The sequence below is a fragment of the Eleginops maclovinus genome, chromosome 1 (genome assembly GCF_036324505.1).
Source record: "Eleginops maclovinus isolate JMC-PN-2008 ecotype Puerto Natales chromosome 1, JC_Emac_rtc_rv5, whole genome shotgun sequence".
Classification (NCBI taxonomy): Eukaryota; Metazoa; Chordata; class Actinopteri; order Perciformes; family Eleginopidae; genus Eleginops; species Eleginops maclovinus.
In genome coordinates, this window is record NC_086349.1 from 5,543,434 (window position 1) to 5,594,332 (window position 50,899).

Here is a 50,899-nt window from a genome sequence, read left to right on the forward strand (position 1 = left end):
TTATATTATTCAGCAATTAAATCTGGTTCCTTTGTCAGCCCTTCTTCCAGACACTCAAGGTATTGGATCATCCACAACATAATACAATTTTTATAGATAAAAACCAAGCAGACATTTTCAGAAAAAGTTGCGCAACTGTGGAAATCTAATGACCTTGGGCAAAGGGATTAATATCTGATAAGAGAAAATGTGTTATGGACAGAAGGTCGCAATACAAATATGTCACCACAATGGGGAGATTGTGACCAAATTGGAAAAATTCAAAGACATTGAAATGAACTAATAGGCAGTCCCCGTTTTATACTAGCTTTTTGATGCTGGTTCATATTTAAAAATCTAAACTTTTTAGAAAAGGAAAGAAGTCATTCAACTTCTAGCAGTTGGGATTGGTTTTTGAATGGTTATACTCACACCACTGTCAGCAAATATTACCATTAACAATTCTTATTTATAACTGACGCCGATGAAACGAGAAACAAAGTTCCTCGAAAAAAACTTTGACGAGTCAGAAATAATAACATAGAATAAAACTTTTTCAAGAAATATCCAGTTATAGGTGTAAAGTATCTTAGCTTATGTGTAATTAACTTTTGCATTTAATGAAAAATGTAAATCAATCGTTCCCTATATGCAGCAACACTGATTTCTCCCTATGTCATGTTCTTATCTGATTGGTTGGTTTGATGAAATAACTGCATGCTGACACAGGAAACGTGGGTTAGGTATCATTTAGCCACAGCTAATGCACCAGCACTTAAAATGGCTTGACTTATTTAAAGCTAACATGCTTCCTGCTGGTCTCTATTTATAACCTCATACTTATTTTATTGCACTGACTGTATTGTAAGTTACATACATGGATAAAATCGTCAGTCAAATTAAATGTAATGTATTTCATTTGATAGATTTCGCCGTTTAAAGTAATTCCACCATTTAGCCTTACTAGCTAACTAGCATCTGTTGTCCCTGAGCAGGTTTACTGGAAACAACCACACAATAAATACACTACATAAGACAACACATCAAAATATGCTCAGTATTATAAAAAATCAATACAAGGCAACCATTAGTAAGGGAACTTTTGTACTGACTTGAGCCACAAAGCCAGAAGCTAGTCTTAAGCACTGCAAAGATTTCTGAGTCCCTGATGTTTGTGGGTATTATATTTCACTTCCCCATCACTTTAACACAGAGAGCAGATTGACCAAAGGCTGTCTTTAAAAACTGTTGTACCCAGTCACTCCAGTCCTAATAAAACTGCCCCTGGAAAAAAGGCCAGGCAAAAGTAAGCATGCAAGATTGTGAAAAAAAACTCAAACAGGCAAGATAAGACGTAGAGAAATACATTATCTCTGGATGATATAGTGATGATGATCTTATGTCTTTTTATTTTGAACTTTTATGATTCATTTATAGAACGAGCTCACAGGCTTGAGTATATTTACAACCGCCTGAGAGGTTGTTATGCAGTAAAAACCAATGGGGAAAAAACCTACGGATGGAGAAAACAGACCAGACCACGGAGAGGACTATTGCTCATAACCCGACTGACTTGATTTTTAAAAATATATCTTTGTCTCAATTTTAATGGCCACCTATATGACTTCACCGTCAATTAAAATGTCAGGATTCACTGAATTATTGATCTTCGCTGTCAAAAACATGCATTGCTCACGATAAAGGTTAAGCATGAACATCCTTGGTGGTCCGACACTGCTCATTGCCCCTGTCTGTTTGGTTGCAGGATATTCTATACATCATAAAAATTCATGGTATCGTCAGCATACATTCGGAAACTACCCTTTGGACTGGAATTATTCCATTTGAGGTATTCTGATTAGTCCTGGAATCTGTTGATATACAATGAAGCTGCCAAACTGTACTTAATATGCGTATGCACTGAAAGTACTTTAAGGAAACAAGGTAATGAGAGAGTACATGCACAATAATTGATGAGCGGAAGTGGATGGTCACAACCCAAAATCTCCTCTTTGTAAAGAAAAAGAACTGTACTTTGTACTAATATTGATAACAATTGAATTGAAAGGGCTAGGATTTCATGGTTTTATTATGTCTTTCTAATGGTCTCGTTCTTTTGGTCAATAGCATGTTCTTTTTCAGGAGAGTTTATTCTGTCTAGGGGCAATGAACAAATGATACCCCTCTACTCGCTACACTGCCCCTGTCTCTTTTAGTCTTCTTATTATCTTCAAAGCCATCTTTGAAAAGCAAACTCCCTTGGAATAAGGTTTTTTTTCTTACTTTAAAATAAAATGAGACCTACTGAGTCTTTTTAATTGGCTTTTTATTTGGATAAATTATACTGCTATCATTTGACTCTGCCAGGATGTTATGTTTTCTGATCAATTTTTTTGTCATTTAACAAAGATAACTCAAAACTGCATTGCTCCAATTTTGTTTAAACTTTGTGGACAGATTTACTGAGGGCTTAAGAACCCAATATGTTTTTGAAGGATACTTTGTCATAAATTGGATTCTTTGCCCACATGTGATCGAAAGTACCATTCTAGTTTTTGATGTTTTGTTGTTTTGTAAGGAAACTTCTCCAAGTTATTGCTGTAGAGAGGTGCAACGATGCCGTTTTTGTTTAGGCTGACCAGGAAGATAGCATCGGAAGGGCTCCCTAAACAAAAAGCAATAGGATTTTTCTATTGGACTTAAAAATATTGCAGGAAATTCTTACCTGTGTTGCCATTTTATGATTTTTGAAGGGTAAATGCATCACCAACAGTAAAAAGCTAATATTGGGCTATAAACTCACTAGAGCAGGGTCACATGTCTTTGCGTAACCACCACTAAGGTAAGTACGGTTAATGTTCGCCGTGATTAAGTTCGGTAGTCTTATTAAGTCACTTGTTAGCATCCACTGTTTTATGACACAAAATGCTTGGATGGTGTTAATGTAATAATGTATGCTCACCTTATCTTCTCTCTCACTTCTAACGCCCATTCTGTGCTCATTGTTCACCTTCTGAGAGCGAGATGGAGCGGTTACATCAGATTCTGCATACATTCACTGGAGTGGGTAATCAAACAGCACACCCATCGTTATAATATAAACAGGAGAAACAAGCTGTCAGCTCCTAATGAGATGTCTGCGCTTCTAAATATGGAAGGGTTTCTCTGTAATTTTCCAGTAATCAGCCCTCCTGAAAGCATCGTAACACACCGTTAATAGCCTCCAATCGTGACCTAATCACAAGAAATGCATTTCCGAGGCTCTGCAAAAATAGATGTTTTGAAAGATTGTATTTTTGGATAACACAGCAACAAAGGTCTTTCAGCATCAGACAAAGGGAGAAGGAGTGTGTAAATGCATTACAGGAAGGATTCAAACAAAGGCAATTTTAACGTTTAATGTAAAACTATAGGTGGTACAGTTCAACCTCATAATTGAATGCCATGTGTAATGTGTTGATCCACAACCAGGGTTGGCCCTTAAAGTGAATTTTATGTTTGTATACATGCATAAAAATATAAGTTTTAAAGACCTTATATTTGACTACAGTTTTTTTTTGTGACGAATGGATTCAAATCATATTTTAGAAACAAAAATGTCCCACTGTAAATATTACTTTTCAATTCTAGTTTTCGATAAGCAAATTACTCAGTTGGAAAACTTTGAAAGTTTAAGCTGAATTAATGCAAACTATTGATTGAAAAGCAAAATAAGTATAAAAAGCTTTAATTTAATTTAAATTGTTTGTTGAAGCAATTCAATTAAGTTGGTCCAACTATTGTCTTTTTTCAGTGTGTAAGACACAAATTGTATCAATGTGTTATCAATCAATCAACAACTTTATTAATCATGCAAGGGGCAATTGGTTATGAGCAGCTTATGTCATGTACACAGGCAGGAACATACAGGAAGAAAGTATACAGATACACCCGGGAGCCAAGTGTCCAAATTTGAACGTTTTATCTTTAAAGGGCCCTTTTATGCTTATTTCAGGATCATATTTGTATTAAGTGCCTGTACTGTGACACATCTCCTGTTCAACTAGCTCTTTATTTTTCTCATACTGCCTGTGCTGCAGCACCTCTTTTCACCCTCTGTCTGACACCAGAGCCCAGTCTGCTCTGATTGGTTAGCTGGCCGGCTCTGTTGTGATTGGTCTACCGCTTAGAGATGTCCCACCCCTTAGTCTATATTGTGTAATGTGTTGGAGCGCTAGCCAATGGAAGCCCAAGTGTAATCACTATGTTCCGAAAATAAACAAAGGAGTTCAATTGAGGAGTTGCAGGCAGGGGAGGAGTGTGTGGGAGAGAAACTCCCTCTGGAGGGAACACAGGGATTTCTGCCTTTGCAGACCTTTACATGCACACAAACTTATACAACACACTAAAGGAAGAGAAAACCCCCAAAAGATGAATAGCGTCCCTTTAAGAGATAATGGACAGTGAGTATGACTATCAGTTATCCATGGCTTTGTCACACACCAAAAATAACAAATCCATGTTATTCCCAGCTGTGTGTGTGTGTGTGTGTGTGTGTGTGTGTGTGTGTGTGTGTGTGTGTGTGTGTGTGTGTGTGTGTGTGTGTGTGTGTGTGTGTGTGTGTGTGTGTGTGTGTGTGTGTGTGTGTGTGTGTGTGTGTACAGATTCACTCAGTCTTCCAGCTGATCAGGCAGAAATAGAAATGTTTCATGGGCTGAACAATACAGCAGCGATAGAAATGGGGAGTGAACCAGATATGGATATGTGATGGATGCAGAATAAGCAATTGTGAAAGGGAAAAGAGGAAGAAATAAAAGGGGTAGAGAGAGAGGACGGAGAAGAAATAAGGGATATTTAATTATTTTCCACTCTGGAAGATCTAAAAGAAGTGGTTGGACAATAAAGCGGTCAGTGGCTTTGAGTGTGTGTATCTGTGTGTGTGTGTGTGTGTGTGGGAGTGGCAGCTAATTATTGAAGCAGGAGAAAATCTTGTTTAGTTTCCATTTCACTGCAGAGCAAAGCAGCCGTCTGACAAACAGTGAAAGCCTGCAGCAATCATGTAAATATGACATATGTAAATGCATATGTTCTACAGATTTGTGCTGCTGTACCATTAGAAGTTGTGATAACAACTGAGCCAGGGTAATAAATTATAAGTATCTGGTCACATAAATCCAATCATCATTGGTCAATATAAAACCAAGGCTTTTATCTAAAAAAAATGTGTGCATCCAATGATTCAGGTCTGGACAATAATAAATAGTACTATATGTTAGTATAAGCTTGAAATGTTGTATTTCTTTGAATTTTAAATATGTTATACTATATCATAATATATTGTTATCATTATATTCTATTCTCAATGACTTGATTAAATATGCATGAAGAGATCACTCCTTGTAGAATTATAATTCTCTTTAAATGTAGGTTTGCTTAATTCTTACTCTGTGTTTAAGAAGATTTTAAAGGTAATTTATTTATTTGTATTTAAAATGTGTTCTGTTTAATTTAAAGTGCTCTGTAACTGTTTGAAATTACATTTTTGAAATTAAAGATTGTTTAGATGGTTTGTCTATTTGTGCTTGTAAAAGTGTCCCAAATCCATCAAAAGTTTAAATAACATAATGCATATTTTTCATATTTACCCTATTATTCATTTTGAAAAATGGTAGCCCATTGAAAATAATTGATATCATTGTTAAACATCCCCCTCCATTTATTTGATTTGATTCCTAAAAACCCGAAAAAAAATTAAACATTTATATTTTATTTTAGATCTTGAATATTCCCTCTGCAAAAATGCTATGCCAACAAGATCAAGCAAGACTTGTTATCCTTGTTTTTCCTGACATTCGTATTTATGAAATGAAAATCATATGCATAATAAAATATGTTTAGTATTTGATGTCTCATTTGCACATTTAACATTACATTTTTTTTTAAAACCTTAAATATAATATAAATGTAAGTAATCGACCAATGAAGTTTGAAGAGATGTCTAGAAGTTTAGATTTTCTCTCCTGAAATGCCTCCTCTTATATTTCCAGACTGCAGACCTGCATATACATCTCCCATACACAGCAGTGTCTCCTTTCTGCCACATTCACAATTCTCTCTGATGAGGACATGATGAGCCAGTCTGAGTATGCTAAATGAGACGCTTCAAGGTTGGAACGTACAGATCAACTATCAAATACTCACAATCACAGGCTGATTATAGCAAGGCAAGCCGGAGCACATAATGTCTGACTGTGAGGAAGGAGTAAGGCACAGGCAAGCTCGGGGAGTAACGGATTACATGTAACGCTATAACTTAATTAGGGTCCAAATTAAGGTTAACGTAACATTAAAAAAACACGTAATCAGATTACTGTTATATCTTTAAAAAAAATGGATTACAATGTTAGTAAAAACCTAAAAAGAGCATATAGATGTTGTTTCGTCTCTGTAAGCTGTTCTGTTCTGTAGGCTACTACTCTAAATGTGAATATGCTGCCTGAATTTGCTTTATGGTTTTCACTCAAGTACTTTACTTAGATTCAATTTTGAGGTACTTATACTTCACTTGAGTAATTTCACGTTATACTTTTCTTTACTGCATTTTGTAGGTATGCCTTACTTTTTACTCTACTACATTTAATTACAGAGCTACTTTGGACATGTAGAATAATAATACAGAATATAAATCAACTAATAAATCATGATGTATTACTAAACATAGTAGTTAATCAAGTAATTTACAGTTTCCCCACCTTTACTAAGTGCAACATTGACATTATTGCATCAATAATGAGTGTATGTTAAGCTGTAATATTGCTTCTTTTACTTAAGAAAGATATCTGAGTACTTCTTCCGCCACTGATCAAATAGTGTGAGTGAGATTAACTGTGTGTATTAAAGTAACATGGAGCATTTTGTTGCAGACATCCTATCAGATTTGCTCCCCTTGCTTTAAATCCAGTCTAAGAATATACTTTTATTCTCTAGCATTTGACTCCTTATCTGGCTCGTAGTGCCGCTGCCTATGTATGTTTTTGTTTTGTACATATGAGCTGTGTTTATCAATGTTTACATCGGTGTTTCTTTTATTTCTTTATTTCTTCTATAAAAGGTTGTGTTGGCTACCTGCTCTGTTCTGTACTGCACTTTGGTCAACGTTGTTTTTAAAAAAAAGGTGATTATGGTATTGATTGATTGATTTTCTGTTAGCTCAGATGTTATTTCTGCTTTTTTAATGTGTAGTATAGGTGCTCTTTTGTTTCATTGTTGGTGTAAAGACTGCTGCCTGAATATGTTTCATGAAAGGCAGCTTTTCCAATAAATCTAATCTCTGAGCAGAGGAAACATTTTAAAAATTAAATATCTTGGTTACTTCTAGAAGCTGCGGAATTTAAAAAAGTAATGGACGTAAATAGTGTATATCCAGGCTAGATGAATGCCTCTGCTTTAGTTGTGTGCTTTAGCCTTGCATCTATGTCACCATTCCAATTTCCAGCTCAGATCACAGTTTGCCTTTGATGATGTGACAGCATATTTGATTCTGGAGGCTCGTGTCCGAATGGCCCCATACTTGGCACACACTACCAACACTAAGCCTGTGATCAGCTGGACCAGCATTCGGAGCAGACTTTGAGTCCAATAAAGCATCAGAAACAGAGAGCAAAACAAAAGCTGAAGCTGCGAGGGAACCTTATGACTCTGTTCTCAAAGGAGGCAATATACTCATAGTTGTCTCAGTTATTGTTTCAGGGTCGAGGGTCAGAGTGTGTGGGGTGAATCCTGATGATCTTCGTACACAATTATACCCACATGCCGTCGAGTTGAAACACCCACACAGCAAATCTCTCTCAGAGTTATTGCTTTTTCGGAATAGTGCTTAGGAGCTGGATGTAATTCCTTAACGTTCAAAGGCTGAGTTATGAAGATGTCTGTGATGTAATTATGGAGAGCAAAAAATAAAATATATATATATATAATAGTAGGTGTAATGGTAACAAGGGGATATGTCTTGAAATACAGAGGAGTCTGGACGAAACACCAGCTGTGATGAAATGCTTCCTTCTAGTGTTCAGTCCACAACATTGCAACTATTTTCCGTGCAGTACTTTGAATAAAAAAAACATTACGGTATATATGTTTCTATTGAGCCGAAACATATCACCAATTGTATTTTCTTCTGGAGGTGGGCCACAACGGTTTGGAAGATCAGTGTTACAGGAGCACTGGCCCTACACAAAAGTTAAACACACCTTTAAGCAAGCTTTTTTTGTAGTTAAGTTTTATAGTTTCTAGCTATAGGAAACAACACAATGTCTTGATAATAGAGTACATGCATTTGAAGCAGTTACTTTTATGATCTACAACCTCAGCCTAGTTTAAAAAATCACAAGTTGTTTCTGAAAAGCATCGAGTTACTTTCATCATGAAAACTGCCATCATTTTTTATATACTGTTTTTTATAAAGCTTATTTTTGGCACTAAAAGGCAGTAGTATTCCCCCCTTTTGCCTCCACTGCCTCAAGTCTCGGGGCGAGAATGTAAAGATTTAAGCGGCCCTATTTTGCAAATTTTCAGGCTCATATTAGTATTGTGTTCCTCTACTGTTACATGTCTCCATGCTTTAACGTTCAAAAATTTCTTTTTTTTTCCTGCCTGTGTTGCAGCGTGTCTTTTCACACTCGATCTGAAACCAGAGTTGCTTTGGAAATGTCCCACTCCTTAGCATTACAAGCACAAAATGTCAGAGCGCCTGTCAATAGTAGCGCAAGTGTTACATAGTTATGTCACTATGTTGCGGAACTAATCATAGGAGCTCTATGGAGGCGTTTCAGGAAGGGGGGAGTGTGTGGGAGAGAAACTCCCTCTGGATGGAAAACATGGATTTAAGCCTTTGCAGATCATTTTTATTTGTATTTATCATTTATTTTGTAGGGACAGATACAATATACATAGACAGACTGACAACAGCTATCCGATGCAAGTATCATAGTGTTTATAGAGAATGCTAGTTTGTAACACTCGTCCCTCGAAGAGCTTTTATGGAACTAGAAAATTACAACAGTGAGGTAAAATAGAGTTGAACAGAATACAGCAAGATACAGTAATGCATACATTAAAAACGTGAAAACTAGACATGGGTAGCTACATGTTTGTTGTTGGAATAACCAGGATTTGGTAGCTCTCTTAAAAGTGGTGAATTTAGCAGCAGATTTCAAGTGATCAGGTAGCAAGTTCCAGGACTTTGTTCCTTTCACAGAAAAAGCTGTCTGAGCAAAAGATGTTTAGCAGAACTGGACCTTACAGTTGCCACTAGAAGCTGCTCTGGTGGATCTGCCGCAGCTCTGTAATCTCTGGATGTATTTGCAGAGAGACTGAGGAGCAAGTCCATTTACACATTTAAACAGCTTTACATAATGAAAGTCAATAAAATTAGCAAAACTTAAAATCTTGCATTTCCTTAAGATGCGTGATGATACCGTATTTGCTTTTTGTCCAAGATTTTCAAGGCCCGATTGTAAAGACTCTCAATGGATTTAATTACAGACTGGTTGGCCTGGGACCAAGCCGCCAAACCATAGAACAGATGTGAAAAATATCATTGAATTAAGAAAGATAAAGGCACAGTCAGATGTCAAGCAATGTCTTATTATCTTAAAACAGCTAAGGTTAGCCTTAATCATTTTGCAAATCTTTTTTGCATGACTTTTAAAATGTAACTGAGAATCTAAAATGATCCCTAAATACTTGTTCAATGGCCTCACCTTTAATTCTGACGTTCAGGGATTCTGTTACAGAGTGCTGTTACAGTGTTACTGCTACAGTTCAAAATCGGGTTTCAAACAGCTACGTCGACTTGTTGTGTAGTACAACGCTTCTTCTTTTTTGAAAGTTGTGCAGCTCCTCCCCGGGACTTTTCCTCACCCCGTGTCTTGCGCTCTCATTGGCTGCAGCTCGTCGGCGCATCCATTAGCAGGCACAACCCTTGTCACAATACAGGATTTGGACTCGCCGATAGGTCCAGATATTTAGCTTGCTAGATATCTGTCGGGCGTCGGGGAGTCTCCCACCTCGCCCTTGAGCAGTTCTCACATAACGATCAAACGCCGACTGCCGAGCGCCGATTCGTCCCCGAGCTCCAAAATCCGTCTGGGAGCGGCCGATTGGGCTAAAAATCGTGTAGTGTGCACTTGGCATTAGTGTTTAGTGTCAAACGGGAGGCATAAGCCAAGCTGAAACTTTTTCTAAGTTTTCGGTTAGCTTATCTGCAACAGCATCACAAGTTTTGCCAGATACATGGACGGCTGTGTCGTCAGCATACATCTGAAGACCTATACCAGGGCATTCTACTGGAAGGTCGTTATTATACAAACTGAAAGGGATAGGACCCAAAATAGTTCCTTGGGGGATTCCAGTGTCCTACATTTACATGCACAAAACCCATAACACACTACAGGACACAGAAACCCCAAAAATCTATAATAGGGCCTCTTCAAGCTTATTTTCCTCTACACACGTGCAGTTCACCTTTAATCCAGCAGATGGCGAGCCTAGACAAGATCGGTGGAACAAACACACTTCACTATATGCTGGCATGAAAATGAATACTGTGTGTCAAACAAACTACACAGTATATAATATAGTTCAAATACAACAATAGCAAGAGGAGGAGCATCCCATTAGCACAGTTTGACAAATGCATGGGGGTGACATCATGTCCTTAAATCATCTGACACTCACATGTCAACAAACACGAGAGCAGTCATGCAGATTTTCACACATAAAATTCACAAACCCTGAGTTTCCTCTGTCTGAAAACACCTCTCACCCCTCAAGAGGCTTCCTCTCAGTGTGTACAAGTCTATTTTCTCCCACTGACATGTCCTCACTCTGGCAGCCGTACTGTACCTTTTTGCTCATGCTCAATTTTAGCACACGCTCACTTCCCCACACAGTATGGTACGTGAACATATGAAAATAAGGCTAGAACACACACACACACACACACACACACACACACACACACACACACACACACACACACAAACACGCACACACACACACACACACACACACACACACACACACACACACACACACACACACACACACACACACACACACACACACACACACACACACACACACACACAGCTTGTCAACTCCCCTGCTGCTGCTCACAGATGACAGGAGGCCTCAGGATGAAGAAAGATATTGCTGTGAAAGGAGAGGGCAAAAATACATGTTTGTTTAGACAGCGTCCAGATGTGCTGCGTGTGTTCCGAGAGAAAAGGCGGGCCAGAAGGTACCACAGTAAGAAATCCGCTCGTGCATTATTAATCGGATCGCTATAGGAATTGTCAAGCATGCGTGTAGTGACATAAGGGAATGTTATTTTGCTCCACTGGGATCTCGACTGTCCGTTTGTTGGGTCAAATACTTTCTTCAGGAACACGTTTGGACCCCTCTTATGCAACAGTCTCTATATTTTCCACCTCTGTAGCACACACTCTCACACTGACCACCGTCTTGGCCTAGTTTGCGTTGAATGTTCTAGCTGCAGCAGATGCGGTTCTCCCCAGAGTGAGTAACAGATCTTTTAATGGACCGAGAATGAAGGCTTCAACAGTAAAGGCAACATCTGGCCTTAAAGTAAAAAAAAAACCGATCTGCTAAACACAGAAGCGAGGAAGTCAATACTGTAATGCAATCTGCTCTAGGGCGGCGTTTTATGCCATTCATAGGGAGATATTATGTAGTTTTCACACATAAATGATATATATACTGTCGAAAAGTGTTCTCACTGTCATACTGTAAAAAAAGGAAGTTTGATCAGTGGCCCTACATTTCAAATAGCCTACTTACCCAGCCAGCCTTGCGATTGCAGTCATTTCGACGTGTGTAAAGAACGTCAGGTGACATGGTATAACGAGTCTGAGGGGTGTTGATCAAGCCCCCAGGTGTCGAAGCAAATGTTGTTATTGCCCGAACGGTGATATTGAAACTTCTTGTCATGTACGCCATTGAGCCCAAAAGATGATTAACTTAAATTAGAAAAGAGATGTCAGTTTGGTTTTAATGCGCCACTGAGCAACTTTCCTTGGAAGGAACAGGCCCCCTACTCAACCTCTGTGACAGCTCTCTTAATAAATGGTGGTCAAACAAAATTCACGCAACCCACCGTTTATGTCTGTGGAACAGTCAGTGTTAAGGTACATAGCTAATATTTGACACATTTGAAGTATTGTGTAGCTACGTAGTTTTGACCTGAACGATGATGTTTCCTAAACCTAACCAAGTAGTAACATATAGTACTTAGCTTGCACCATGTATGCAAAATACTTCACTTTTGTCAGAAAAGTAACTAAAAAAAGTAAACGTAGTGTTGACATTTCAGACAACAGTGCTCATTGAAAAATAGGCGGTTAAAGGGTAACCCAGTGTATTTAAAATTGTTGTTAAGTACGTTTTCATTCCATTTTTTAGCCATGCTTGCATCACTAAGTACAATAATTGTATTTCATATTTCCCAATAAACCATAAAGCAGATTTAGGCCGTGGCGTAAAGATTCACACTTGAAGTATTAGCCTACAGAACAGTACAGCTTGATGAGATTGATGATGAGATGTACATTTATTAATCTTTATTAAATGAAAGCAGCAACAAAATAAGAATGAAGAACAGGACAGTATGGTTTCACACAGGATAATACAATTAAAAATTAAATTAAAATGGTGTACAGGTAAGTATCTCTTAATGCAAAAAGCGGAATTAAGGAATTAAATGAACATATATACATGTTGTATCCAGATTGTTCAATATATTTACATTGATTGATACAGGTAAAAGTCTGGGTAATGGTCAGTGAGTTACATGGTTAACCCCTTGTTGTGCAGCCTGATGGCTACAGGCACATCAGTGTTGTCACTCCAGTCGAGTTTGTTGTTCAAGTGCACTCCCAGGAACTTGTAGCTGTTCACCACCTCCACCTCCTCCCCCCTGATGGTGATGGTGGTTAGAGGCCACTTCGTGCTCCGCCTGAAGTCCACCACCAGCTCCAGAAAAGAAATTGCAGAGAAGAAATAGAATCTGATCCTTTTACAACAATCACTATATGCTCTTTTTAAGTGTTATAGTAACATTGCAATCTTGCTAGTAAACCTCAAGTTTTAGAAAAGTAAAAGTAATCTGATTGTTTTGTTATTTTATGTCAATGTAAGGGAATACAATCACAGATGTTTTGGACCCTGATTTAGTAATTCCTTTACATGGAATCAGAATCGATTTCATTACCAAGTAGGTTTAAACCATAGACTGTATATATATACAGTCTATGGTTTAAACATATTGGGAATTTGGTATATATGGTGCATACAAAGACACAGAAAGTAGAATACATAGCAAAAAATATATAGCTCTGTTATAATTTTTTTAAAAAAAGATTATTCTAACCATTTAAAGACAATAATTAAAAAATATATAATTATGTGAGAATCAGTTTTGTACCGAAGCCTGCTCCTAACAGAGTCACACTAAATGCACTGTAAGTATTACAACAGCATTAGCATCATTGCACCTAAAAACATGTACATTTACTCAAGAACTGTATACTAAAGTACAATAATGAGGTAGTACTTTACCTGAGTTCAAATGTATGCTACGTTATACTTCTACAACCAACATTGTACATTTTACTCAAGTACATTTATTTGACAGTGTTACTAATGACTTTATTCAGATTATAAAATGAATATAAATCAACTTATAACCAAACGTTAGATATAATTAGGTAAAGACATCCAGTAGCATTATGTAAGTCATGACACATTAGCTTCAACTTTACATGCTGTGATAGAGACATTAATGCATAAATAAACAGAATCCAGACATTTAACATACAGTGGGGAGAACAAGTATTTGATACACTGCCGATTTTGCAGGTTTTTCCACTCACAAAGCATGTAGAGGTCTGTAATGTTTATCATAGGAACACTTCAACTGTGAGAGACGGAATCTAAAACAAAACTCCAGAAAATCACATTGTATGATTTTTAAGTAACTAATTTGCATTTTACTGCATGACATAAGTATTTGATACATCAGAAAAACAGAACTTAATATTTGGTACAGAAACCTTTGTTTGCAATTACAAAGATCAGATGTTTCCTGTAGTTCTTGACCAGGTTTGCACACACTGCAGCAGGGATTTTGGCCCACTCCTCCATACAGATCTTCTCCAGATCCTTCAGATTTCGGGGCTGTCACTGGGGAATACGGACTTTCAGCTCCCTCCAAAGATTTTCTATGGGTTCAGGTCTGGAGACTGGCTAGGCCACTCCAGGACCTTGAGATGCTTCTTACGGAGCCACTCCTTAGTTGCCCTGGCTGTGTGTTTTGGGTCGTTGTCATGCTGGAAGACCCAGCCACGACCCACCTTCAATGCTCTTACTGAGGGAAGGAGGTTGTTGTCCAAGATCTCGCGATACATGGCCCCATCCATCCTCCCCTCAATACGGTGCAGTCGTCCTGTCCCCTTTGCAGAAAAGCATCCCCAAAGAATGACGTTTCCACCTCCATGCTTCACGGTTGGGATGGTGTTCTTGGGGTTGTACTCATCCTTCTTCCTCCAAACACGGCGAGTGGAGTTTAGACCAAAAAGCTCTATTTTTGTCTCATCAGACCACATGACCTTCTCCCATTCCTCCTCTGGATCATCCAGATGGTCATTGGCAAACTTCAGATGGGCCAGGACATGCGCTGGCTTGAGCAGGGGAACTTTGCATGCGCTGCAAGATTTTAATCCATGACGGTATAGTGTGTTACTAATGGTTTTCTTTGAGACTGTGGTCCCAGCTCTCTTCAGGTCATTAACCAGGTCCTCCCGTGTAGTTCTGGGCTGATCCCTTACCTTCCTCATGATCATTGATGTCCCACGTGGTGAGATCTTGCATGGAGCCCCAGACCGAGGGAGATTGACCGCCATCTTGAACCGGTGTTAATATTGGCAGCTATTTTAGATTTAGTCTTAGTCTTTTGACGAAAATGGTTATTAGTTTTAGTCACATTTTAGTCCTTTTTATTCTTCATAGTTTTAGTCGACGATAACTCAAAACGTTTTAGTCCAATTTTAGTCGATGAAAAATCATTACATTTTAGTCAACTTTTAGTCAAAATGTTTTTCTCTCTATAAACTAATTCAGTTAGGCAAATACAGGTATCTGAAATTGGAATCAAGGTGACAATATTAAGTGTTGAAATTCGTAAAGCAACATTTCACCCTCTACACTTTGTGTAATATCTGGCGTTAAGGGTCATACAGAGGCAGAGCGCCTATCCCTTATAGACAGAGAGAGAGAGAGGGGCGTGGCACTGCATGTCTGTGTGTGTGCATGGTAGGGCAAGCGAGAGTGAGCGAGCGTGTATGTGTCTGGAGAAGTGAACGGAACAGCGACAACAAAAGCATATGTGTAACAGGTTTTAATAAATACAACGGCCTCCAAAAGAAGAGCTTGCCTGTCTACCTTATTTGGACAAAGTGGGTTATTGAACCCGAAGCCGGAAGGGGAAAATTAAATATCCTGCATTTTGAATGTCCGACAGCCCACCATTAACACTTTAGTCTCGTCTCTTCTCGTCAACGAAAACAAAATACACATTTCGTCATAGTTTTTATTATCAAAAATCTATTCTTAGCTCGTTATCGTCTCGTCTTAGTCATGTAAAAAAGGTCGTTGACGAACATTTTTCGTCATAGTTTTCGTTGACGAAATTAACACTGTCTTCAACTTCTTCCATTTTCTAATAATTGCGCCAACAGTTGTTGCCTTCTCACCAAGCTGCTTGCCTATTGTCCTGTAGCCCATCCCAGCCTTTTGCAGGTCTACAATTTTATCCCTGATGTCCTTACACACCTCTCTGGTCTTGGCCATTGTGGAGAGGTTGGAGTCTGTTTGATTGAGTGTGTGGACAGGTGTCTTTTATACAGGTAACAAGTTCAAACAGGTGCAGTAATGAGTGGAGAACAGGAGGGCTTCTTAAAGAAAAACTAACAGGTCTGTGAGAGCTGGAATTCTTACTGACTGGTAGGCCTAGGTGATGAAATACTTATGTCATGCAATAAAATGCAAATTAGTCATTTAAAAATCATACAATGAGATTTTCTGGATTTTTTGTTTTAGATTCCGTCTCTCACAGTTGAAGAAATATTACAGACCTCTACATGCTTTGTAAGTGACCTGCAAAATCGGCAGTGTATCAAATACTTGTTCTCCCCACTCAGTTTTTAGACATAAGTATAGTATATTTTTTTATATATAAAAGCTAACGAGATTTGAGGTTTCCAGAGTCGTCCTATAGCACCATGATCTTTACTGGCTCCTTTTCATAGGAAACTTGTATTGTTCATCCAAACAAGAGGGAATATTCGCTGATCTTGTTCGAAATTGAGGGTGAACAGGTACGGGGACGAGCTTTTTAATGCAAATTCCCCCCTCTACCACTGCTGATGCGCCCGCGTTTACGAGAACGCTCTCCATCGCTGTGATCAGTACAACATCAGCATCTTCCGGGGGTTGCGCGCAGAGAAACGGGAGGAGGAGGACGGCGAAAGAGAGAGAGGGGGGAGAGAGGGAGAGGAGACATACTGGATAAAGGCTACGACAAAAAACATGATGATAATGGAGTCGAGGCGGTGGAGGATGTCGGATTTACGAGAAAGGACTGTTGAGATTTGACAGAGGGCTCGTGTTGAAACCTTTTTTTTTCTTCTTTTCTTTCATTTTCTGCGTGGACATTGAAGGCTACCGGACGAAAAAGGGTGAGCACCCCCCCCCCCCCCCACCCCCCCACACGGATGCCTCGGAAGGTAAAAACGGGCTACACTGCTGGAACTAGAAAGGCACCGAGACGCATCCCCTCTCACGGATCGGTAATAAAAGGACATCCCGAAGGAAGCTCCGGACTGATGGATGAGGATGAAACCCAGCTTTAACCCACAGGCACTGTGAAATAACAGGGAAAAATCCTGTTTTGATGGATTTGTTTCTATCATTCATGGTGTAGCCCCGAGGAAACGAGCCTTAGACAGCAATGTTGAATTACTGGTCTTGGTAAATTATTCATTATAGTGGTGTAGGTAGGCTATGATTTGTTTCTATTGCTTCGATGTAGCATTCCCCCCTCATTCGTTTTTACCATGCTCAGCCTTGTGATATTACACACACATTTGCAGGTTACATTTTTCTACTGTGTGGTTATGTAGGCCCACTTAATAGCCTTTAACAATAGCCAAAGTGGGGGAAATTTAAGCACATTTAGTAGAGAGGTTTTTTTCTTGTAAGAGGGGGTGGAAAGAGAGATACACAACCCCAACATGTTGCCTTCCCAAGAAGCCTCCAAGATCTACCATGACAATTACATGCGCAACTCTCGGGCCATCGGGGTGCTTTGGGCCATCTTCACCATCTGCTTCGCCATCGTCAACGTGGTGGTGTTCATCCAGCCCTACTGGATCGGAGACAGCGACAACACGCCGCAGGCCGGCTACTTCGGTCTCTTCCACTACTGCGTGGGCACCGGGCCGTCGCCCAGCCGCGAGTTCACCTGCGTGGGCAGCTTCTCCGACTTCAGCTCTATCCCGTCCGGAGCCTTCAAGGCAGCCTCGGTGTTCGTGCTTCTGTCCATGGTGCTGACCCTCAGCTGCATCGCCTGCATGGCGCTGTTCTTCTTCTGCAACACCTCCACCGTTTACAAGACCTGCGCCTGGATGCAGCTGCTGTGCGGTAGGTGATCCTGGCATTGTTATTTGTAGGAGGAAAGGCTTTATTTCGTGTTTTTCAGTCAGAGCGATGCATATGTATTTTTAATCAGAATCAGAATTATTGTATTCATCCCACAGAGGGGACGTTTTAATTGTTACAGCATAGAGTGAGACAACAAGTTTTACACTATTAGAACATCAGCCTGCACATAATATCTAAAATAAAAAAGGGTACAATTTACAGAAGTACACATTCATGCAAGTAGCAGTTTTATGAAATAAGTATAACACTGCAGAAGAAAGCAGGTAGCTGTGATAGCAGGTATAAAAATACTGTAGTAAAATGATATCCTGCACATAAATACAGATTATTGTTACAGAAATGGAGGGACTAATTAAGTAGCACTAATAATAATATTAGCTAGGAACAGATTACACATAAGTGTTGTTTCATTATAATCTAATGAATGTATTCTTTTATTTTATACATTGAAGTCAGTTAACCCATCTTTACAGTCATCACTGCATCTTTTTTGTTCTCTACCTTAAACAGCAAAGGTATGTTATAGGACAATAACATGACCATATGATGAATTCCAAACTGGAAAAAGTGCCGAATTCCCACGTGTCGTCGCACATTTTCGTTCAATGTTTTAAAACTGTGCCACATAAACAAGGTTCTGCTTCTTGACTCACACATGTACAAATAAATCTCCGCATGCACTGATTTCTTTTGCCTTCGTTTGGCAGATTTATTTTCCTTTTCGAAAAGTTAAACAAACAAATAAACCAAAACTACAAGTGTACCGTGAGGTCGAAGACTGTCCCGATTCCTCGTTTCCGAGGCTCAGTCCCACTCCTTCCTTATATAACATCTGGTCCCGGTAAATCCAAATTATTCTTAGAATATTACATTTAATTCAAGTTATAAATAGAAAAAAATATATAAGGACCTGAATGAATTAGAAAATAATAATTTACAATTAAACACAGAAATGGCTCTAACATTCCAGCCCCTAATTGCCTAGAACATAGCAATTACAACAACTAATAGAGCCAATATTCAAAACAAATATATTATTTTTCCTTCTTAACATAAACATATCAGAGTTCATCTATCATTTAACTACAGTCGAGTTAATCTCCAGCCTCCAGGAGCAAGCAGAGTTTGGTGAAAGGCCTCTGTAAAACACTTGTCTTGGTTTTAGCAAGGATGCTTCGGAATAATCCTTTGCTTCCTGGCAGGGTCTTTAGAATCCTTCTTAGCACCCAGGAGTTTCTGGGAGCTGAATCATCCACAACAACAAGGTCTCCAGGAAAAAAGTTTTTTAAAATCTTATTCCATTTATTTCGCTGTTGCATTGTTGGAAGATATTCTCGGACCCATCTTCTCCAGAAAAGATCGGCTAGGTATTGTGCCCATCTCCATTTCTTTCTTGAGTACAGGTCCTCCTTCACAAAGAGTCCAGCTGGCATAACAGATTTAGTTTTGAGCAGAAGCAGATGATTGGGTGTTAAAGGCTCCACATCATTCAAGTCATTTGTAATGGTTGTGATGGGTCTGTCATTCATTATAACTTTCACTTCACATAAGGCTGTTTGCAAAGCCTCGTCATCCATAACTTGTTCTCTTACCACAGAGCTCAGTATCTTTTTGAGTGACTTAATGAGCCGCTCCCAAACGCCTCCGTGGTGAGTGCCTGCTGCTGGGTTGAATATCCACTCGATCCCTTCTTGAAGAAGATTCTTTTGGATTTTGTTGTGGTTTAGTTCTTTTAATGATTGTTTAAGCTCCTTTTGTGCACCAATGAAATTTGTATCTTGGTCAGATCTGATGGTTTTCACAGTGCCTCGACGACATAGAAATCTTCGTATTGCATTGATGCAGGAGTTTGTCTCCAAACTACTAGCCACTTCAAGATGGATTGCTCGGCTAGTTAGGCATGTGAAGATTACACCCCACCGTTTCACATTTTTCCGACCTCGCTTTATGTCGAACGGTCCAAAATAGTCCATGCCAACTGCAGTGAAAGGGGGCAAATCTGTCATCACGCGGTCCTGTGCAAGATCTGCCATCTTTTGCTCTCCTACTTTGGACTGCATACATCTGCAGAAAACACAATTTCTGATAGTCTTTCGTGCTGAGGAGTTTGCAAAGGACATCCAATTTTTTTGTCCTAGTTTTGACAGCATGTGATTTCTTCCTGAGTGACCAACTTGGATGTGTATGTGTCTTAGAATGATTTCTGATATGTGGGACTTTTTGGGCAAGATTATGGGATTCTAAGCATTTACTGGCATAGCTGATTTGTTACTCCTTCCCCCCACTCTCAGTATACCTTGATCAAGGATTGGGTCCAATTTTAATATAGTGCTGTCTTTTTTGCAATATTTTCCTTTTTCAAGGAGGCTGATGTCCTGTGCAAAGTGTTGCCTTTGTTCAAATGCAAGTACAGCCATTTCAGCATTGTTCATATCTTCCACGGTCAGATCTGTGGAGACTGTCACTTGAAGGTTTATGGCCCGTTCCTTCAGTGATTTATCCTTGCTCACTGGCATCACTAAAGTGATGCAACTGCATGGTTTCCACTTGGCCAAAATCCTCAGGTTTGAAGCATATGCTAACCTGCAAGTGTTTTAATTGTTCCAACTCGGTCAGCCATTTCTCATATGGTTTAGAGAACTGACCAGGGATTGGTGTATCCCATCCACTCTTAGTCTGACAAAGACCTTGGAGAATCCGTTTTGCCTTCACCACGTGAAGGCTAGAGTAGTGACAACATGAAACATCACAACGGACTCCTGAGGTCAGTGTGCTGAAGACCAGTATGTTCTTACAGTCCTGGTGTGATTGTAGCAAGCAGAAGCGTGCTGTGTTTGTGCAGCAGTTCCATTGTCTGAAATCAACATGCTGGAGTCCAAAGGATAAAGGTCGTGCATTGTTGCATTTAATGATGATGTAGTGCAGATTTCCCTTCAGTCTCAACAACAGGACTGAGACAGCAGGAATACAGTTAGCCATTCTTCACGCACTGAGAGCAATAACAGGCCCGCAGTTCGCCTTGTTACCATTGATATTCTGAGGCTGCATCTCCACACAGTAACAGCAGATCTTACCTTTATGCTGATGAAATGCAAATGTCCTTAATTCATCCATTACAGATCATTGTATAGTTTACTATGCAAGTGTGGTCGAATGTGACGGAAGGGGCTTACATCTGGCAGGATCGTTTTTGTTTTTTTTAGGGATATGTCCAGTTCGATTGGATTACTGTTTTCAGGATGCTGAGGTTTTGTCTGAAAAACGTGTGATACCTTTAAGGACAACTGGATACTATAATGGTGAGAAGGGGGTCTGTTACGTTAACATACTTTAGACTCTGCAGGATATTCTAGAAAGATGGGATTTTGTGAAAACTTTAATGACACCAGGTATGACATTATAGGGTAGGGTTTGTAACTGATGGCAATATACAGTAGATACCTTTCGGAGGGTTTTTTGTTTTGGTATGGCTACAAAAAGTCCCTTTCCAAATGGTTTGCTGTCCTGTAAGAGTGTAATACAATTATTATTTTCATTATTGGTTAAATGACAGATCATTTTTTAAGACCAATTAATGGTTTGGGGTAAAGAGATTTTTCATTGATAGCATTAAATGCCCATGAATATAGAGTGGTGCAGGAATGAGTCCTAAAACCCCTTAATAAATTAACATTTTAGCACTTTCTTCATCTTTAAGTTAAGGTTTTTTTTAGCATGTTTTTAGTTAGATGTAAATACAGTCTGAAGTTAACACACAAGCTTAAGATATGTTCACATTTGGTTCTACAACATAACATTTTTATAAATACTACACTGGTGAATATCTGAAGCTTACATGTCTAAAAACAGCGGTTGCTAACAAGTGACTCAATGAGACTACCTTATGTCATCACACCAAACAATAGTCACCTTTAGCTTAGCATGGGTGACGTTAAGTCATGCGACTGTGATATAGTCCTTTTATAGCCTAGCATTAGGCTGACAAAACTTCTTTTTTACTTATTATTATTTTTTACTGACGATTGCATTCATGCTTCAATTGTTATACAATTAGTGATAATATTTGGAGATTATTATGTTGAACAAAACACAAACATGTGTTTTTAATCTCATTGAGATTTTTCAAGGTAGCTCTTGCGATGCTTACTTACGAATCGATAAGAAAAAACATCATCACTACACCAATATTTAGTTTAATATCACAGGAAATGAAGAACAGCACCAATTGAAATTCAAAATCATTTCATTTTTGTAATTTTTCTTGATAAATTCACATAAAATATGAATCCAGAATATAGTTGCGGGTTGTTGACCATAAACTGACCTTAATCCACTAATTATTTTCTTTGAATTTAAGCAGTTTCAGGATAAAAACGAACACGATAAAAACTCAGCTGCACATATTGTATGATCTCTTAATAGCTCACACAGGTACATCAGGAATAATTTATGGTGCCATCTTTTTAGATAGTGTTAGTCTTTCTTGCCATACAATGCACACTTGTTGTGTGAGAGTCAAATAAAGGGAATCCAAGGCGATAAGATGTCACAAGGCCAAGTGAGTAAAATTACCGTGTCAGCGAGACTAAACCTTTGAGTAGCAGGAGCGTATCTCTCAGAAGGGGCACACAAATCACCATTCTTTCTCATAGGCACATTTCTAGGGAGCCTCCTGTGTACATCCAAATTCTTTATAAACTGATCAATGTGATATATAGGCCAGGCAGAATAGCGTGGGAGTCAGTTTTCTGTACAGAAACAGTCAGCATGAGAGGGAGGGAGCAAATGAAGGGGTAGACAGATATAAAGAGAGATCAGCACTTTTTTTTCCTTCCGTATTATTCTTTTCCTCATCCTCATCTGCCCACTCCATTCTCCATTCTGCCGAGTGTGTTGAAAAGGTTGGGTGCTCAACGATCAGCAATAATCAGACAGAAAAGCAGACGTACAAAATGTACGCTCTTTATCTAAATCTTCCTGACTTAACAGGAATGGAACCCAGGTCCTTCCACAAGCCATTAATCAAGCAGGACATTAATGGAACGCAGTGGGGGAATAATCATTCATAGTTAATGATTGCTTTGAATGTCTTTCTTAAAAGTATAATTTAAATTGTATTCGTATTAAAATGCATTTATGTTTCCAAATATGATGCCTGAAATCTAACAGACCAAGGTATAATACGCACGTTTCTTTTATTAAAATGCCTTGAATGATAAAAACAAGGTATCATTTGTCATCTTTTTTTATTAAAATGCGTCGAAAAGGACCAGACCGAGGTATAAAATGCCTTTTAACAAGGTATTATTTCTAACTTTTCTTACTAAAATGCCTTGAAACAATAAGATCAAGGAATCATTTGTAACTTCTTGATATCAAATTGCATTTAGACAAGAGAGACCTAGGTCATATGTTTTGTTAAGTTGTTTATTTACATTCTCCAACATGAAAATGTTCCTCCTTAGGACTTTACTCAAGAACAGTACTTGAGTTAATGTACTTTCCACTGCTGATAAAGTGCACACCTCACTGTGTTAAACCACACCACTGCAGAGTCCTGTCACACTGATGGATGTGAGAATGAAAATGATTGATATAAAGCAAACGTGATGAGAATGTTGCATTGACCTATAAAATCAATGCAAATGTGATGACTCCCAATAGCCTCTTTATGGCTATCAATACCCCCACCCTCCTCCACCTATCACCATCTGTCTGAAATGGTCCATATCTACATGGCAGCAAGGCGATACATGACAGGTTTTTTTTAAAGGTTCATGTACAATATTTTTTATTATAAAAAATCTTTGTTGATTTACTTTTTTCGATTTGTCAGGGTCGTCAACTTCTCCTTATGTTATACAAAAATAGAAAACATCCAGCCATTATATCACTCCATCCCTTTCTAAGAATAGATTTAATAGGCTGTGTTCAACTTCTACTGAGGAGAAGAAGATAATTACAATACCAAATTTCAAAGTAAACATTAAATAGGACATACAGCACATGTTTAATGCTCATTTGAGGTTCATATTTGTATTGTGTGCCTCTACTCCATGATTTAATATTCAAAAAGGTCTTTATTTTTCCTATACTGTCTATGCTGCAGCACCTCTTCTCACCCTCTGTCTGAAACCAGAGCTGAGTCTGCTCTGATTGGTTAGCTGGCCGGCTCTGTTATGATTGGTCAACCACATAGAGATGTATTGGAAATGTCTGGCCCTTAACATATCACATATAATTTAGAGGAGTGCTAGCCAGTAGAAGCACAATTGTTACATAGTGATGTCCTTCATGTTACAGGTTTAATCAAAGGAGTACCATGGAGGCGTTTCAGGCAGCGGGAGTGTGTGGGGGAGAAACTTCCTCCCCAAAAGACCTATATAACACCCTACAGGAAAGTGAAAACCCTCAAAAGCATAATAGGGCCCTTTTGAGAAAATAAACAGCATGTGTTTTTTTTTAAATATGTGACTTTCCAAAGGTTCAATGCCAACCGTGATGCATTACACCACGAATGAATTACTCCCACAAAAATGTTATAGCTCATGCCAAATTTACGGTGTTGCCTCTAATTTCCGATTGCTCATCAAAGTTGGTAAAACTTCACAAGGTTTTACTGTCCTTCATGTGGATGCCCGTGATGTGTGGCAGAGATAAGTTGTCTAATGGGTTTGGCACACAGCCAAATGCTGCTCACCACCTTGGAGATGATAGTTTAATCATCCACTCTGCCCTGCTGGGCGTAGCAGCAGGTCTCCTGGCACTGTCAAGTGGTGGAGTGCACTGCAGCAAATACAGTAAGGGCCAATTTTAACTGCTGGTGGTCGAAGCCAAATTTAGGGAGCAGTCTGGGCCCTGGTCATGATTAATTGCTAGCATGCTGTTGCAACAGGAATCAGACATGTTAACCATATGAGGAATTCATTACATACATCTCTCCCTAATGTTGACTGGAAGTATAGATTGAACTTGCATGTATAATAATGTATTTTTTCTGGCTTAGCTACATGTCCTAATTCTAGATTAACAGTTGCTCCAATTGGGGAGACTCTGCAGTAATCAGGGCAACTCCTAACTCGTCATTACTGAAGCTTTGTCATGAATATTTTACTTTTTAAGGAATTTTTTTCACACTGCTTTGTCGGATACTTGATTCTGATTTGTCAATTTCTACATTCCATGGCCTTTCTTTTGTGTCAGTATGAGACTCCAGGACCTGTGAAGAAGCTTCGATGTCCGACAACCTTGCAATAAGGCCAGGTTGGCTGACGTAATGGGACTTATTGGTTTAGTAAAGGTCAGATTTAATGTTTGAGGGGAAAATGGCACCAAAGCCAAAACACTGGGATGCAGACCTCTTGGCAGAGCAGTGTCATAGTTGCCGCTTTTTCAGCAAACCGGATCCGGACCTGGAGCCGATAAAGATCTGGTTTTCTGTCCAATGCCAGAGAAACACTCATTACAGCGTTTTGATGCCAAACAGCATCAATTGAGACTGAAACACATTCACTTGGGGACGGGAGGTAGGCCTATGCATTAGCCGGTTGTGTGACAGTCAGACAGTGAATACTTTTCAGTGAACAGCGCTGTGAGTGAACGGTAGACTAAATGCCGGTGGACGAGCAGAACTGCAGCGGGCGGTAAATGCCACTGAATCACATTAATAAACAATGAACCACAGCACTCTTGAGAGAAGTATAAGGTTGGAGAAGTAGCAGTAGGGGCTGGCTCAATTTGTGGCATTTGCAAGCAGTGGCAAGTACTTCCGGTGGCTAGTGGCATCACAGATGCCAGTACTTGCCAACGGCTGCTGAAGGAGAATTACCACTGGATGCCGAGGATAATGGATGTTTAGGTAGTTGCCACTCGCTGTCCGTGGCAAATGCTGCTGTTTTAATACTTATTTATGTCTATAGGAAATGTCTCAGTCCAGTAGAGGGCGCTCTACTCTGTGGAAAGTGTAATATCTATAATAATAATAATAATTGATTATTATATATGTTTTCATATTTCATAATAAAATGTTACTAACTATCATCATGTGTTACTGTTTAATATAAACATCTAAACCATTATTACAGTAGCCTATGTAACATTCAGAGTGCATTTTCGACTTCTGAACACTTTGCTGGGAGAAATATACGTAACGTAAAGTAGTGGCATCTGCCGTAAAGCACTAGCATCTGCAGCCAGATGCATCTGTACTGGCATCGGCCGCTACTGATTCCGAGTCAAACTAGCTGCACCTTTACCAACTTTGATAACACTTTTGAACATCAATAATTATGATCAAAACATATATGATGCTGTGATTATATATACAGAGTGGTTTTACTTTAAGTATATTTTGATGCAAATACTTTTTCACTTTTACCTAAGTAACATTTTAAATGCAGGACTTTTACTTGTAACAGAGTGTTTATTATGGGGGTAGATATGCGTCAAAATTATTTGTGCGAAAAGAAAAATAATTGGTGTGTAAATGTTTGATTTGAAAATGTAAAACTGATTTTCAAATAAGAAAACATATTTTCACAAATAAAACGAAAGATCTGTGAGTACTATAATTACATTTGTGAATCTCTCTCTAACATTTTCCGGCATTTGTGAATCCATTTTGCAATTGTCGACCGAAAATGCGCTTTTGGATCGTCTTTTAACACACACGGAGTTTTGAGACAAACTTTCCACCGGTCTCGACTAAAATCGGTTCATGTCACTCGGTTATTTTCGGTAACCACGTGATGGACTGCGGATGACGACCCTTCCGCATTTCAAGGTTTTATAGTTGATCATATTTACTTTTGTTATTATTTTAGTTGTACTCATGTTTCTATGCCTTTTAAAAACACTGCTGTAACGCACATAGTTAAAAATGTTGGACAAATGAAGTAAATACAACCTGATGTATTATATAAAAATCTGTTTGTGCCTTAAAGTATAAACCTTGGCATCTCACTGGCAGTGGGAACTGTGAGCAGTTACAGCACACCCTTAAGTCTAGCCAAGCCTAATGACACCAGTCTACAAGTTGCTGTGTCAATACAGACATTTATTTATGTTAATTATTTGTCGTTTTTAACTACTAATAATACACCTGGTTCATCATAGCAAGCAGTGGAAGCGAAAGCGTCAGCTCGGCGTGCAACCCTCACTCGCCATTATTTATGTTCTATTACAATATGTTTTTATTACTATCAAAAATATAGCGCGGTCATTTATTTTAACAAACCACGTTCTCCAAGTAAATCTGAATATAAATTATAATTTAGAATCTTTTTGAAAAATAAAGATCGCACATCAGTCAAGTCCTTTACACCATAAATAAGTGTTAAAACAGCAGCATTTGCCACGGAAAGCGAGTGGCAGCTACCTTTACCCCTTCAGCAGCCATCGGCAAGTAGGCTACTGGCAGATGCCACTAGCTACCACAGATTCCTCGGAAAGTAGTGGCATCTGCAGCTGCCACCGGAAGTACTTGCCACTGCTTGTAAATGCCACAAAATGTGCTTGCTCTCTCAGAAGTAATTCTTCAATTGGATCTGGCTTTGTATGATTAAAAACTACACGAGCATCAACCCGACCCAGTCCGTTATTGATGTTGTTGTGAGCCGCATTGGGGAGATCATAAGAGGTCACGTAAATGGTTACGTCATGACGCAAACGATGACGCAATGACACTCCAGTTAAGCTCCACTCGGCCAATGAGCGGTGGAAACACAAGGCTAGAACCAGGAAAGCGCCGGAAAAGCAAAAGATCGGATCTTGAAATGGATCCGGTTTGGTGGAAAAAGGGAAAGTGTGTCTTGGATGGGACAGTTGAAAAGGAGCCAAAATTCGCCTATCAGGTTAGTGCACTTGAAAACGACTATAGATGCCCCTAATAACTCTTGCCATAAAGGGTGACTGTATTTGGGTGGTTGACATATTTGGCTTAAAAAAAAACATTTTTTAAAATCTCTGATGTAAGTCATGGAAATCATTGAGTTATATTCTACTGACTCCTATATTTCCAAATATAGATGGGGTTGTGTAGATTTTGTCCTGGAACTTTAATGTATTCACTAGTTTATTGTCTCAGTGACTAAAATTGTCTTGAGTATAAAATAAAAAAGGGGTATGATGTGGCAGTATAAGTCAATGTATCATCATTCTTCATCATTACTATATAAAAATCTTGCATTTCTTACATGCAAATATGTTACATTTTGTATTATTTTACTTAATCAACGCTCATAGAGAGACATTTACTCCCAATCTTTCAATATAGTTCAACTTATTTTGGGAACACCATGTTATAAAAGCACCATACTGCTTGTAAACTTTGCTGGCACTACTCCCCATCTGTCACATAGAAGATTTTATGATTTATAACCTAAAAGCCTTTATGTTGTAAACATTCTGAATTTCACACCAAATCATATGGTGTCACGACATATGATGAATCACACCACACAACAATCTGTATGCACAAGTTTTGATTAAATGCATTTAACAAATAACCAAAAATAGTTTGGCAAGTGACTGAAATACATTGTCATTGCTTCACAGTTAAAGTAAAATCACAACATTGTTTAAAACATCAAAGAACCATATCTGTATAGAAGAATGCATTAATTTATGTTCTTATTGTATAAACTTGATGTTGCACTTTTTATTTTAATCTGCTGAATATTAACTACATATTAATTACAATAGTCTTTAGTACATCAGTGAACTTTTTTTCATTTTCATTTAAAAATGAGGATGAGTCAAACAATGACAGAACAGCAAGCCTAGACGATACATTAATAAAAACAATGTTCCACCAAACAACATTCAACCCTTGGCTTCTACTGAAAGAGAAGAACCCTATCTTTACTGATCTGAACTGAACAAGCCTAGATGGTGTATTAGTTGTAGGCTTAGACTTCATTAAATACAAGCCAGTCGTATCTCACGAGCATAGCAAACCCACTGCATTGCTTGGGTTGTGTGAGGCTGCAGACTATTTGACTTTGGTGGTAGAAAATGCAGTCTTGTCTTTGTGGCCACAAAAAAGCATTTCTGCTCCCAAGCTGGTCCATGCAGTTGACCTTCAGCTTATCCTCACTGAGTGTTTCCACTATCTGGCCCACGTATGGCCTCTCATCATATTTCACTATCACAAACTGCCCCTCTCCGTACTTCTCATCATCATCATTATTATCATCATTTTCAGTGAGATCTGCCTCAGCTTGAGTAATGAGTAAACCATCTCCTGATAGGGCAAGTGGCACCTGAGAATCACTTGACTGGCCACAGGGCACATCAGCAGGTGAGTTGCTGTAAAACTCAAGTTGAGTAGGCTTGTGGCAAGAACACATTTCTGGGAACTTACAAAAGCAACTCAAAGCTCTGTAGAATATCTTTCCTGGTGCAAAGGATAGAATCTGGTGTGTGCTGCTGATACCATTCACTGGGCGCACTGATGGAGGGAGCATTTCGTCCATTACAGAGATCGCTTCCTCTTCAATCCAAATGACTGTAATGTTTTCGACAGTCTCTTGTAAGAACTCACACATGTCCTTTTGGCTTTGCAGGTCCCTACCCCCAAAAACATGCATTTCTGCTCTCCTTTTCAGAGCTCCTCCGACCCCATCAGGTGCCCCTTTCCCATGAGCGCGCTCCAAGTAGTTCCATGTGACCCGCTTGAATCCCCTTGTGTAGGGAGTGCTGCTCATGAGGTACCAGTTTGCCCTGTTGCGGTACTGGTTAGCTGGCCCATCACTCAGGACATGCAGGGTATCTGTTTCATGGACATTTCTCTGTTGGAAATCCTCTACAACAGGCTTTATGTGTGCCCACACTGCACGCTCATCGTGACGTAAAGACTTGGAGATTGTGGCATAACACTGTGAGCCACTGGCTGAGTAGGCAACTACAGTGTGTATTGTTGCCTGTTGTCTACTACCACTCCAATGGTACGACTGAATCTCAGTGTTCAGTTTGCACGCATAATTTTCTGAGAAGTCTACATGCAAGACCATCTCACTGTCCTTCAGGTTATCTTTGAGGTTCCTGAATTGCTGCACCTTGTGAAGCCAGTTAAACTGGTGACTCGCAATCTCCTCCAGCTCCATCTGGAACAGTTCGATCAGCTCAGCCAGAGTCCCCTTTTCTTTTTTTTAAATCCAGTTTTGGTATATTTTACTGCCAACCTCAGCATCCAGTTTCCCCCACTGCTCCCATGTTGCGGTATCGCTTGGACTGTGGTCATTAAGCTAAACCTCATCAAAGCAGCAATTGTGACACAGGCGTTGCATGCATCTCACGTCTCCTGTGCTGCATGTTATACCTGAGAGCAGTTCAGAGAGGCTTTTTGTGGGAAGCAGGATGAACAAAGGGCAACTGTATAAAGCTTAAATGAAGAAATATCGAGTGCGATAGCTGTGTATTCAAACTATTTGTGCATTTTGCCCCTGTGTATGCAAACAAATACTAAACTGAATTCTCAGTTACGATTTCATTAAAACTGTTTTCCCAGATTATTGTCGTAGTCTTTAACTCATAATTAACGTATCGAAAACAACTGCAAAATAGAGTTAGGGTCACTGTACTAGCGAGATAGTTTTAGTTGACTTTGACTTTAAATGGTAATAGTCCTTTGTTTATCTGACCATCCGTCCAGACCAGTGTTGGGCAAGTTACTTCCAAAATGTAATACAGTACATATTACTTATTACTGTCTTTTTAAAGTAATAAGGTACATTACATTATTACTGTCTCAGATATGCAATGCGCTACACTACTTTTGCGTTACTTTGAGTTACTTTTACCAAAATAACCACAAAAGTATGGCTTTAAATGCTGAAAAGTAGTTTATTGCAGCTCTTTAACTAAAGCTATCTATCTATCTGGCAGAACATGCTGACAATTAGGAAAAGAGCTAGAAATTAAACTCATGCTCCGTTTAAGTGTGCTGAATAATATGTGATACCGGTAACATTACGTCTCTGTGTGTTATTAATAACATGTTAGTGGAGCCTCTGCACGGCCCTGTGACCTGCTGTATATGAACGAGTCTCTATGGCAGCGTTAGCTCATCTTGTCATTGGTGTGTTAACGGGGATTTGGCTGACAAGCTTTCTAAAAGCCAGCGATTCCACAGAGGACAGAGGCTGCAGATCTTCAACACTCTGCCATGAGTCTCTGAACTTCTCGGTGTTCAAAAGGCATGCCTCCCAGAGAAAGTTACCTTCTGTTTCTTCGGCCTGCGCGCACTCCTGTCTTTTTCTTTTCTCCGAGCCTGCAGCTCTGCATTGTGAGCCTGCAGCTCTGCTTTGTGAGCCTGCAGCTCTGCATTGTGAGCCTGCAGCTCTGCATTGTGAATCTGTTTGTGTAGCCCTCTTAACCAATGGTAAACAGGCTTACTGAGTTACTATTCTACCTGCACAATTATTTCTCTGGTGTCAGAATGTCTCCCGATGTTTGTGAATTCTTAGAAACAAAACACCACATCATTTCGGGTTAAAATGTGTTGTAACTGCGTTACTGAGAATTGTAACGGGTATTATGTTACCCAAATTTCAGAAGTAATGCGTTATATTACTGCGTTACAGCAAAAAGTAATACATTACTGTAACTCTGTTACTTTTGTAACGCGTTACACCCAACACTGGTCCAGACTGACTCCCTCCCTACGCTTTGATTAGAAACTAGTGTGTCATACGTCAAAAAGATCCTAAATCTTTCTTTGTAAAACATGTAAATCACAATACAGATCTTTTCCTACATCTTCTACTATCTCTCTCATCAGATAGCACAAAAGTCATTGCAGCATTATAGCAATCTCTCAGTCTTTCATCGGCTCAGGCCTCTTTCATTCTTTCACGTCTTTTCCTGTCTGTTGCAATATTAAACAGAACTAAGCAGGACATGGGCCGTGGCACAGGGGAAGAGCCGTCCTGGGAGAAAAAACCTGTCAGCCACTGCTCGGTCTGAGTGTGTGTGCAAGTGTGTATGTGAGTGTAAAAGGAAATACCGTGGTAGAAAAGAGAGCATGAATGTAAAATATCCAATTGGTTAGGTTTGGGGTTATAAAGTTGGGCTAACATGCAAGCCAGTAGATTCGTATTTACAAAGCCAACACATAAAATATGTCTGTGTTTTAAATAACTTACCAAACGTCATCATACCAACAGAAGTCTGCCGTTAGCTTAGCGGTGGTGTTCCGCTGCCCTGTGATAGCTTTTTATTTCTTTGGATTGTAGGTATGTTTCAAATCTTTAAATCACAAAGTGGTGTTAATATATGGAAATTATCCTGCTGAACAAACATGTTAAGTATCATAAATCTACATCCGCGTATACTGAAATCCAACGGGGAAATCATATTGCTTTTTGTAGAGGGAGCCCTTGAAATTGCTAACTTCTGGGTCGGCCTACAAAAATGTGTCATCAAAAATATGTCATCAAACGTGGAAGTCAGTAATTCAGTCATCTGAGCATATTGGGGTGTGTGAAAATTATCAGCAAATGAGTCCAAACTACAGCTGTGTCCGAGTAAATTTTGTGGGAAGGAAGTTAGATGTATATGCTAACCACCTGGGTCTAGCTAGTTAAGCTAACGACCTGGATCCTGCAAGACAGACAAAGGGTTAGCAAGCAGAACACAGAGAGCCCCAGTGGAGTGTTAATGAAGAAACAGCAAAAGTAGCATTGTTTTTTTACATACAGATAATTGCCAACAGTGGAGAATCACTTTCCTTTAATTGTAGAAAATCTAAAATGATTACCATACAATAATAAATAAATAAAAACCATTAGCAGGAATGTAAGAAATTCCTCCATGTTGGCTTTTTTTTTTTTAAACGGTGCCACTAAATAATTGCTTCTAGTTGATGAATTACTGAAAACTAAACACGTGATAAATAAGGTGACTATTATTAGTTATTTCAGACATTTAACAAACATGCATTAAAATGCCCTAATAGAATGTTCTCTTCCCTTAAGTAAGTATATTTTATAATGAACTGTTACTGGGAATGCTTTTTTCGTTTAGGGAATTTGTTGACAAATTACCAAAGCCAAAGGAAGCAGGTGAAAAAATGCCCCCATCATATTCAGAGCACACTTACATTATTATTCATGTCCATATGTCACATTATTAGCTTACACAGCCAAATTAGATGCCCCCAGAGCATCTCTGTCCCCGAGAATCGCATACTAGTGTTTCAATGTGCATCATTCTAATTTCTGACACTCCCTCAACTCGTGTAGTGCTTTGTGAGTAAAACTGCCTGTACATGGTTACGGTTTGCATTGTAAGGGAGTTAATACATGCAGGCCCTTTTCTTTTCTTTGCTTTGGACGGTTTAGCCATCACGAAAACAAAGTGTTGTAATCTTCACAAATATTAAAATGAATAATCAAAAACAATTGTACAAATTGATTGACAAATTAGCAATGTTTTCCTTTTGTCTGTGTTTTGTATGTTACCCTCCCACTCAACAGGGAAGCGGCAGAGCAATTGAAAATGAGAGTGTGTGAAAGAGAATGAGAATCAGCGCGTGAATGAGTGTGTGTTTGCTTGCTGACGATACGCTCCTATGTGTGTGTCTGTGTGTGTATTTACACATTTGTTTGCGTGACCAAACATGCGTCTGTTCACGTGAGCATGTGAGACAGCCGGTAAATGTGTTTATGATAGTGTGAGACCTGAATTATTAATAAGAATGTGTACTCTGTCTTCTCTGGAGCCAGTGTTGCTTTGCTTTTATTTATTTTTTCTTGCTATTGTAATTCCGCATGTTTTTTTTGTTGTTTTTCCATGTGTATAGCTTCACATTGGCGGTAGTGCCAGTGCACGTATGTATAGATTAATTCGCCCACGTGCATGTGTTTCCAGTGGAAGCTCTAAATAGATGCTGCAGTGGTCGAGTTAAATATAGAACTACAGAGAGACACAGAGAGAAGTGGTTCCCCGCGGGATATCCCTGTCTTTCTCTCTCTTTCTCCCTGAGATGTCTGGCCGGCTTTTCCCAACCAAACATACATGTTTTAATTATCAAGCGCTTAATAAATAATTCCAAAGTCACAGGGTGTTACCAAAAATACCCCAACAGCTGAATAATGGATTTTCCTGACCCTTCTCAGCATTGTCACTCAGTGTGTGTGTGTGTGTGTGTGTGTGTGTGTGTGTGTGTGTGTGTGTGTGTGTGTGTGTGTGTGTGTGTGTGTGTGTGTGTGTGTGTGTGTGTGTGTGTGTGTGTGTGTGTGTGACAGAGAACAGTAGGAAAGAGAAAGCCCTAACGTATGGAAAAATGGAAATTGCTCTATACATCATCTGCTCATTATTGTGTGTCTGAATTACACATTAACCTTCATTTCAAAAGGGTATATTGTGCCATCTCTTTCAGGCTTTTTGCACTTTAAAAAAAGCTTGATTCTCTTAAAGATAATGATGATGCTCAGGGTTCATCATGATCACATATTTTCACTCATGCATGTATTGCACAATGTTTATTCAGCGGTTTCAGTTTAGCATGTTTTGACTAGAATTCCCTTGAAAGTTTTCTTTTAATTAACTAGTTGAAGCGATTATGTTTTGAGGGTTTTCCCTTTCCTGTAGTGTGTCATATAGTTTGTTGTGCATGTAAATCGACAACAAATGGTCTGCCAAACGGGGGGGTATGTCCATTGGACAGCTTCGTTTACCTTCGGAACATAGGGACACCACTTGTTCTATGGGCTAGCGCTCCAAGACCATGCTAGCGTGATTTCGTTTTTTTTTTTTTTTTTTTGCAGTTCATCTGTGAAGCTGCACATTCGCTTCGGCATTGTGTGTGCAACGCTGCTCCGCTGTCTGCTCTGCTCCCTCTGTGCGTGCGTGGCAGAGCCGCCCACAAGGCAGCCTCTCGGGAATTACGTCACGCAACAAAGTACGGTAGAATTCTGTGCAAAGCGCCAGTCAATTTAAGTACACGCTTAAAACAACAGTGAAAACCGGATGTTTTCATGACTTTATAAAACCCCCCCGGACGCTCCGGGCAGGACGTAAAAAGAGGACGTTTGGTCACCCTACATTAATGAGTGTTTGCCACAGGTCTTATTTTCTGGAATATTAAAAAAATCCATTGGAAATATAGTGTTGCTTTTGGTCGAGGGGGACCTTGCAACGCTAACTTTTGGTTCGGCTTATACATCATCACTGCATCACTCTCACACTGGCATGAAATACAGGGGGAGAGTATGACAAAAAACCCAGAGTAGTGATTTTTTTGGGGGGGTTTGGAGCCACTTGATTCCCTATTTTATCTGAAAAGAGAATAATGTTTAAAGGAGAAGGTGTGCAGGATATTTAGTTGTATCTAAACATTACATGCATTTTAAGAAAAGAAACGAGTGACAGGAAAATGTGCTTGTCGTGTCTGAAAGTGATGTCTCTGATGTATTACACTGTAACATTAGTGATTCCCACTGGAGGCCGTGTGTTTCACCCACCAGCAATCCATCACAAGAAAAATGGTGGGTGGTGAACTCATGGCAACAGATAAAGGAGGATATCAGATTAGTCACCACCTCTCCAATATGAGGAGTCTTGTTTCAGGCAGAGACCGTTTGGAAATGGGAATGCTCCTCTGACAAAATGATAGCAGGTGTAATGAGAGAAGGTAATGAGAAAAAGTATAATGACGATAATACAGTAAGTAATGAGAGAATCGAAGAGCAATGGAAGTAATCGTCGAGGGAAATCATCAAGTTATTAGCTTCTTTTATGACCTTTATACAAGATATTAACATAAATGAGATATGATAAAATCATTAACTGAGTAATGAGCTGCAGGTAACATGTTTTATGGGTTTTAGATTAATGTTTCCCCATCTGACGTTAAATTCATTCTAAGTTATTGAGAGTGGGCTTTTGAAAATGTGGCTGCGGAATCCTGATTCTTCAGTCGATCATTAGCCAATCATTTTTCTCTATCATAAATGTTATTAACTCGTTTTGTACAGTTTAGGTGGTAGAGAAAACATCATTATTTTCCACCAGTTAAAACGTATATTTAAAACTCCAAAGTCTTTGCTCTTCAATGCCCTTTTATTTCCTTAATTAGGAATGTATGATAATCTGTGATTTGGATCCTCCATTTTCTCATTGGCTCGTCCTTTGTCCATACACTCTTCCATAAAGTTTCCTGAACATTGGGTCAGTAGTTTTTCATTACCATTACCTCTTTAGCAGAGTTAATTATTACATCAGAGCATTTAAAGTCACATTTTAGCACGCTATATATCTTACTTAATGGTATAATTTCATTCGGTGGAAAATACTTGGGTGTTATCAGTTGCTCTGGTCATCGGTTTGGTCAGTATTCCCAAAATCGTACTCAACAAATTCATTGTGGAGATCTCGGAAATTGCTTAACATAGGTCTCCCGCTTTAAACTCTACTGGGACAATGAAGTCAGAGAGGTTCGAATTGGGTGACATTTTTTGGACACATTTTTGCATTTACAAATCACATGGAATTTGTGTTGAAACATGGAAGAATTAAGTGATATGCTTCTTCGTTGTACATTTTACAAATACATGTTTTTCAGTTGAATTATTGTGATTATTTCTATGGTTTGTATTTTAAGTTTAGGGTTAGGGTTAGATTAGTCTCATCCAACTATTAAACCTTACAGATCATTCTCAGTTTGGTCAGGGTTATTTAGAGAGTTAAAAGTGCAAGACATGAAAAGCACCTCAATTCAAACAAGCAAAACACTGTGCCACTTAAGGGACATTTGAACTATATTTTTAACCACATTTTTGCTTGTGATGTGTTTTTTATTTATTTTTAATAACACCGATCTTCTTTGCCGTGGATCATACAAGGCCTTTGTGGCTTATAAACTAACTTCGACATGACCCTCTCATCATGGGCAATGTCAGATCAATTGCTAATGCAAACAACTACCTAGCAGCGTTAGCTAGGAGACAAACGGAATAACTGGTGTGTAGTTTAATTTTAAGTTTTAAGGCATTTCGCAAACATGACTGCAGCACGATATATCTGACGAAAAAGTTACCATCAATGGCTTCTAGATGGATCGGGCACAGATCAACAACATTTTCATTTACAACATTTCCAGAGTTTCCATCAAATATTGCATTTTGGGCAGGAAGGAATTAAAAATATATATATATGTAGAGAGATATATTGCTCTCTATATATATATATCACCAGGTGTTAATGTTACATTAAGGTGCTTCTCTGCAGGATATTAAGACAGTAATGACATGATCTCAGTGCACCCTCTCCTCCATTTGCCCGTATTCAATGTATTCGAGAGGGGTTTAAATAACCCCCACCTTCCTACAACAAAGAAAAGCTCTTGGAAGTTTTTTCCCCCTTTTTCTTCTTCCCTTCTCTCTCTCAAGACACCTCATCTGGACTTGGGGGGTAACTTCAAAGAAGGCAAGGGAAGGGGACTGAACAGCAAAGCTGGATGGGAGGAAGCAAATAGACACTGAGAGCTGATGAATAAACTGGAGAAAGGAAGCAGGATGGCTAACTGCTGCTCCACAACATTATGTCATTTTTCTCTTCGCAGCTCATCCCTTCTTGTCATTTATTTTTATCGCAGCATTCACAGCCCATAAGCTGTTAGAAACAAGACATCAGAGGGTATCAAACTAATGAAGACATTTAGAAATACGTTGCCATGACACATTTCGTGATCCAACCAAGTAAAATGACTTTGAGCAAATGTATTTATAGTGCCCCGAAGTTATTTATAGATTTATTACACAACCATCTTGTCAGACTTTCTTAACTACATGTAAAGGATAATGTAGCCTTAAGGTGAAGTTTTGTTGCCTCTTTATAAAAATCCTATCCAGTATTATTTATTCCCTATCGCCATGATGATGGAAAATAAAAGGGCCTTTAAAGTTTTTGACTTAAAGGATGACTTTTCCTATTTTCTAAAGGGTAAAAAGGGATTTCTAACTAAACTGTAACCTCTTGTGCAAGCAGTCTGAAGTTCAACACAGAGCGGCGGGGGTGTAAAGGTGTGAACATGACTCCAACGAGGGATCACCATGTCGAGTCCATAATGTAATAAAGCTGCCTGAGGTCTGCCGTTCCCTCTGCTACTGTGTCTACCTTGGCCTGGTGTCCTCCATCTATCTAATGGACGGCCTCCTCGCTGATATAGACAGCTTTTATTGGACATGGGATCGAATCCTTGTGTGTGAATGGATTTGAGTGTGTGTATTGCTGAGGGAGCACTTTAGAGGTGTTGCTGCCGCCAGGGTTCACTGACCCACTTGGCATGGAGCTTACAATCTTTGTTTCCTCTCGTTCATTTTGTCCTAACACTCTTGGATTTTTGGTTAAAAATGTGTCTTTTATATTAATTATGGATGAGGCAGTCAACCTTCATGCTTTCTTCTGATAACATCTTGATTAAGGGCATTTCTGAAATGTACACATTTTTCACACAGGTTTATTTTGAACACAACAACGTAACTAAACTTATTTTGGGGAATTTAAAACCCCATCTACCGTTTTACCCTATGTCTTCTATGTCAGTGCTATGTTCCTTCATCCACTAGGGAGGAAGTTGCTGTTTCCAAATCTTGGAAGAGAATTCAATAACATGTATACTAAATATTTTACAAGTACCTTTAATTGCAACATGCCTCATTTAGAACGCAAAATGGTTTATAGAGGGGTTCACAATACCATGACATTTGGAAAGTTTACAAATTACAGCTTTAAGGAAAAATGTGAAAATATTCCCAAATAATGCCAGGACGCCTGTTTGTTTTTAATGATTGAATCAACATATAGACCATAAGTCTCTCAACTCAAGTTGCTAGTGGTGGCAGTGGCTTAGTCAGTTCTCCTCCTGAGCCACTGCCGAGGTGCCCTTGAGCAAGACACCAAACCCTGAAACTGCTCGCTGGCGCCGGGTACCTGGCAGCCTCCCTGCTCTGCCACCTCTCCTGCATGTATGTGGTTGTGCTTGTGCATGTGTATCCTCCCTGTGTGTAAATTGTGTGGAAACACTACAGAGTGGGGAAAGACATTTCCCTGTAAGGGATTAATAAAGTATATTTTCTGCTAATCGGACTCTAAATAATCACTGGCACTCTGATGTACGCTTCTTAGAAATCAAGAAACCCAAGAAATACTGTCCATTGTTGCCAGGGAAAAATCAGACCAATTGCCAATGGGTAATGAGACTGACTTTACCAAGCAATCCAAGTTTTCTAATCCTAACCATAACCAACATTTTTCGAAATGGCTGACTTCTTCTTAGACTTCTTAGTAAAAGCCAATGTAGAACATGTTTGTGATGACTAATCCCATGTGTGTACCAAACAAGATGAATATGTGAGTAATTTGGAATCGCATGTCAACAATTGGGCCTTTTCCTATGACCATTGTTCGTGATATCACCTATTTCTATGTAATTTAGCATTATGTTTTGGACTTTTTTTTTTCATGTAACACAGAATGTATCGGCCGTGTGTCCAAACTTGTGTTGAGCTTTTAGGCTTGGGTGCCACAAGAAAGATTCAGCTTCAAATGTTTCGTATGGAGATTAGCAGAATGTACTGAAATCCACTGAACATATTCTAGCAAGCGATCTCTCTGTGTTACTGTACACCTCGATCCACAAAGCAGCGACTATGTCTGTATGCTGCCCAACATTAACAGACAAACATGGCCCCTTATACATTCACAATTGCACACCAATGTAGATCAGGATGTTAAATCCTTTGAACGTTTATTGGACTGAAGATTGATACCAATTCCGCCAAATATGTCTTACTTTTTTATGTGTATCACAAGTGATGTTGCCCGTGGAAAAGACATGTCTGGTCTGGAATGGTGATTCAGCGTGACGTCTGCCATGTATGTTCCCCATCTCCCAGTTGAGTCATGTGCTTTACTTAAAGCCCTTCAGGCAAAGGCTGAATGCTGTTTAAACAGTGTTTGTTGAGCAAGAAAAAATTGCCCTATCAGCTCCCCGGTGATGCTCATTTTGATGAATGAGCAGAAGTATAAAGTATAGATTACCATTTTTGTTGTAATGTCGAAATTGCATGTAAGTATTTCCCTAGAGAGGCTTTGTACTGTATGTATCCGTGGCTATATGCGCACTCACCTTTGTTTGTGGGTGTGAGTAAATTCAGGTTTGTGTGTGTTGTTCTGACACATATTCAATGTCTACAGGGGGAGAATCTTTACAGTGCGTACATGTATTCCATTTCTCTACTGTGTCTCTGTTAACCCCTATATACGCCTGACAGAAAGCTGTTGGCTTTCATTCAGTTCTGTCCAGACCCATTAGGGTAAAGCCATGAGGAAAAACTGGACAGAAATCTGCTGCACTTTGAATAACGCACACCCAAATGTGTGCACACTACTGATGTCAGCTAACATAAGCTCTGCATGTTGAAGATGAATACTTAAAACCTCTGGAATGTAATGGCATCAGAATGCTCAATGAAAGCAACATTTTAAAGCTGTTTATTAAAAATCCAGCAACCATTTACCTATTCCCTTTTAGCACCTGGACTTCCTATCTTCTCTGGTGTTTGAAATCTCTAAAGCATCTCTTATAGTCTACATATCCAACCCCAAAACCTTACTTCTCTCCTCTTCTGTGATCCACTGCAGGAGTGTGCCTGGTGCTGGGTTGCATGATCTTCCCCGATGGATGGGACTCCGAGGTGATCCGGGACATGTGCGGGGAGCATGCGGGAAAATACTCACTGGGCGATTGCTCTGTACGCTGGGCCTATATGCTGGCCATCATGGGCATCCTGGACGCCCTCATCCTCTCCTTCTTGGCCTTTGTCCTTGGCAACCGGCAGACAGATTTCTATCTTGATGATTTGCAGACAGACAACAAAGGTTAGTTAAGAAAAATTAACGATCCAGGTAGAAGACATGAAAATGTGGGCAGCATTGTTCTTGCATTGCAGGTTAGAAATGTGTTGGATACTTGCTACAAAAAACATAGTTGTCCGTTTATGTCATATTGTAGATATTTGTATAAAGTTTGATATGATTTAAAAGAAAAGGCCGCATATTTCGGTTCTGGACACATTTTGTGTACCCTTAAGTGCATTTTTGTCAATGTTGCTGCACAGAAGGTGCATTTAAAAGCGGGAGGGTCATTGTTACAGCCAGCAAGTGTTACCTGAAATAAGATCAGTTAGTTGTTTTGTTCACAGAATACGTAAGAGTCACCCCAACAGATCTTCTGGAGAATACATTGACATGACATTTAAACATTTTTGTTGGGATGGCATGACAGGATGCAAACACAACTGCCGATTGTTTTCCATGTTCCCTGACAGCATCTTCAAAAAATGGTAATTGCAAGGGTTTTGAGATGACTTTTTCTTGAATGCTAAGGATAAAAGTATAGACTGAGATGATAATAACTGTCAATGATATGGTTAGCAAAGTAACATCAGACGCAACTTGAATTTCCCCGCACCCTTGAATGTTTACATAAGTTTGTATTTTTGATTAAGTTCTATTTTCTACAAAAAAACTCAATGAAGTTGACAAAATAATTATCTCTGACCCAAACCAAGTGCTGAGCACCATCAATTACCTACCTAATAATACTCTTTTTATATTTGTAAGTTTTTGATTTCTGACCTTAGTTGCTAGAGCCTCATGCACACTTCTTCAAATGTGCACTACAATACAATATTGGACTACTCAGGATATTGGATGAAATAGCCTGAATGTTGCTTTTTGCAGTTGTTGATTACGGTGAAATTGAAAGAAAAGAAAGATGAAATCTGATCAATCAAAAGTGAATGACATTTGTGATAACATTGAATGATTTGCTACCATAATCTAATTTAAGTGTTAGTCCTGCAAAACCCCATTACCTGGCTCAATAAATTATTGAAAATGCATACATAAGTTGAAGTGAAAGACATCTATCCACCCTGACATCAACCCTTTGCTGACTTTGCTGTTCTATATAATACATCCAATGTTTTCCTACTTTTTATTTATTCCACAAATATATAACATACAAGGAGATGTAAATAACAAAACACTACCGCCTCAGTAGAGAGTCCACTCAACTCTACATGTTATTGCTCACATACAAATACATACAATACCCCTTCCATCCAAGTCTTGGCAAATTATACATAAATACCAACATTAATTTAAATTCTCTGACCTTTCCCTGAGTAGTCTATACAGACAAGTATGCTTACAAATCCAAAACAGGCGCTAGTTAAAAAATGAAATATAAAAGAAAACAATACCCAACCAAAAATAATATGAAAATAAAATAAATACAAGAAAACTAAATAAAAAAATCAAATCAGAGGAGGTGTTTAGAGCTCAGATATCACTTGTGTTATTGTTTCCACCTTCTCTCAAATATTTCTAGTTTCACTTGAAGTCTTGCTGTAGTTTTTTCCATAATAAAGACCTTTTTTACTCTGTCTCTCCATTGCGTTATGTTGGGGGCTTGTGGTTTCAACCACGAGATTGTGATCATTTTCCTTGCTATCAGGAGTAGGACTCTCAATAAGCTACACTCTCTGTCTGTCAGATCCTCAGGTATTATCCCAAGGATGTACAGGTTTGGTTCAAGATGTAGGTCAATACCCATCATTTTCTTTATTTCTTTTTGCACACGTTTCCAAAAACCCAAAATATATGAGTGAAATGCAATGTCTTCCTACTTTAATACATTTATAATTACAATAGGCCACTTGATGCAGCAATTAAAATGCAAAACTGACGCTATATTGGTACATGGAGCAATAGGGTTCAGACCAAGCTGCCGTGTTTGTCGAGGTGGGAGTGATAAATGTGCTGCATGAACCTGAATATTAAATAACAAAAGGAACAAAAGATAACTGGAAATAAAACCCAATGCCCGGTCAATTATCATTTTATTTTTAGGTCTTAACTGTGAGCCCATTAACAGGAACACCAGTTGAAATGACTGCACTCCAACCTGACCTCAGTAACTCCAACCAAATTGCTTTCGATGCTGTATTCAAGAGCAAGAGAACGTCCTCCAGAGGGTTTCTGACAGTTTGCCTGATGTTGCATCAGGGTCCACGAATTGCATTGTTTCAGCTGTGTGAAAGAAGAAGAGGAGGAGGAGGAGGAGGAGGAGGAGGAGGAGGAGGAGGAGGAGGAGGAAAGGAATGGAGGGGCAAGAGTAACAGATACAATGGCAAACAATAAAAGTACTTCTTACATAAGGATTATGTGTTTGATTTGACTCAATAAACCCAACGAGCAACAGCAAAGAGGGTAAAAGAGATCTTTGACAGAAGACAAAGTAGACTGAGAGATATACAGACGGATAGAGTAAAGGCGAGGGGGAGTGAGAGATGGAGAAAAGTGACATAAGATGTCTCGGTTCTCAACGGTCTATCTCCATGATGGTTTCCATGGTAACTGGAGATATTCCAGAGCGTGGGCGTGTCTTTTCTGTTTTTATCTGATTAACCTCATTGACAGTCTCAGTATTTTACACATTCAAAGCATCTTATGTTTCGCTCACATTCCTAAGATAGAAGTGAATGTTCCGTTGGCGTCTCTATATCGACAAAACCATGTGAAAACTTGTGGACAGTCCGTGAAAGCTGAATAAGGTCAATTATTGTAACAAATGAGTGGATTTAAAACAAAATGTACTGTACAATCAACCAGTCATGATGAACATGTGAAATGGATGAAAAATATGGATTGAAGCTGGACAGGTGAAAGAAAAAGGTTTTAGTGGTGACCTTACTCTTTCATAAGCAGATTCATGTTTTAGACACATAAGCACTTTTTCTGCTTTTGCCTCACTGTGTGTATGCCAAAAACATTTGTTCTCTTTTGTCCTTTCAGATTTTGCTGTGTCAAGGGTAAGTTAACTTTTGCTGAACACATTTTTCATGCTTGAGCAATATGCCTTTGTAGAGCCTCCTTAGCTTTTGAGCTACATTTTTGTTTTGGGGACAAAAACACCACAGAGGACATTTTGCTTTTAATTTGTTCTTGTTCCTGCTCTTTCTGACTTATGTGCACCTTGAAAGCTTGAGCAGGAAAGACTGTTGTGTTACTATGACAACCAGCATCGTTGAGCTGTTGTCATCACGTCCTAACTATAACATCATTGCACATTTAATAGTGTTTTCAACACTATTATTGTGATGTGACTTATTCCTTGCCTTTTTAAAACTTGCATGTACAAAGTTACATGTACATGATGTTAATGTACAGTATATGTCAACTTTTCTGTAGCCTGCATAAAAATACTGGAACAGTAGCCTTACCATCTATAAAGCCCCTTTCAGATACAACGTGATTTGAGCTAGCTTTGGTCTGGCTCAGCGCTCATCTGAATAGGTTTTCGGAGAAGATTAAAAAAAAAAGGCAGAGTTTACATAACTTCTAGCGATCGATGTCATTTTGTTGTTGGCAGCAACAAGCTATCCATTAACACACACTTGATATGCCTACTCAGTCAGAAACGTGTTTCCAAAACAGGGCTTTCCTCAATGTCTCATTACAGGACAACCCTTGTGTAGTACAGTTTAAGAATAGAAAACACAAATACATTTTCCCTTGATTTTTTGTCTGGTTGACTTGTTAGTAATAGCCACATGGGTATTTGTCACAGCGCTTTGCTCAGCAAAAACAGTTGTGGCGCAAGCTTTTAACCTATCAAGTACTATATGTTGGAGCACTAGGAAATAGAAGCGTGAGTGTTATGTGACAAAGGAGTCCATTGGGGGTGGAGAAAATCTGCGAGAGAAACTCCCTCCGGAAGGAAATTTGGGATTGTAGCCTTTGCAGACCATTTGCATGCACAAAAAACACACATCACACTACAGAAAAGGGGAAAACCTAAAATGCATAATAGGGCCCCTTTAGAGTTGAATTTGTTTGGGCTCTGACTCTCTTAATCAAAATGATGGGATCCTTTGTCTTGTTTTCTTCAGATTGAAGTGCGGGACAGAAGAGAGCCGAGGTATGGAGTACAACGCCTTCACTGAGGGCAACAACGGCTCTGGACAACTTCATTCCTCTTCTCTACTCTTTAGTATTCGTTTCTTTCCCTCTCTTTTCTTCTCCCCTTTTCTTCTCTTATCCCCAATGATCAGGATATCACCCAATCTTAATGCAGAGACCAAGAGTACAGGATTCTGCAAGATAAAAAAAAAAATACAACTAAAACACAATAGGATAAACTATATTTTCACAAAATTTAAATCAAACAACGTTGTACAGTGCATTCAACTCTCGACTTTCTCAATGAATAACTTTTATGATGAAAAAAGAGTGACAGTATTTTGATCTGTGTGAACAATTCAACCCTTAAGATGAAGAACCATATTGTCGTGATTTAACAATGATTTATTTCAAATGTTGCTCGTTAAAGACTTTGAGTTTGTGTGTTCCAGACTCGCAATACAGCAGCAGTCCATTACTTAGTATTCGAGCACTTTAACATTGACTTGTATGGCTCTTCATCTAAGGACTTTTCAAGAGTGAGGAATTTAAAAGGAGTACCCCATTGCAGCTTTACAGAACGTAACATCTCTGGGAGATTCTCTACTGTACATAGGTATCAATGTAAATAGCATTACAGCTGAAGAAAACAGCCGACAACAAAACCTCATCTGACTCTAATGCATTTGAGTATTTCTACCCTTGGTTTTAGTGTTCCTTGTGCCAGAAGAGCATTGGAGTACCTGGACATCCATTGCGATTATAAGAAAACCCCACCTATGGTTTGGTGGGTTTAAAAGGATGGAATAACAAAGATATCTTAAATGGATAGTTAGCAGAAAAGGAAGGGACTGAATCAGAGTGATTGTACATTACAATTTTTTTGACAGGAAGGAAAACGTTTCCCCTGCATCAACATGGCCTTTAAAAAAGCCTGTTATTGTAGTATTGCACCTTACAGTATATATAGAAAGTGTCATTGCTGAACTGATTTGCAGCGGTCCTAGTTCGGCTTAGAAGTCCCGTTTTTTTCTCGCCTTTGTAATACCCTTTCACCAGAGTGCAGTTTACTCCAGTTTATGGTTCCAGCATACAGTGATCAGTTTACTCTACAGATGTCTTAAGACTGTGTGAATATGGCTGTAAAGAGTCGGCCTTCTCTCAGAGGGAAGCCCCAAGTGCTGCATTGTCTTAAGGTGATGTCACTTATTTGCCTCTTTGAATAAGCAACGCTGCATAGAATAGTCAAAGGAATCATTATTGGGATAAAAATCTCATATAAGTAAAGAAAGAAATCCGTACACCACATAAAAGGTTTGCCTTTGTACCATAAGTCTGTAGACTATACTATGGCTTGGTGGACTACCATTATATCTTGCAACTATGTTATATACATTTTATGTCATTATGTGCAGGGCCGTAGCCAGGATTTTAGAAAATACCAATAGACAAAGTCCTCCGAAGGCACAGCTCACACTCCCCAATAAAGTAGCCTCAAGGTAGCCAAACAAAAAATAAATTGGGTCTCATGCAGGAGCAGTTTATAGTCATATGTACATATGTTCCAAGTCAGATTCAACAAAAACCCAAGCGAAGCAGAGTTGCGACAACTGCTTTCAGAAATGAGTAGCTAAATATATATATTCATTGATCAGGTCAGAAGAACTATAATATACTTCATATAAATGAAGAGAGAACGGTTTGACATGGATTTAGTTTCTTAAAAAATCTAAGATCAGGTCAATGCAAACGTGGTTTTCCCGTTAAATCGTCAAACAAAGCAAACTTTTAAAATGATATAATGAATTCACTGAATTTACAGATTGAATCTGTGTACTTCTATAAATTAAAGTAAAAATAGGTGTATGGCATTCTCAGCAAGTTGGCAAGCTGAACCTATTTCTTGAACAAATTCAGAGTGTTTTTCTCCCTGTGCAGAACGCAGAGTATCTGTTTGTGTCTGACATAGAATTTACGATTGCATTTTTTATTTCAGATGAATCGGTTCAAACTGTTCAACTCTTTCTTGCATGAGGCCCGTTGAGTCCAATAATTACAGAACCTATAAAATAGCCAACATGTGTTACAGTGCTGACACAATAACAGAAAATAAAGTCAAAGATATTCAAACAATATATTATTTATGTAGCATTGTGACGTCCCACCGATAGTACCAAGACTATTTTTTCTCAAACAATAACAACGTACCATGATGTAGCACCGGTATCAGTGGTCGTGATCAAAACATACGACGTGAATAACGGGGGGCACACAATCATACCTGAGAGGTAATTGAATCCATTTCAATGAACAATTCAATCACACAAAGGTGATCTGCAGCAGTTTATTTTTAACGGGCGACCTCACAATGGAATTACAATCCAATGAGGAATTTGACTGCATTATATTTAACTGTTATTCATGTTACAATTGTTAGGGATGCACTATTAAAAAGTATTCATCTTCAAAAATCTGATGGAATCAATATTTATATGAAACAATTGGCTGTTCATCTGAAAGACTTGACTTTACATGTAATACCAACAAGTCCTCCAACCCATACTATCACATAGGTTTTTTGTTTCTACCCCTCTAACCCTTACGCTAAAATAGTTTTCCCAAATTCAGCTTACCGATAGCAGGACATCAGCATGTCACAGCTTGGTTAGGTTTAGGTAAAAAGACGTTATGTATGTTTATCTAGGGGTTAGGGATTATAGTTAGGGTTAAAATAATTAAGGTTTGATACAGAACACAAGTTACGGAGCCTACTTATCTAACTCACCTTATTTATGTCCGTCACGTTTCTTAAGTAATTTAGTTAAAGACATTCAATGTTCATATTTGGTTGTCTTGGTGAAAGCCTTGACCCAATCATTAGTCCCGGCCTCCTTGCAACATGGAGTTTGCGCTCTTTTACTACGCTCTGTGACATTTTACTCAGCCCTTTTATAACAACAAAAGCCAGTGCCTGTCACCTATGAAAATAAACAAATATGGGAGTCATACTTGTACAAAAAACCTTATGGGTTTTCTTTTTGTAAAATATGTATTGGGTTGGTTTAAGGTCAAATCTAATTTCCAGACAGATTTGGACTGTATTAGTTATTAGTGCATCCCTACAATATATAACTATAATGAGCAGATAGCTAGATATGGAGTTTGTTTATCAGAATGGTACAGCTTGCTAACTCTCAGGAAGCTGTGAACGCAGTACTGCATTAAAGGCTCATTATGGGAATAACAAACAAACAAGTTTAGCATTTGTTTGTCGATGCTTTTGTGATATGGTCATTGGCCAAACGAAACGTTACTCCACAGCCTCCCTTGTTAGTTGAGTTTCAGTTTGATACATTATGTACTACTCTGGGTTTCCAAGCTGGACTTTTAAGACACGGTAACAGCCCTTATGTTGATTCTAATGATGCTGTCCATGCAGGCCGCACAGACTGCATGGACAGCATCTACCAATCATCTTAGAGTAGGAGTGGTGGGTCCTCATTCACAAAGTTTCTTTCACAAGCATTAGTGAAACATCTGAAATGGTATTTACAGACTTCATCCATTTGGTATTGCAAGAAATATGTTTTGAAATGTACATGACCATTTGAAAAATCTGTGCACTTGTTTTATTATCTAATGGCATACATGGCGGTAATGTCTGTCATAGTATATATTGTGATTTTAGACATCTACTATAGCGTGCCTCTCTTATTTGGGAATTATTTCATGGGCCCCAGTCCTAGAGAAATCGAAGTAAATGGAAATATCAAAGAAAAATGCCCTGAGGACTGAGCGATCGCATCAGGCTTCCAAGCATGATTGCCTGTGTGATCGTTGGTCTGGTCTCCTTTCCGGGTACTCTGTTCCTGAGGACTTGATGATGAACTGAAAATACCTTAACAAGGAACTGACAATACCTTAACCCTGATGAGCACATATTTGTACTACTCCAGGTGCCTCTAAGAACTCTTGATTTAATTCAGAAGTGGTGCAGAACCAGCAAAACAAGTAGTGAAACTGTAGTTATTTTCTACTAAAGACTACAAACTCAGACTGAGCTCTGAAGATAGATGGTTGTCAAGCAGATTTGAGGTCAATTCAGTTTCGTGTCAAACTGTTTAGACGAATACATTAAGAATATCGTGTTCTCCCTTGTTATTGAACTTGATCGTAGAAACATTTTCATATGTAGAGTTAAAAACATTGATTTTCAGTTTTTTTCAGTTTGATTGGACTGCAAAGCTGAATTCACCTCAATCGCAAATTACAGAATCATATATGAAAAACAATGAAAAGCTAATAAAAAGGACACTGAGTTGATGAGAACTCATTTTGAATCTCGAGCAGCAAACAAAGAGTTTGTTGACTATGTAAATGTCATTCATATATCAATAATTTTCAGTATGGTATTTATCATGCAATATCATGTATTAAGGAATTGTTGGGGCTGGTCTAGGCCGGCGGGTGGTGGGGGGTGGGGGGGGGGGGGGGGGGGGGGCGAGAGAGAGAGATGAATACTGTCCAGTGACTTATGTTATGATAATAGTTGACTTTCTGTTAACTCCTGAAAGGAAATGTTGCCAAAATACCATCAACGATCACGTGTGAACATGGAAAAAAATAGATATTCTGTTTTGGTTTTGTATTACAAAAGAATGATATATTGTCAAATTCTTCTGATGAGATATTCGTTTTATGTGTTGATTACAGAATCTTTCCTTTCTGTTATGGTTTACTTTCTACGTATTTTGGTATGATGATTATTGTTCTGTCACATCAGATGTAACATCTCAAATTCAATTTCTGACTCACTAATGGATGACTGATTGTTGAAAATGTCAACACCCCAAAAATGTATAAAAGTCTATTTATAAAAGTTGCTTGATAATGGAAGGAGTCGGAAAAAGGCTTGTTACTTTTCATGAAGTATGATGACCTGCTGATTTTGATTAAAAACACGATAATGTCTAATTCCTAATTGTGAATAGTATTCCAATTCACCTTGATGACAATTTCTGTTATTGAAACACATTTTGAGAAGGTTGAATAAAGATATTTTACATTCAAAAGATGACCAGATTAATGATTCATACATTTAAGGAGATGCATACTGCCCTTTATCATTTTCTACAATAAGAAGGTACCAATGCCTGTATCCATTATCGTGCACAGTGTTGTTGAAACCGGACTATTTATGTAATTAACCACCAAGCCAGGGCATCCGGTTTTGCTGTAGTGTTGAGGGTGACTCACACAACCAAAAATATCACACAGGGCCACTGCACACAGATGCACACTAAGGGTGGCATAGCCTGAGACCGCCTGACTCCAGAATCCGCAGGCTGTCACAGCAAGTACCTGTAATTCATCAGCTGGTTCATCCTCTGTGTGGTCTGCTTTTAGCAACCACCACACTGCTCACCAAGCAGTGTTATTTATTAAATCCAGTGTTGTGTCGAGATACCACAAGGCAGGCGCCACTAAAGTATAAAGTTCTACTTTCAGAAACCTCACTGCCATTAGGGTTTGGAACTGACATTAAGGTAAGTTACTTCTTCAACTGGAACCCAAACCAGTTAGCATCAAAGCACTACATACTGCAGCCAAATGCAAATGATACAGTATGTCATTTAAACATCCAGTACATGTCCCTTGAAAGGGTATTTGGCCCACCATGGTACGTTGTATGAAGCATTTAACCTCTACTAGGCAACTGTTGTAGCACTTGTTCGTAGACCTAAATGGCAGAAAAAGGTGGTTTGCCCATTTTTCCCAAAACAACATTTTAACTTTTAAAGTAAACAGTATGATTGTGGTGGTAATACTGTAAGTTACTTTTATATGGTTGCCCAACATGCCCAAACATTTCCATTAGTTGTCCATGCTTGAGGCTGTCCTTAGGTTAAATGCTAACTTAAGCATACTAATATGTTCACAATGGCAAGGCTAACATGCTGATGTTTAGCTACTATAATGCTTCCTGTGTTCATCGTTTTGTGTTAGCACACTTTTGCAAAGTAACACTTAACACACAGTGAAACGGAAGCTGATGATATTAGTTTTCGAGTATTATAAACTAAAGCATTGGATAAGTAGTATTTGTAATTCAGGGTAAGGCACTATGCATCCAAGTAAATAATGCATATGGGCATGGTGAAAATTAGAC

The 50,899-nt window shown here is 38.9% G+C and overlaps 1 protein-coding gene across 1 annotated transcript; it reads left to right on the forward strand.

The window, feature by feature from the left end:
• The first annotated feature begins 16,589 nt into the window (after window positions 1–16,589).
• Window positions 16,590–49,177, forward strand: LOC134867308 (LHFPL tetraspan subfamily member 4 protein-like). The gene is made up of 4 exons (XM_063887776.1): window positions 16,590–17,736; window positions 40,405–40,641; window positions 43,624–43,640; window positions 44,721–49,177. The coding sequence occupies exons 1-4, from the start codon at window positions 17,328–17,330 to the stop codon at window positions 44,772–44,774; spliced, it is 717 nt and encodes a 238-aa protein (XP_063743846.1). The 5' UTR covers window positions 16,590–17,327; the 3' UTR covers window positions 44,775–49,177.
• The last annotated feature ends 1,722 nt before the right edge of the window (window positions 49,178–50,899 follow it).

Excerpts from the sequence above, each read along its gene's own strand:
- LOC134867308 (XM_063887776.1), top strand. The coding sequence starts at position 17,328 with ATGTTGCCTTCCCAAGAAGCCTCCAAGATCTACCATGACAATTACATG. Across the intron at positions 17,737-40,404 it reads CTGGATGCAGCTGCTGTGCG|GAGTGTGCCTGGTGCTGGGT; the intron begins GTAGGTGATCCT and ends GATCCACTGCAG.